General features: G+C 38.7%; 3 protein-coding genes across 3 annotated transcripts; 2 read left to right on the top strand and 1 right to left on the bottom strand.

Annotated features, from left to right (window-relative positions):
* Positions 1–27,988: 27,988 nt before the first annotated feature.
* Positions 27,989–41,389, top strand: LOC126588904 (serine/threonine-protein phosphatase BSL3). The gene is made up of 21 exons (XM_050254055.1): positions 27,989–28,850; positions 29,864–29,924; positions 30,035–30,113; positions 30,228–30,307; positions 30,387–30,481; positions 30,602–30,701; positions 31,501–31,570; positions 32,126–32,227; positions 32,310–32,391; positions 35,327–35,506; positions 36,029–36,293; positions 36,379–36,616; positions 36,710–36,880; positions 37,624–37,862; positions 38,384–38,468; positions 38,594–38,692; positions 38,774–38,973; positions 39,056–39,131; positions 39,998–40,133; positions 40,252–40,391; positions 40,650–41,389. The coding sequence occupies exons 1-21, from the start codon at positions 28,424–28,426 to the stop codon at positions 40,731–40,733; spliced, it is 3,009 nt and encodes a 1,002-aa protein (XP_050110012.1). The 5' UTR covers positions 27,989–28,423; the 3' UTR covers positions 40,734–41,389.
* Positions 41,390–57,864: 16,475 nt separating this feature from the next.
* On the top strand, positions 57,865–63,944 carry LOC126588905 (uncharacterized). Its single transcript, XM_050254056.1, has 9 exons — positions 57,865–58,032; positions 58,979–59,069; positions 59,167–59,227; positions 59,860–59,937; positions 60,950–61,023; positions 62,300–62,413; positions 62,501–62,608; positions 63,558–63,596; positions 63,698–63,944. The coding sequence occupies exons 1-9, from the start codon at positions 57,959–57,961 to the stop codon at positions 63,782–63,784; spliced, it is 726 nt and encodes a 241-aa protein (XP_050110013.1). The 5' UTR covers positions 57,865–57,958; the 3' UTR covers positions 63,785–63,944.
* Positions 63,945–68,554: 4,610 nt separating this feature from the next.
* LOC126588205 (protein FAF-like, chloroplastic) lies at positions 68,555–70,957 on the bottom strand. The gene is made up of 2 exons (XM_050253278.1): positions 70,785–70,957; positions 68,555–70,636 (listed from the first exon to the last, which is right to left on the bottom strand). The coding sequence occupies exon 2, from the start codon at positions 70,541–70,543 to the stop codon at positions 68,942–68,944; it is 1,602 nt and encodes a 533-aa protein (XP_050109235.1). The 5' UTR covers positions 70,544–70,636; positions 70,785–70,957; the 3' UTR covers positions 68,555–68,941.
* Positions 70,958–72,089: the final 1,132 nt, after the last annotated feature.

Genomic DNA, 72,089 nt, shown 5'->3' with positions numbered 1-72,089 from the left:
AGACTTTAGTCCAAAAGCGTTTATCCTTTAATTAACAAACATTTAACTAAAAAATTACTTTTGGACTAATTATTATTAATTAAAAACGGAATTTTTTATTTATTATTAATATAGTTGGTGTCGCTTATGGACGACAACAGCTAAGTATTTTATATATCGAGATTGAAGCTAATGTCGGTTACAACTGACAGTAGCTAGACTATTTTATTTATTTAACTGAGGTGATGTCGGTTTGGACCGACAGTCAGTGTGATATTTTAATTGTCGCTTTTAAGCGACGTAAGCACCGATGTCGCTTTTAAGCGACGTTGTTGTTCTTTTTTATTTTATAATACTTTCCTTCTTGGTGACGGGTTAAGGGGGATAAGCGATACCAATACCCTTTTTGTGATAGTAGTATTGGTATTAGTTTCACTATGCGACATTGCACGATTTAATGTTGGATTTTTACCAAAAATCCGACAGTAAGTGGTGTTTTTTGTCGCTTTTATAGTGCCACTGATATCCCCTTTTGTAGTAGTGTATTATTCATTGGAGCCTTGTCATTTGGTGGGCTGGGATCCACGGCCTAGGTGGCTAAGCAGAGCCTAAACAGATTTGAGTAAATTTATTATCTATTGTATAAATAAGTATCTAATTTGAATAAATATGTATTGAGATACATAATTACAAATAAAATGGCAGATAGTTTATAAAGTACTAGAACATACTGAAAACATGAGGAACAAACATATAATAAGTGTTCGTTGAAGTTTTTAACAAACCTTTTACATTTTATTTAAAAAAAATGCAAGATGAAAGTTATCGATTTTTTGTCTAAATGAGAGTCGTGACCTAAACAGGTCTAGGCAGTCTAAGCAGGCACCTAGGTGAGTTAGGCATATGCCTAAGCAGGTTTATGAGCTATTTCTTAATTTTCAAATGTCTAGGGATTAATTGGGGTGGTGGCTAATTGCCTAGCATCTAGACAACACTATGCAGGGATTTTTAAAACAATGGTTGTGGATGCAAATTTCTTCCTCTTTCTTCTTAGACAAAATTGCACCTACAAAACAATTAACACCTTAGGGTCAAGGCCAAGAGCCTTATGCGCCCGCGATGAATGTGGGGAGCTTTGGCCGAAGAACCTCCGATGCCAAAGTTAGAATTTAGAGAGAAAAATGTTTTGAGAGTTTTTGGAATTTTGCAAGATTGTGAACTTAGATTTTTAGAGAAAAGTGGGTAATATTTATAGGGCATGGCCGGTCCTCTTTGGAGAAAGAATGGCCGGCCCTTTATGTATATTTTGTGTGTTATTTGGTGATTTAATTAGCAATTACTATATTGATTAGGAATAAATATATTAATTGGCTAATTAACATAATAAAAGGAATGTTTTTGGGAGGTTATGTAATGATAGGTTAATTGATTAGTTAAAAGAGGGAAAAAGAGGTAAACATATATGGAATGAGATAGATTTTGGGAATTACCTTGTAAAGGAGATTTGATGAGATGGATTTTGAATTGTTATCTTTTTTGGGCATTTTTGACTTGGTTGAAGGATGATTGCTTGTTGCTTGCATGTAGGAATCTCGTTGTACCTTAAGGGTATTTTTGTCATCTCTTGTCCAGAAATCCACGTGTTGCCTTGTGATTATTTTTTGCTCTAATAATGCCCCCACACCTGTTGGGTTGCTTGAAGAAAAGGGCAACAGGTGTAGAGATTTTCTTGCCTTAGGAAACTTTGAATTGTTTCCTATTTTGATGATGGTTCTCTCGTTTAATAGGAAATTAGATCCTTCTAGAAAAAGGAAATAAATTTCTCTCAAAGCCTATTTAAGTTCAGCTTAAGTGGATTATTAAATCAACTTTGGAGAGCAATTTATTTTACCCTACAAGAGAGAGAAAGCTTAAAGGATATTTGTTCCCCCTCCTCTAGCAATCTTCTACATCTTGCCTATGCAAAGGATCGTCTTTCGTTGCTTGCTTCATCTTCTTGTTGCTTCTAGGTAAGAAAAATTTAATTTCCTTGTCTTCATAATTGTTTGGAAGCTTCGGGGCGTGAAATTTGGCTTGACGACAACCGAGGATTTGTGAAAGAGCGGCTTGGGAGGCCACGGCTAGGTTGTGCCGTGTGCATCTTCATATATCTTTGGGTGTTGGGGCGTTGGCGTGAGGAAAAATAAGCCAGGCCATGGGGCCTGGCAATGGCCTGGCAATTTTGTTGGGCTTCCGCGGCTTGGTTCCCCATTTTTTTTTCCCTAGAACTTCTCTTTTTTTTTTTTTTTTTTTTTTAACAACCCTCTAATGAATCTTCCTTGTACTTTTTGTAGAATTCATTCAAGTATGTCTTCCTCGAGCCACAAGAATGATGATGGTGTGCCGCCATTGTATCGTCAAGGTGGGTCTTTGAGCAAGGTTGGCTACTTCAAAGCTGCTCACTTGAAGATTAGCTTCGATGATTTGTATATAGACTTTCTTGAGGCGTATTGTCATGCCATTTCATTGGGAGTGCGTGTGAAGCGAATTAAGGATGGTAGCAGCCGGGAACCATGCAGTGGAACTCGGAAAGCCATCAAGTTCCACCCCTACTATTTTGTGTTAGGGTTTACTTTTCCTATGCCGCGTTTCTTCCAAGAAGTGCTTTGCTCCATGAGATGTGCCCCCGCCTAATGTTCTTCGAACGCGGTCCGTGTGATGGTGGGATTCCGCAATCTAAGCCAATTCTTTGACTTAGATCTAACCGTCAATGAATTTTGGTAATTCTTTGACATAGGTCACATTGATGGAGTTGGGCAGCTGCGATATTGCCATAGGCTTTTTGATAACTCGAGCAAGGGAGATCATGACTAGGTCAAGGAGACTTTGGAGATAAGTGGAGAATGGGAGTCTGATTCTTCCCTCGAGCTGCGTGTACCAACGGTCTTTATATCTGGTAAGCAGGCTGCTTAATCTTCTCGGCTGCTTTGATTTAGTGTCAAGCTACTCTTCAATTTTCTAATTATCTTCCGCTATTTTTATAAATTTAGAATTCAGCTCCACTCCTAAGGCTTCTCCAAACATGAAAAATGTGCATGTTGCTCTGGGTATCCCTTCCGAGTACCATGAATGGCATTGGCTGCTTAGTCCTCTTTGTAGGGAAAAAGATAGGTTACCCCCGAGAAAGGAGATAAAGCGAATCAAAGCTGAGGGGTTGACTCGTCCTATCAACGTGGTGAAGCTTGCTACAAATGAAGATGGGAAGAAAAGACCTTCCCCGCCTGCCTAGGAGATGCCTGCTGAGAAGAAAATAAAGACTTCTTCCACTGCTCATGAAGGTTCACCGGCTGCTTCCAAGCTTGTGATTAACTTGACTTCCTCTAAGGGTGAGAAAGAAAAAACTGTTAGATTTGTGCCGATAACATCTATTGCTCCAAAGGCTGCTAGCTCGATTGCTGAAAGGATTGCCCAGCGTAGAAATTCCTCCGGTGTCGAAGTGTATGCCAAAGCGTTCTTCTGGAGCTAAGTCTAGCTCATATTTGGAGAGGCTTGCTATTATGAAGAGTGACCAGGTGCCCCTGCCAGCTAAAGTGGCGCCAAAACCTGTTTCCTCCACTGCTGCGACCAACTCGTCTGCTGAGAAGAAGTCAACTGCTCGTGCAGGCAGGCTTGAAGAATCCACCAAGACTGTTTCTGAGGAAGTTGCTGAGATTTGCGCACTTTTGAAGCCAGATCTACTTCAAGACATGGATATATATGCCAAATTTGTTGATGGCGTCAAGGAGATTGTTGGTCTGAGTCTTTTCGTGAAGCAAACATCCAAGTATATGAAGACTACTCTGCTAGCCATGATACAGAAAACAACGATTATGGCAACCGAGTCTATGTTTCTTGACCAAGAGGATAGCAAGGCTGTTAAAGAGATGGCAAGAACCATGGCTGCCGAAGTTTACTCCTCGGTCGAAAAAATCAAGAAATTGGAATTTGAGCTTGTTGCTTTGAAGGGATCTAACATTTCTGCCCCCACTTCTTTGTAGCTTGAGATCGCTCGCCAAGAGATCATGGATTTGAAGATTAGGCTTGATGCGATCTAAGTAAAGTATGAAAGTGCAAAGAAGGAAATCGAGTGTTATATACCTCAGATTTAAGATCTTGACCGTTCCATTTCTAAATTCCGCTCCGTTGTTTATGCAAAGGATGAAGAACTGATCGCTTCTTATAACTAAGTGATCCACTTCAAATAGGTTGTTGATAGGCTTAAGCCTTAAATGTTGGAGCTTCAAAGTGCTTTGAAGATCAACGATAATCTGAAGAAGGAAGTTGAGGAGTTGCAGCGGGTTCGTGCTTGCCTACTTGAGGAAAATGAGCAGTTGAAGGGTTCAAGGTTAGGTTCGAGGCTTCGCTTACTCAGAGTCAAGCCGATTTCTACAAGCTAGGTTATGTAGATCATCTCTATGGGCGACTGTTTGACTTTGAGTTTTCCGGTAAAGACTTCGAGACCTTCTCTATTTCTCCAGAAGGCTTGCTCGCCTTTACTTTTGAGTCTTCTATTGGTGAAGTAGTTAGAGAAGTTGGTGCCCAGACTAGGGTAGCTGAGGGTAAAGCGCCAGATAATGCCGTTGTTGAGAACATGAAGGTTGTTGAAGGTGTGGCGACCGAGTAGTCGTGAGATATCCAAGCTATTAAAGAGTTGTCTTCTAGGTAGCCTTTAGGATTTTCTTTGTTTTCCTTTGTTGCTTTTGCTTGAACTCTTTTGGTCTTTACTAGTTGTTTACCAGTTTTGCTAAAAATTTTAATAAACTTGTTTCCTTTACTTTTCTCCACGTTCGTTTTTTTTATTCACGCCCTAACCTCTAGACTTTATAGACCAGTGGCAGGTGCGCTACTTTTTTATAAGCAGATAGGCCCGCGTAGCCTACGCAACCGTAGATGTTGGTGTATAACTTTTTGCAAAGTTGTTAGCTATAGGGTTGGTAGCCGGATGTCTTACTTATAGAAGTAGACAAGTCTGTGTAACCACTAAGCTGTTAACCTTGGCTTCCTTCAATTCTATAGGTTGCGTAACAAGTATCACAACACTTTAGGACTTGGTGTAGATTGTTCCGCGCTTGGCAGAGGTGAAGTTTATTGACTACGTAGCATGTCGGTAGTGGATAAAACTTCGTATATGCACGCTAGCCTGTTTAAACTTTCACAAGGATGCGCAATTGTACAAGTCTAATATGGTTTCACTGCTTGAAGGGCAAGCCATATGCAGTTTTTCTAAAAACCCTAGGCTAACTTAGTGCACTCGGTAGCAGCTTTAGGTTTCCAGGGCAGCTGCCCGTATGGTGTACTGCGTAATATGCCTCCTCCGTCTCTAGGGCCTGGTTCCCTACGGATTAAGCCAAGAGACCCAAAGTCCTTCAATTAACTCAGCCTTAAAAAAGACCATTGTGGCTACTTCTAGGAATCTTGGCGCAAACCATCGTGCATCTAGTCATACTAGGGCAACCAGGCTTATCCACGTCTGGATATTTGAAGTGTTAAGTTTATCCTCCTGCTTTGGAGAGCATGGTTGGTTCCTCGGGGGGTGCAATTTCTGCGATGAGTCCCAAAAATGGTTGCGATCTTCTTTTGAAGTGCATGAGAGATAAGTTGTTGTAGACATATAGTCGAGCTAAGTTGCAAATTACTTCTGAATTTTTCATTGAAAAATGAATGAAATGACGAATAGCTTAGCTGTAAAAGACTACATGACAACTGGATAGTCCTCGGTTTACGAGGTGGTGCCCATTGAGTTGCTTGAGGCTTCGGGTCTTGATATAATAGGAAGTCACACATGGTATTTCCTCAAATTGTAGGCGTTTCATTGCTTCTCGATCTCTTTGTCATTCATGGTGGCGAGGATGTAGTTACCCTTGCCGTCTACTCTGTTGATTTTGTACAAACCTTTCCAGATGGGATCCATCTTTTTCGAGCCTTCTCTATGGGCAGTGATGAAGGCCTTTCTTAGGACTAGATCTCCGGGTTGGAACTGCCAGATCTTGGTCATTTTATTGTAGTTGGAAAGGAGTTGCTGCTGGTAGGCTGCGATGCGGGTGATGGTTTGCTCGCGCCTCTCCTCTGCCAGATCTAATTTTATGGCCATCTCTTTGCTGTTTTGGTCAATGCTCGGAAGTAGAGTGTTGATGCTTGGCGCGATGATGTTGGGAGGAATGATTGCTTCCGAACCAAATGCCAAAGAGATATGAGTCTCACCAGTTGCTCGTCTTTTAGTGGTGCGATATGCCCATAAACATTCAGGGAATTCATCTAGCCATTTTCCCTTTTTGTTGATGAGGGATTTCTTGAGGCAGTTGATGATCATCTTGTTGGATGCTTCAGCCTGCCCATTGCCTTGAGGATATCTTGGCGTGGACATGTGTTGCTTGATGCCGTACTTTTGGAAGAACTTCGCCAAATCTTTTTCCACAAATTAAGGTACGTTGTCGGTGACGATGAACTGAGGGATGCCAAATTGACAAATGATGTTCCTCCATATGAAACGCTTTACGTCCGTCTGAGTCGTGGTCATCATGGGCTCTGCTTCTACCCATTTGGTGAAGTAGTTGGTTGCCACGATCATCATGCATCTGCCCATAGTAGCAGACGGCATAGGCTCTACCAGGTCGATTGCCCACTGCTTGAATGGCCAAGGATTCGTCTACGGATGTAGCTCACTGGCAAGCAGTGCTGTTATCGGTTTGTAGCGTTGGTAGCGGTCACACTTTTGTACTAACTCCTCAGCATCTTGGTGCATGGTAGGCTAGTAGTAGCTTGCATTAAGAGCCTTCTGTGCTATAGATCAGCCTCTAGAGTGATTCCCACAAACACCTTCGTGGATTGAGCTTAAAACCTTCAAGTCATCGGAAGGCGCTATGTAGTGGAGATATGGTCTGGTGTAGGATCTTACAAAGAGAATGCCATTCCACATATAGTAGCGTGCCGCCTTGATTTAGAGCTTTCTTGACTCTAATTTTTCGGTGAGTAGTGTGTCGTTGACCAAGTAGTTTATAATAGAACTTTGCCAGTTGGGAGTTACACTAACATGTGACACTTTGGCTATCGGTTCCATCTTTATGCTTGGCTTGTCTAGATATTCCACCAGAATGGAGCGTTTAAATTGATGGTCGAGAACGGAGCCTAAACCGGCTAGCGCATTTGCATGGGCGTTGTCTGCCCGTGAAACTTGAGTGAAAGTGTAAGTCTGAAATGCCTCAAGCTGCTGGCGTACTTTCTCTAGGTATTGCGCCATCCTTGGATGTTTTACTGTGTATTCCCTAATAGTCTGGCTGGTGATTAGTTGAGAATCAAAATGAATTGCGAGCTTTTTCACCGCCAAGTCTTTTGCCATTCGAAGGCCTGCTAGTAGGGCCTCATACTCTGCTGATGCAAAAATTAACTTAACACACAAATTTAACCCTCTTTTGACAATTGTAGTACAAGTATAAGTAGGGATCGTTCTAGGCCGAGGATTAGGAGGGATTGCTAATTGACTCTAAACTGACTCAAAGACACAAAAACAAACGTTAAAACGTTATGATAGATTCAAAAGATTCAAAACTAGTTCACAAGACTCGAAATAAGATGAAAATACTCAAACTTGCCTAAAAATACCAACTAGGCAGTTTCTGACACTAAACACAATTTTGGATGAAAATAAGGTTTGGGCTGGGCTCAAAACACTTAGAACATAAGCGAAACAGGTTTAAAACAATTTGAAACAAGAAAGTAACGGGGGTTTTGATTTGGACGAACTCAGAATAACAAAACAAATTGTAACTTAAAAACAGGTTTGAAAACAAATTTAGGAATTTAGATAGATGATGGGATAGCTAGAGGCTTTTTCTCCACACAAGACATGTATGCAAACAACTCGTTTCCAGTTACTACTTCATTGAATTATGAACAACAATACTCCAAATGAACCGTGACATCACTAGTTAATCCTCAGATTTTCCTTGTTTTATTGGATTGGATGACATCATTCGACAACCCAAAATATTCTTCAAAAGTTCCCTACATGACATCATAATAGAGATACAATCAAACATCATTACGCTTAACGAAAATCATAAGCATTGACAAAGCACTTGCAACTATGGCATCATGTCACTCATGCTAGAATTAAACTTAACGTGATCGTTTATAAGCGACCTCCACTACTTATGAATATAAGTTTGTAACGATTATGTGAAACTTTCTTATATTCTAGCATCGGATTTATACATGCCAATTAAGTGTCGACCCTTAAACAACAAATACAAATAAGTTATCAGTCAAATAGTTAAAACAATTGCATTCACGATTCAAGAGTTCATAACTGGAATTTATCAAATCATATTGCACACATAATCATGGCTTTGAAATCACCCCTAGCCAAGAAGGGTTTAGCCACTCATGTTCACAACAAAACGAAAGATAATGAATTTAAACATAGTAAATAAAGAACGAGTTACACTAGAATGCTTCAACAATCAAGTTTGAACATCCAAGAGTCCTTCATTCTTTCTTCACCCACGGCATAAGGTTAGGTGTAAGGGTTGGATGGTGATTTGTATGGAAGTGTTTGAGAGAATGAATGGATGTTTATGGATGAAGGTTGTATTGAAATGGGGATGAATGATCAAGCAAAAACTGAACTCTAGGGTTGCCACACACACTTCCTTTTATAGAGAAAATGCACGGCAATGGAGGGGAAAATGGTGGTGTGTGCAATGATTCAAGGGTGAAAGTGAAGTAATGATGCAAAGGATAGGGGCTAAAATGGAGTGGTGTTGTAGCAATGAGTTCATGGAGTGGTGTTGAAATGATTCAAATGTGAAAGTGAAGTGATGATGCAGAGCATGGGGGGTAAAATGGAGTGGTGTTACAGCTATGAATGCAAGTAGGGAACATGAATGATTGTGCACATGGTAGAGAAAGGAAATGGAGGTGGAATGGTGCAGAAATGAGTCAAAGGTGCAGGTTGAGTCATGATGCATGGCATGGAAGTCCAAATGTGGTGGATGGTGCATCAATTAGTGCATGTAGTGGAGGTAAAAGTTGCATGAAATCTGATGGGTGAAGGGGACAAGGATTGTGCAGCAATTGAGTGTAATGATTCAATGTAATGGTGCATGAAATTAGAAATAATGAAGGGGACAAGGTTGGTGCATGGCAATGATGGATAGTGAATGTAATGGTGCATGAAATGAGTGCAAGAAATCTGGTGCATGAAGGGGACAAGGGTGATTATGTATGGCATGGGTGGAAAGGTGAGTAAGTGGTGTATCAATGAGTGCAAGGAGGTGAAATGATATTGTGCACATGGTAGACAAAGGAAATGAAGTGGAATGGTGCAGCAAATGAGTGCAAGGAGGGAACATGGATGAATGTGCACGGCATGGGTGGAAATTGGAGTGATTTTTGGCAGAAAATAGGAAAGGGATGGCTCCCTTGCACGGCAAGGAAGAGAAATGGTGAATGATGGTATGGCTTGGACTTTTAGGGCAGGTTTAGGACTTGTAGAACATGTAATGAAATGTCCCAAAGTATTTAGGAACCCTTCATGTGACTGAATCTTTGGTGATTTAGGATTAGGAAAGGTAACAACAAGATAAGGCAAGTTTGACTAGTCTTTCCTCATTCTTAATGGTTTCCCTGTCTTCCTTGGTCCTCAATTTATTTTCTTCCTCTCCTTGGCACATTCCTAGCTTCTTTAGATCTTTAATTTCGTCCAACCACTTTGCTCCATGCATGTGATATCCATTCCATGCCCAAAACTACTCCAAAAGGTCCCAAAATGCACTTTTTTGCCTCTTTAACCCTTTGTACTTACAACCATATGAAAATGGCTTGAAATACTAAATCAACTAAGAAAAAACAAGATAAATGCACAAGAATAAGCTAACTAAGTTGCATAAATATGCTCTTATCATCTGCTTTGTTATTGGATGCTTTGAAGCCTAGAGTGATTGCTTGCTCGAGCATTGAGCCATCTAAGGTAACAAAGACCACGCCTGCTCCCGAGCCTTTATAGTTGGATTTGCCGTCAACATGCAAATGCCAGAAATCTTCGCTTCGGGGTGCAAGCATGGCTAAGGTGTGTTTGGTTGCTTCTGAAGTATTGCTAAGCTGTTCTGTTGCATCGCCTAGGCTAGGTGTGAATTCTGCTATGAAGTCCGCTAAGGCTTGGGCCTTTATCGCTGTGCAAGGTTGGAAAACTAAACCATATTGGCCAAGTTCCAATGCCCATTTCATCACTCGTTGAGAAGCGTTCGGACTATGTAAGATTGATCGTAGATGATACTGAGTCATGACAATGACTGTATGAGCTTGAAAGTATGGTCTGAGCTTCCGAGCTGCAACAATTAATGCCAAAATTAATTTTTCGATCTTCGAATATTTTGTTTCTGCATCGAGAAGAGCTTTAGAAGTGTAAAATACAAGTAGTTGGGCCCCCAGTTCTTCTCGTATGAGGGCATAACTCACTGCTACTTCGGAGACTACCAGGTAAATGTATAAATCCTCTATTACTTCTAGCTTGGATAGTAAAGGAGGTGATGTGAGATACTTATTCAAGTCTTGGAAAGCTTTTTCGCACTCTTCATCCCATTTGTCTCGTTGTGCCCTCTTGATAGCCTTGTTGCATCGATCGGTGGATTGTGAGAGGAAACAGTTGAGGGCTCTGCTCGTCCGGTTAAGCTTTGGATCTCCTTCAAGGTAGTTGGAAACTACATCTTTAGGATCGCTCGAATTTGCTTGAGATGTACTTCAATTCCTCGTTGGGTTACTAAGTACCCTAGGAATCGGCCTGAAGATACTTCAAATGTGTATTTGGTAAAGTTGAGCTTCATCTTTTACTTTCTAAGGATATTGAAAGTTTCTGCCAAGTTGCGAATGTGGTCTGACCTCTGCTTGCCCTTTACCATGATATCGTCGACATAGACCTCTATGGTTACCCCAATTTGCTTCTTGAACATCATATTTACTAGCATTTGGTAAGTGGCTCATGCGTTCTTAAGGCCAAAGGGCATGATCTTGTAGCAGTAGGTGCCCCGCTCTATCACGAATGTGGTTTTCTCCTTGTCGGGCTCGTACATAACTATTTGGTTGTAGCCGGAGTATGCATCTAAGAATCTGAGCAGTTGGTTCCTATAAGTTAAATCTACTAATAGATCGATCTGAAGGATAGGATAAGGGTTTTTTGGGCATGCTTTGTTAAGGTCGATGTAGTCTATGAAAACCCTCCATTTGCCATTCTCTTTCTTCATGACTAGTATAACATTGGCAAGCCATGCTAAGTGTGCTACCTTTTCTATGAAGCTGGCCTCCAATAGCTTGTCAATTTTTACCTCGATGATCGTTACTCGCTCGGGTGCAAAATGTCTTCTCTTTTGGATTACCGGTTTGGCAGCAGGGTCGATGTGCAGCTTGTGGTAGCCACCTCGGGGTCAATGCAAGGCATGTCAGATGGTAACCATGCGAAGGCGTCTCAGTTTTCTCTAAGGAAAGTCATGAGTTCTTCCTTCTTGTACTTTCATAGTTTATGATTTGAATGTTGTAATTGTTACAAGCTTTATTCTTGCTTCTTTGAATGTAAATTTTGTTAGAAAATTTGTCATCTCAAATGTTGTAGATGTAGTTCATATGAGCATGAATTTTGGAGCTAAAATTTGGTGCCATGTTTTTTGGGAAATTCGGCCAAATTCAAAGGGTAGATTTTTGGGTTCATGTTTGTCTAGTTAAAAGTGTTTTAAAGTGACATCAGGAACCCCTAAGTACCCTAGTATGGTAATATGTTTTTTCCCTTAAGTTTGAGAGTTTTTGGGGTGTCTTTGGGTGAAAAATGTTCATGGAGCTCTTATGGGTTTTCATGGATGTTCTTCATTGTTCTTGTTATGTTTTTTGCAAGAATAAAAAGGTTGGGTATTTTGATTCAAAGTTTTGGTTGATTACATAAAGTTTTTGTTAGTGATGGATGGTTTGAATTTTCAATCATTTTCTATCATTTACACCATACCAATCACTTACACATTTTCCTTGTTTCAAGGATCCATGTTTTATGGAAATCACTTTTTCAAACCAACCCATCACCTTTCACTTTGTTGAAAAATTTCAAAAGTTTTATGACAAAACTCTCACCAAAACCGGCCACCCTAAAAGTAGGGTACTTTTAGGGTTTTTATGCAATTACATAAAGTTTTGATACTTTTGTGTATTTGTACTTTGACCCGAAAGTTTACATTTTTAAGTAAATGCCCAAAATCACTAAAGGACAAAATGTTTTGCTCATTTAATGAAGTTTTTGTATTTGATGAAATTTTTGGGTTCTAGTTGTAATTACATGAAGTAGTGGACTTTTGTGTTTTTACAAAGTGACCTCAAAAGTTTGTGTTTTGCAATATAGCCCAATGGTTGAGGTTATTGTTTTTCGGCCCAAATTAGTTGAGAACAAAATAGTTTTGTATCTTTAAATGAGAATTGGATTTTCATTTCATTTAGCTCCATTTAAATCAATTCTATGGAAACAAAAACCAAATGAAAATGTTGCATTCAAGTTTAATTAGTTAAAGCGTTAATTAACTAAAGAAATGGTGATTATGAACCTAAGCCTACGATAATTGAGCTATGTGAAAGGCCGTCTCAAATTTGTTTGAACCATGGGAATGTGTAGATTAGATTTTGGTTGTAATTTGATATGATCAAATATTGTAAAAGAGCGTAAGCTCTTCTTTACTTTAAAGTAATTTGTTTTGATCAATTGTTGTAAAAGAGCATAAACTCTTCTTTACTTTGAAGTACTTCTTTCTTGCTTTATTTGATATGCATGAAATTGAAGTAAAGGGTCCAACGCCCAATAAGAAAACACGCCTTAATGTGATTAAACGCATAACTAAAATCAATCAACATCCCTAGACCGAGATTCAACACTAGGCTTGTGTTGGATCAAATCAAAGGTTCATAGTCGTCCTAAGGCCCTAAGGCAACTATATAGTCCATCAATGAATGCAAACCTTATGTTAGTAGTACCATATACTCTTGCTTTAAAAACCGTTTTACAAGCATAGTGGGAGTATTATATACAACTAAATCAATCACATGGACCAATAGTTGTAATAGAACCAAATTGTTTAAATTTAAAATGCATACTTATATGTGATGAGACCTAAAACCCTCAACCAAACCATTATTAAGTTGATAAGCGTGAGAGTGGTTTGAACACTCTTTCGTGGCCTTCCACCGTGGTAGGCTCCGATCGTTTGTGACTCATACATCGACTTCACCCTATCATGGGGGAGTACAAAGTGCGTGCTTACACTCAGGAGGAGTTCTATATGTATACATGATGTTGTGAAGGTTGGCAACGAGAATGATCAACATCATATCATTGTGAGGTTGTTCTTGAACCCCTACTCGAACTTGCATGGTGGGAATAACTTAACTAAGTGCAATGGAGCCAACATCATATCATTGTGAGGATTCATTCTCTAGAGACCAAATAAGATGGGTACTTGCAAGAGATGCAAATGAGTAAGCGTACTCTCTCATTATTATTGATGCTAGCCAACACCATATCATTGTGAGGTGGGCTTGGTAATGATGAGTCTCCCATACCCTACTAAGAGTTTCCTCCAAAACTCTCGAATTCCGATGAGGGATATGGAATTTGCCAAAAATAGTGGGTGGTGCTATTTGATTTAAAGACCTGGATCAAATGGCTTAAAATCAATCAATTTATATTCGTTATGTATTTATTTACCAATATATTTGCAAAAGCTATCCAAAACTTGACAAAGAAAAAGCCGAAAGCTTTAGTTTCCGGACTTGGTACTACAATCCCATAGATTGTCTTTAATGGCTTGTATATGTACCTAAGTAGTCTTATCCTCGCAATTTTCCTATTGATAATGTATCATTGGAAGAAAATGTTAGATAAGTCTATCATAAAGAGGACAACACTGTTAATGTCATAATTCTTCAATTACAAATTGTTGTATGAAGATGCTTTGAACAACCCTTAGTTAACGCAAATATTAATGCTCTTTTCTTTGTTACATGAACAAGGAACTTGAGAAGTAAGCACAAGGGCATGGACACTTTATGTGCCATGATTCTTCACTTACAAATTATTGTATGAAGAAATGAGAGTTGCCTTGAACAACTCTTGAAAGTTTGTAATTATGTTTAGAACATAATGATTGGTTGACAAAAATAGTCCATCAACATGGACTTATGATGATTTTGAATCATTGAGTGTTGAAGTGTTAAACCACTTTACGAGATGAAAACTAGGCAAGGACTTCACTTTTGTGTCCCTATCCAAATGGTTCACTAAGTTTATTGTAAACTATATAGTGAACAATAACCACATGCTCTCCAAATTGTTCGATGTATATAACGCAATTGAAATAAGTTTCAAGAGAGATAATGGGAGTTTAGGGACCATGACTATTGTAGTAAAGGAGAAGTCAAATGAAGAAGGCGAAATAACTCCAAGGGAACAAACTTTCTTTATGAAAGTATGGACATTGGAAGGGGTATTTGCAAGAAATGTCTTGCAAGTGTCAAGAACACACCCTTCGAAGGTGTTGTAAATTGTTCTTAAATAGTTCAAAACAGTTGGTTCTTCTACTTGAATGCTTGATTCTGTATTAGTAACTATATTTTACAATCGTTGTAAAAGTGTGGCTAATAAGAAGTAGAAGATTAATGAGAGAAGAGAAAGTACTTCACATTCGGAACGTGAATCAAATGTAGATATCTGCGAAAGCAGGTAGTACTTACTTCCTCATATGAACTACCAAAGAAAATGGAAAAACAAAGATTGTCTTTATATTCCAATTGAATAAAGGAACCTAATTCCGTATGAGAAATGGATAAATGTTTTGTTTGACAAAACATTGTTCTTTATTAATGAATGATTAGATTATTGTAATCTAATTGATTATCTCTATAATAGAGATGATATGGTAGTGTTAACTGTTTAGATTATAACGATGTTTAAAACCCAAAAGGTTGCAAGGTAGTGACTAATCCCAACTGAGTTGTGATACCTCTAAAACATAAATTATGAGTTGGTCATAGATGGATGCTTTGGATCGTTAGATCCAGATCCAATGCCTTCTTGTTAAAATTGTATAGAGGCAAAATGTTTGAATCTTTATTCTTTTGGAAAGGAAGAAAGAATCACAAAGTTATTGAGGTTAATTCACTTAGATGTTAGTGGCACTTGTCCACAACATAATACTACTCATGTTGTATGACATTCACGAAGATTGCTCTCGGTTGGACTATCGTTTATTTTGAATAAACACAAGTCCAAATACTTTGCAAAAGGTTTCAAAGAATTCAAGAATGTAAGTTGATGAGTAAGACGTCTAAAGTATTTACCTCCTTAAATTTGATCCAAGGAAAGGTAACACTTTACAACAGTTTCCTTGAAAGATATCAAGGAAAGAAGCATCATAAGATAATGGATTTCTCCATTAGGAGAAGAACGAACTTAAATAAGATTTAGTCTGTTGGATGTTATCAATTACCCATATATAGGATATATACTTCTAAGACAATATGATTGTCAATTAGAAGATCTTCCAAAATTTTCATGACTCCATAGGATGTAGTTAGAAAGAAAGATAAGTCTTAATCGTGTTAAGATTTGGGGTTGTGTGCTAATAAGCAATATTTGTTTGAGAATTATCATGTGGATATCCTTAAATTAACCTTTGGATATCACTTCTATAAACCAACTAACAAATGTTGTTTTGTTGGGTAGTTCATTGTAATCCTACAATATGATTTGCCTAAGCGCAAATGAACGAGAGATAGAACTCAAAGAATGGGTTCTTTGAGAGACAAGATGATAATCAACAAATATAACAACCTAGTTCCTACACCACAAGCTCCAAGGTAGTCGAGAAGGATTTATAAACTGTCTCGGTTGAATGGTTTGAACTTTATGACTATGTCATAGAGTTACACCTCTTAATTCGAAAGAAATAAGAATGAAAATCCTTATGACTACATTGAGTGTATATACGACATATACTCAAGGAAATGGTAAAGTACCATTTGACCCGAAATAATGAAACCTTCATAGCTAATTGGTAGCTTAAAGTGACTACAATCAAAGAGAATGGTTGACTTGGAAGAAACCATCTTTGACATAGTCTTGGTTTCAATTAATTCAAAGATTGCTAGCTACAACTAAATGGTAATTCAATGTTTGGACATAATATGGGTTTCCGAAACCATTATTAAGATAGTCTTGATAATATATGTATGAAACTACGAATCACAAGACATGTAAGTTGTAGAGATCCATCCATCATGAATCTTAGCAAGCTAGTGGGAGCTATAAGCGTCTTATAAGAGAAATATCAAATCGTTTGATTTCTCATAAAGATGTAAATGAATCTTTTGTTTACTAGGTTTACAAAAGATTAGTGGGAGTTGATCATGTTCCTAAATTTGAATATATACATATATGATATATTAATTCTGGAAATGAAAAGAATACTTCTTCGTTAAAGTTATCACTTTAAACATTCTATAACGATGGAATGTATATGGGAGAAATAGTCTATAAACATGGGATGGAAATCTATAATGATAGATTTCAGGATATAATTGGATTATATTAAGCCCTAATGATAGACAAAAGATGCTAGGAAGTTTCTCATATGATGATAAACTTCAATCAAAAGGACAACTCTAGTGAGACTAGGAAGTTGCTATTCTCAAAGGGAATGTACCCTTTTAGACTCCTAAAGAAACATAATGCATAAATAGAATCCTTTATGCATACGCAAAAAGGTGATTTACGTATTTCATATTGTATGAAAAACACTGATATGAGTTGTACCTAGAATGGTACAAGACGATATCAGTGCAAGCCTAGGATCAGAACCATGACAATTGTAAAGTGAGTCCTTAAGTATTTAAGAAATACTAAAGGATATATTCCTCAAAGAATGTGGAAGAATTAGAGTAACGTAATGGAAGCGTAAATGTATTAGATTATGAATCTAATCCATCATTGGATGTTTCTTCATTATGAATGAAGAGATAATCAGATATCTCTTTATTATGACTAAAGAGATATTTAGATGGAAATATTAAGAGTAATGACTTTACTATGTTCCATTGTGAATGCAAAATATATTGCCATATAGAAGCTTACAACAATGTTGTTTGGATGAGAAAGTTCATTCATGAACTCTCTATTCGGTTCCAACCAAAAAGTGTCTCTAGTGTACCGAGACTACGACACTAATTGGGCGATAGCTTAAGCCAAAGAATCAAGGTCTCATCATGATCCGAACTCAAATGAGAGACTAAACCACATGATTAAGAATCATGTATAATGGTGACGTCGTTATTCTCAAGGTTACTTCTATGGATAACATATAGATATCCATTGTCTAGGCTTACTACTCAACCATTTTTGAAATGACTACAGAAGAGGTATCATCATTGATGACCAAGCTGATTCGCTCTAGTGCAAGTGGGAAATTGTTTGAAATGTGCCCTAAAACCAATCATATGATGATACTTTACGGACATTTCACATGTTAAACTAATATAGTTTAATTTAAAGGGCAAAGATTTTGAAGTCGTGTCATATAAATGTTATACGCTTAAACGATAAGTCCAAGGCATATGTAATTGGGAGAATGCGATCTAAAGAAGTTAGATTCATGAGACCATTCTCTTTCGTATATATATCCTAAACGTTCCTGATCATAGGATTACCAATAGGGCATTGATAGTCCGTTAAGATCAGTACGTGCTATGTCTTCTCTTAGGGAGAGTGACTGGTCTCGAGTCATTGGTGTGACTGACATCAAGACAAGCATGTAGGTGCTCAATAGAGAATGAGTCCATTGAACACGATCAACAAGGAGTTCTCATACTCATGTCACATGAGAACTCATGGTTGGGATAATGCAAAGTAGTCATTTGACCTGAGGCATCATAGTTGTCTTGTGGTTAGGTAATTGATCTTTGACTATGTCAAAGTCACTCCGTCAGAGGGTGTCCACAGCATAGTTGGGGTTAAGCCACTTAGCCATGGAGGCAAGTGAATGCGCAACAAGGGATCACTAACCTTCAAACTGTTTGAGGGAGAATACTCTATGATATGATTAAGAATCTCTTGCCAGAGTATGAATGAGATTTAGGAAATCGTTCCAAATCACATTCAAGGTAATCATATAAGTAAGAGAATCACATTAGATAATAGACATGAATAAACTATTAAACCAAACAATGTGGTCAAGAGCATTGTATTAGAGAAAGACCGTATTGCATTGTAATTCTAAACTGAATAGGTTATCCACCTCTTCTTATTAGCTTGGGTAACCATGACATATTGCTAGGTGTCACTCATGGTTTGTGGAAGCCCTAAACGTGTATAATCACTAAAGGGAGAATTGAAAGTAAGTTTCAATTCACAATCGATTTGAAAGACTTCTAATCGCCCACTGCCTTGCTAAAAGGAACCTAATGGATCATACACCGTGTAAGGTAGAGATTGAAGAAACAACGGAGATGAGTAAGGATAATTAAATAGTTTAATTATTTATGGCAATGATTAATTAATATGATGATTAATCAAACGAATAAGTTCGTTTTATACCTCGGGTTAGTTTTGGGCCTTAAGGCCCAATGAGTTCGAATGTCAAGCCCATTAACTTAAGTTGTATGACAACTTAATGAATAAAGATTCAAGAGGGCCCAAACAGCCCAAAAGCCATAAGATGGCCGACCATATGTTGAAAGAAAGGCCTTTTGTTCTCTAGGTCACTTAATTGAAGGGACTATATAAAGAACTTATAGCCAAAATTCTTTTAGGGTTTCTTTTGGAGAAAATTGGAGAGAACATGTTTCTCATTTTCTCTCTAGGAGGCTGGCCCCCTTGGAGGAGATTTGCTAGCAATCTTTCCTCCTCCAAGGTCACTTATCTCTTCTTCAAGTCCATCCTTGGTGTGGAAAATTAGAGGTTCTTAACTTTGGGAACTTGGAGAATCCTTTCAACCATCCTCATCTAAGAAATCCATGGATCTAAGAAGCAAGGAATGAAGGCCCTCTCCTTGGTTGATTAGCCTTTGCTTATGCAAAGAGGAATAAAAAAAGGTATAAGATTTCTCAACTTACTTTGTTCTTGAGTTGAGTCTTGGTTCACCTTTCTACTAGGCTTTGAATTTCATGGGTAATGTTTTGTTTTTGAGTGCATACAAGCATGATTCCGCCTTTAAAATTGTTAATTGCATGCCATAGATGTTGCTCAAATGAACATGTTTTTCACAAAATATCTTTCATGAGGAAGTATCACATGCGATGGATCAGAAACATAATGATGAAGCATAGAGGCATGAAAAACATTGTGCACTTTAGACAACTCTGGAGGCAACTCAAGCCTATAAGCAACTTCACCGACTCGTTCGGTGATCAGGTACGATCCGATGTACCTAGGACTTAGGTTACCTTTCTTCTCGAACCGCACCACACCTCTCCACGATGATAGCTTCAAAAGGACCCAATCACCAACTTTATACACTTGGTCATTGGCATACTTATCTGCTAAACTTTTCTGCCGATCGTGGGCCATTTTCAGGTTAAACTTAATTACCTGAATATTTTGAGTAGTCTCATCTACAATTTCACGGTCCACCAAAACTCTTTTACCAACCTCTGACCAACATAAAAGTGTATGACAAGATTTTCCATAAAGTGCCTTAAATGGTGACATACCAATGCTCGAATAGTAGCTATTATTATATGCAAACTCCATCAAATCTAACCGCTGATGCTTGGCATCACCAAACTGTAAAACAAAAGATCTTAGCATATCCTCAAGTTTCTGAATAGTCCTCTTAGATTGTTTGTCTGTCTGAGGATGATATGCCGTACTATAAAGTAATCTCGAACCAAGAGCCTCTTGAAATGCCACCTAGAACTTAGAAGTGAATCTAGGATCCCGATCCTAGATAATACTAACTGGAATCTCATGGTACTTCACAATCTTCGATATGAACAATTCAGCTAATCGACTTAAAGGATATTTCTCCCGTACTGGAATAAAATGTGCTGATTTAGTAAGCTGATCAACTATCACCCAAATTCCATCATAAGCATTTCGTGTACGAGGAAGCTTGTACACAAAATCCATGGTAATGTTTTCCCATTTCCACTGTGGAATGGGAAGCGGTTGTATCAATCCAAATGGCTTTTTCCTTTCAGCTTTGACCTGTTGACAAATAGCACACCTACTCACATATTTAACAATTTCTCTTTTCATACCTGGCCAATAATAAAATGGTCGAATGGTATGATACATTTTAGTACCTCCATGACGCAATGCATAAGCTGAATAGTGTGTTTCATCTAAAATTTATTTCTATAATTCCACATTATTTGGCATGTACATTCTATTCTCTTTCATAAACATGCCATCAATCTCCTGAATTCTAAGATCTTTCTTTTCCCATCATTCCTTGCCTTAATTCCTGGGTTTCTGCATCATTCATCTGAACTTCGAGCACTTGATCAATTAATATTGGCCTGACTTGAAAATTAGTAAGGCTTCCTCTCGATCTTCCACTCCTAACTTCACTTAAGTGGACCTCAAATCTGCTAGAAGAGGAACATGACAAACATACAAAGCATTAATTCTCCCTTGAGGCTTCCTACTAAGTGCATCTGCCACTACATTTGCACGACCAGGTGATACTCAATCGTGCAATCGTAATCCCTGAGCAATTCAATCCACCTTCGTTGCCGAAGATTAAGATCTCTCTGAGTAAAAAGATACTGAAGACTTTTATGATCCGTAAAAATCTGACATTTTTCGCCATAAAGATAATGTTTCCAAATCTTCAAAGCAAAAACGATAGCTGCTAACTCAAGATCATGAGTAGGATAATTCATCTCATGAGGCTTCAACTGTCGCGATGCATAAGCAATCACCCTACTATGCTGCATCAACACACAACCTATGCCATTCAAGGAAGCATCACAGTAAACCTCAAAATTACCACTATCATCAGGAAGCGCCAAAACAGGTGCATGAGTGAGACAATATTTCAACTGCTGAAAACTTTGCTCACAATTATCATCCCACTCAAACTTAACGTCCTTCCTAGTTAACCTTGTTAGTGGTAATGCAATAACTGAAAAATCTTTAACAAACTGTCGATAATAACCTGCTAAATCAAGAAAACTTCGTACCTCAGTGACGGTTTCTGGTTGCTCCCAATTTTCAACAGCTGCCACTTTTTGAGAATCTACTTGAATACCTTGAGCATATATGACATGTCCCAGAAATGCCACTTGATCTAGCCAAAATTGGCATTTGCTAAACTTAGCATACAACTGATGTTCCCTCAAATTCTTTAACACCAAGGTAAGATGTCGAACATGCTCTGATTTAGACTTAGAGTACACTGGAATATCATCAATAAAAACAATGACAAACCTGTCTATATATTGCTAGAATGCTCGATTCATCAAATCCATAAAAGCTGCATGTGCATCAGTTAACCCGAATGACATCATAAGAAACTCATAATGACCATATCAGTCTTAAACACTATTTTAGGAACATCTTCACTTTTAATCTTCAATTGATAGTAACCAAACCTCAAATCAATCTTAGAAAACACACAGGCACCTCGAAGCTGATCAAATAAATCGTCTATACGTGGAAATGGATAACAGTTTTTAATCGTTACCTGATTCAATTGCCTATAATTAATACATAGCCTCAAAGTCCCGTCTATTTTCCTCAGAAATAACATCGGAGCTCCCCAAGTTGAAGTACTAGGTTGAATAAAACCCTTATCTATTAATTCCTGCAATTGAATCTTTAATTTCCTCAACTCTGTAGGAGCTATTCGATAAAGAGTTAAAGATATAGGATCTGTACTTGGAAGCAAATCAATAGTGAACTCCACATCTCGGTCTGGCGGCAATCTAAGTAAATAATCAGGGAACACATCAGGAAAATGCCTGACCACTGGAACATTCTCCACACTGCTAGGAACATTATCATTCAACACTACATGAGCCAAATACCCCTGACAACCTTTCTCTAACTACTTCTTAGCTCTTATGGCAGAAATAACACCACGCCTCACCCCACTACGCTCACCCAAAAAAATAACCTCGGGCAATCCAGGAAGATGGAAAGTAACTGTTTTTCCGTAGCAATCTATATTGGCATGATTATAATGCAACCAATCTGTGCCCAAAATCACATCAAAATCCACAATGTCTAACCGGATAAGATTAGCTGGCATAACTACATCCTCCACTAACATGGGACATCTTGGATATACACAACTAACATAACATCTCTTCCCTCTAGGCATCGCAAATTCTAACTCATACCTAAAAGGTGTTGGATGAGGTTATGTCAACTGAGCAAACATATGAGAAATAACAGAATTCGTAGCACCACAATCAATTAATACTCTAGCAAAATGACCAAGAATATTCAACGTACCCATGATCAAATCAGGATTATTTTGAGCATCCTGCAATGTCATGTGGTGAATAAGTCCCTAGGTCTGTTGTCGACCTCATCGGCCTCTGCTAGGTTGATTACTTCGTCCCTGCACACCTCACCCCTAACTCGGCTGACCAGGCTGCCTTGAAGATCCCGCACTACTAGAAGCAACCTCCACGTGCTGGGACTGTCTTCCAGGATACCACTGAGATCTACCAACTGAATACGGTGGATATGGCATATTACCTCCAAGATACTAAGGATACCCACTCTGCTGATACAGGTCCTGTGAGTACTGATACTGCCCTGCAGAATAAGGAGCTACATCACCTTGGTAATGATAAGTACCTCATCGACCCGTTTGACTATAACCACTAAATCCTTAAACTTGCTGGGTCAACACTGATGGTGGTAAGGAAGGCTGCTGAGGCCTCTACTGATTCTGAGGACAATGTATAGCTCTATGCCCTATTTGACCACAAGTATAGCATCCCCTATTGCCTCGCCTACATTCTCCAAAGTGCTGATTATTGCACCTACAACATAAAGGTGCACCTGTGCCACCAGAATCCCTCTGCCTCTGAAAACGATGACTCCCATAAAATCTACCACCACTCATATGACCAGTGGAACTCATACATCTGCTAGAAAAACTGGAAGTAGTTCCACCTCTCTTAAAGCTCTGAGTCTTGTGAGGTCCCAAAGATAATTGACCTTTACCTTTATCATTTTTCTTCTGATTTCCATCATTTTCTTCCTCCTCACTATCATTGGGCATATTCTCTGAATCTTCAATTCGCAGTAGAACTTCATAAAACTCTTAGTAAGTAGCATAGGAAGTTGTGGTCGCCATAGAACGCCACTTCTTTTAGTACCCAATCTAAAGCGACGAAGCATCTCAACCAGATTAGCAGCAATCTCCAGGTGATAGCAAGATAAATCATTAAACCTCTTGTAGTACTCATTAGCCATCATCTTCCCCTGCTTCAAATTTGTAAACTCTTGTTACTTGCGATCTATATACTCTGGAGGAATGAATCTCTTATGAAATAACTACTTAAAAACTTCCCAATTAGCAACTTTCTTTAGGGACAACTGATATGACTCATGTCTCCACTAGGCTCAACTGAAGGACGTGACTGTCTACGAGGCAACATAATTCTGACAGAAAACACCAAAATAATTAGAATATTCAAAAGAGGTGTAGGACTGCCAAACCTAGGCTCTAATACCAAACTGACACACCCCGACCTAGATCGAGGCATTTTGGCCATCATGTGAGGGTGACGTAGCTATGTGCATAGTGCGGAAGCAATAAAGATATAAGAAATGCGAATGAATAAAAACCAAACCAACTAGAGCACTAGATAAGGTAAGGTGCAAGTGCGACATTAAGTGTGAGTTCACAATCAGAGCATAAGTAGCCTAAGTGCAGTCCAACAAGACGAATACTAATTATACAACACCAAAGATAATCCTACATTGGTGATAATTTGTCAAAGCTCTCGTGAATTCCTCGTAAGCCATCGACAAGCACTCCTAACTAGAACCTGGAAGGATGCAAAACAGAAAGTGTAAGTGGGCAAAAACAAAGTTTTTCAAAGCCATTTCATTTATCAAAAGTTCTAACCCATCGCCGTAAAACTTGTATAATTTCCCAAAAAATAGAATCTATATACATAACTCAAAACCATGCTCAGAAAAGCGATATTCATAAATATGCCATGCCACATATCTCAAAATAACAGATTAAGTAACTCAGGTGAAATAACATATCAGCCGGATCCACCTAACGTGGCCTGTACGGCTGAATCTATAGCTCAACAAGTATGCTTGCACACGAGTCGGAACCACCTAAAGTGGTCTGTACGACAAGAATGGGTGAAAATAAATAAATACGCTCTAGTGCTATGATCACGTGAAGACTGTGCGAATAATCATGGGTCACCTACGAGTCGGAACCACCTATAGTGGTCTGTACGACATGACTGTGCACCTAACTTGGATCCAAGGTGAGCGTATGGTGCGGGAGGTGAACATCACGTGAAGGCATGTGCCTTGGCCACGGGCAGGAGCACTAACATCGGGGTGCAGATTTATAAATTCTCAACACATCTCACATCATTATCAACTTACATATACACAATCTACAACTTACCTGGTACTTACCTGAGTGTCCATAACGTCAAATCACATTTATGCATACTATATACTAATTCATACTATAAGCATAATTCAATAGGCATGACAATTCAAAACATAATTTCATTTAAACGCATTTTCTGGGAAAAATACCAAATATATAAGTATATACTGAAAACCAAAAGCCCATTCACTGATAAGTGGAAGGGTCATAACCCCCGAGTCTTGCTTGACTATGCTCGTCCTCAGGATAGGTCTCACCTATATGTGAAACAACTATATAAACGTTATTTAAAGCACATACACAAAATTAGGTAATAACTTCTCATACAAAGCTCAAATGGGGTATTTGAATATATCACTGAGACCTACTTAACCTCATAAACATCCCCATATTTTTAGAAAAAATTTCCGAGCACCCATGCGCCTTCACACACCGGCCAAGGCACGGCCAGACGCACGACCCACGCGTAGGCACGTGTTTGGCACACCAAATGGATTCCCTAACGGCGTTAGGGAATATTCCGTTAAAAATCAGCATATACAGTTATAATTACCTGACGACGTTAGAATATTCGGTCAAAGTTAACGGAATATTCTCCTTCTTCAACCTCGGTTCACTAGAGTCTTCGCCGGTGTTGCTGCTATCACTGGAAACTGGAAAAAAATTTAAAACTTCATATCTCTTCCATTTCTCAACCAAATTCAATGAAATTTGTACCAAAATGAAGCTTACAACGAGTAGAACACATTCTTACCACTTTGGGGACCTAAACTCAACGAAAACTCGCCGGAAAAACTTGAGGAAACCGGCCAAACCCTGCAACTATATAAACCCAAGTGTTCTAAACCACTCCAAAATTGATCCAACGTGCTAGAAAAGTAAGAATAATACTTTCTTAAGTCTCAAAACAACTTTAAACCTTCGTGATCACGTCGGAGGAAAATTCACCCATCGCCGGAGTTCGGATATCTCGATTTCCACAGGTCCCTTCCTCAAACAAAAGGTACGAATTTACTCCTAAACTTGTAAGGAGTTCAAAAACATCCTCATTTAGCTCGATTCGTGAGTGATTAAGATAAATGCAAGGTTAACGTACGTATTGTACGAACAATGGAAGGAAATCGAGAGGGAGAGAAAGAGAGAGAGTCAACGAGATTGGTTGGTGTGTATGTGTGGTCCAGATTTGTCACCAAACAAAAACAAACAAGATCTTAAGTTCCAATTGGGTCTAAATCTTTTGGAAAGGAAGTAATTGGTCAAAATATTAAGCTCCACACACAACACAACCAACGTCCAAGGGTAAATTAATCAATTCACACCATCGATAAAATATATTTCGGGACGGGCTGTCACAGGTCCTTTTTGGAGAGTGGCCGGCCCTTTATGTATATTTTGGGTGTTATTTGGTGATTTAATTAGCAATTAATATATTGATTAGGAATAAATATATTAATTAGCTAATTAACATAATAAAAGGAATGGGAAGTTATGTAATGATAACTTAATTGATTAGCTAAAAGAGGTAAAAAGAGGTAAAAATATATGGAATGAGATAGGTTTTGGGAATTACCTTATAAAAGGGATTTGATGAGATGAATTTTGAATTGTTAACTTTTTTGGGCATTTTTCATTTGGTTGAAGGATGATTGCCCGATGCTTTAGTGTAGGAATCTCGTTGTACCTCAAGGGTATTTTTGTCCTCTCTTGTCCAGAAATCCACGTGTTGCCTTGTGATTATTTTTGGCTGCACAATGGTTGTAAACTTAAATCGCTTGCATTGATTTATTATTTCATTTTAATTTCATACATTTGTTACAGTTTTCGTTATTTTTTCGTTATATGCCTACGCGGCCGTCGCGGTCTCTGCAAAATTTGGGCCGCGTGGATAATAAATCACAAAATAATTTTTTATTATAAAAAAGGTTTAGGGTTAAAGAGCCTATCGACCTCGGGACTTGGCCATCAGCGATGCCTGCGATTTAAGGAATTTGTGGATTCAAATGAAATAAAGGTGTGGCAGTGATGGGGAAAGGGGTGGTTGCGCCTTGGGTGAGGAAAATATGGTTCTAGTTATTTTTTTACTTTTCTTTAATTAATTATTTTAATATTTTAATATCCTAACTAAATTTTAATTTTTTAAAAATATTGATAGAAAAAATATTTTTTATTTGGCCATTTGGCACAAGCTTGACAGTCACGTCAATATAAAAATAGAACTCATTGTTGTCATGCCATCACTTAGCGGTAACTTAACAGATTTTCAAAAAAATATATGACATTGAAATAAAATAATAAATAAGTATGAGATTGAAATGTTTGAAAGATATTGCATAAAGTTATTAAACACGGGAAGCCTTTAAGGGAAGGGTTCTCCATTTCTTTACAAAAATTAGGATTAGTTTGGGGTCCACATGACATTGAACTTTAACGATTTGAACTGTCTATTTTTTAAGTTGTACCTCTTACATCATCATTGCAAAATATTAGTCAAATAAAAAATATTTAAGATATTTAATTGGATTCAAATAAATGAACGAATACTTGTTATATAAGAAATAATGGAATTTGATATTGATAATTAAATAGACAAATGGTTTCGGATTAAATTGAATTTTTGCAAAAATGATTTATGAATTGAGACTAACAAAATAGACAATTCGAATTGTTGAAATTCAATGAGGAGTGAGCCTCACACCTACTCTCCATTTGTTTCAAAAAATGGAAATTCCTTTGCATAAAAGACCTGATTAAACACAAACTTGAGAATATAACAGAGTAAATTGTACAAATGGTCCCTCAACTTTAATCAAATTGGAGCAATGGTCCCTCAACTAAAAATCCATTACCATTGGTCCCTCAACTTATCAAAATATGTAGCTATAGTCCTTTTCATCAATTTTGTCAAAATTTTGTCAAAATAAGCTATGTTGGAATGACCATTTATATAATTAGGGTCCCTTAACTCATCAAAGTGTATAATTATGGTTCTTTTCGTCAACTATGTCAAAAAATTTGTCAAAACAAGTTATATTGGAAGGACTATTGCTACAATTGGGTTAAAATTAAAGGACCATTTCTCCACTTGAATTAAAGTTCAGAGACCAATGGTAATGGATTTTTAGTTGAGGGACCATAAATGCACGTTTTGATAAGTTGAGGGACCAAATGTAATGAATTTTTAGTTAAGGGACCATTGCTCCAATTTGATTAAAGTTGAGGGGCCATTTGTACAATTTACTCAATATAACATTACACGATAAGAAAAATAAATTAGTAATAATGAATACAAAAAATTTAATGATTGTGCGAATACCATTAAAACACCACGAAGCGGAACTTAAAATATGAAATGGTGCAAATATTAAACATCTAGAAGAAAAAGTTGAAAAACATTACAAGCACTTGCATTAATTTTATTAGAGAGAGAAGAGAGAAAGGGCAGCGATTGGTGGAGAGAGAAGATTGAAATGTTTGTGTGTTTGTTGGGGCTTTGAGATTGTCTCCGTTCCGTTTCTCTCAATCTCTATTCCTCCTCCTTACCCTTTCCTTATTCTTCCCTCCGCTAGAGAGAGATTAAAACCTAGAATTTATTTTCTCGAGAAAATTTGGCTGAATTTTCCCGTTTTTCCGGATTTCCGGAAGCTGAGGATCCGAGCTAGGGTTTCCGGTGTGAATATCCTGGATTTTTTGCAAGGTGAGGTTTGGGATTGCGGGAACTGGATCGAAATGTTGGTTAGGAATGCAAATTCGTGGGAATTCTAGTTCCGATCTTGAAATTAGGGCGCGAATCGAAGGCTAAAGCAATGGATGTGGACTCATCGTCGATGGTGCCGGAGACCGATCACGATCCGGCAGTACCAAACCACAGTACGACGTCGTCACCGGCCGCAGTGGAGGGGGAGCAACAGCTAGGCGAGCAGGCGCAACCGGGAACTGGATCTCCGCCGCAGCAGCCTCAGACGGCGGCGGCGGCTCCGCAGGCACAGCAGACTCCGGTGGCCGGGCCCAGGCACGCTCCAACATACTCGGTGGTCAATGCAATTTTAGAGAAAAAAGAAGACGGGCCAGGGCCCAGGTGTGGCCACACGTTGACTGCGGTGGCGGCCGTGGGAGAGGAGGGCACGCCGGGCTACATTGGCCCCAGGTTGATTTTATTTGGGGGTGCCACAGCTCTTGAGGGCAATTCGGCTGCTTCAGGGACTCCATCATCAGCTGGAAGTGCTGGCATAAGTATGTTATTTTCTTTGTTTACTTGGGTAGCTTCGTCTTTGAGCTTCTATGATGTTTGCGTCTCTGAGCTTCTATGAATGGAAACCCTAATAGTAATGGTTCTGTTATGATATAAGTAGTCTACCAACCTAGCTTTATTAGTTTCAGATTGCGGTTTTTTGTTCTTCTTTGATGTTTACGTCTATGATATGGTTATGATATGCTGCGCGGTGGAATTCGAAGTTTGTAGTTCTGTAAATTGTCTGTGAAAAGTCCTTGTTATGTTCAAGTTCTTTAAACTTGGGCTCTCTATCTGTGTGCTCCCATATTGTTAATGATACAAGCACTGTCTTACAGTTCTGGGAAGAAAAAGGTTACATGTAATTAGAGTTAAATTTCGGTTCCCAGAAGGTTTCTGATTGAAACTGTTATTATCTTGAAAAGAATTTTAGAATGCTTTATCTTTGCCCAGCTCTTATTGATACTTGATAAATTCATTTTGTTTTATGCAAATTTGCGATATTTATAGCAAGTGATTTTAGTGGTTGGTTGTTTTGTTGTATCCCAACAAATATGCATGTAATTTTCTTCTTTTGGTCATTGCTATGGTTCAGAAACTTACTCTCTTTTGAACTAAAAGTGATCAAGTGGCATCTAATGCCATTGGAGCTTCAAATCTCTGTGTTTGTTGTTTTCAAATTGCATCTAAATCCCTGCCCTCTAATGGTTATTTTTTTAGCATCCATAGTTTGGATTCTGCTTTGAGCTTCTAGGGGCCAGCTAGTATTTATTTATGGTGTGAAGGTGCTGGCTTCTGTGGGGATGTCTGAGCCATTCAAGTTGTTGGTCTTTCTGATATATTCAGCGGTCCAAATTACCATGGGGCCTAATCTACATCTTGATTAATGCTTGTGCTTGTAGTGAATCTCACAAGAATACTGATTCATTTCATTTTAAATAATTCTAATTTAAGACACTTAGTGGGAAAAAGGCTTTGTTGTTGTTGTAAGACACTTGTTTGTTCTTAATTTCAGGACTTGCAGGTGCCACCGCAGACGTGCATTGTTATGATGTGCTAACAAATAAATGGTCTAGGTAAACCTAGGAATAAATATCTTGTATCTTATCAGCCCATTGCTGTCCCTATTTTGTATTTATCCTCTGTGTTTACTTTAGTGGGTACATTGTTATGACATGCATTGTAGGATCACACCGTTTGGAGAACCTCCCACCCCAAGGGCTGCACATGTAGCAACAGCTGTAGGAACTATGGTGGTTATTCAGGTCAGCACTCAATATTTTATCTCTCAAGCTATGATTCCCAAGTCGCTGCTGTTTTAGAAGTTTTCTATTCATTGCGTAATTACTTTCCTAATGGAATCTTTGATATCAATACAGGGTGGAATTGGTCCCGCTGGTTTGTCTGCTGAGGATCTTCATGTTCTTGACCTCACACAGCAACGGCCTCGATGGCACAGGTTATACTTGAATTGTCTGCTTTCTTTAAAAAAAACTTATTGTGGGATTTTTAACCAAGTGGAGCTAATTTTACTATAGGGTTGTTGTTCAAGGCCCTGGACCTGGGCCACGGTATGGACATGTGATGGCATTAGTGGGGCAAAGATATCTTATGGCAATTGGTGGGAATGATGGTGAGTCACTTCAGGGTCTATCTTACTATCTTTTCTGCATTGAAGTAAAGGGAAGAAAGAAACTACGTGCTTAAGTTTTTACAAATATTGAGAGAAGGGGAATTGGTTTGTGGTTTTCAGGAAAACGGCCATTAGCTGATGTTTGGGCTCTTGACACAGCTGCCAAACCTTATGAATGGCGGAAGTTGGAACCAGAGGGGGAGGGTCCACCACCATGCATGTAAATCTTTCACGCTTTCCCTCTTTAGCATTCATGACACTCAAATTCTTATTATAACATATATACATGCACGTGTCTCACCATTTTGGTATTTATATAAAAGGTCACATGCTTGGATATTAAAATGAATATGTATTCTTTAGTTTTGGGTATTAGCTTCATACTTAGGTTGTGTTCTCCCTATTTTTCAGTTGTATATGCCAATAGATTTTACTGTTAGAGGCATATATTTCATGGACTTATGTGAGTGTTTGGGTACTGATTTTAGTTCTACTAGTGAGAGAATTTGTAGAAATCCTTCTCAAATAAAAAGAGAATATGTAGAACTGAGTATATGACATTTGCTACTTTTAGTTGCCGGGAAGTTGGTTTTTCTTTTTTAATTCTTTTTCCCACGTGATATAGTATGTTCAATAGAATTTGCTTTATTAGTGGACACCGTGGGGTAAAGCCGCCTCTACAGGACCCTTGACAGTTCGTCTTAAAGCATGTGACCCTTAATAGTGATGGTAAAAAACAAAGAAAATAAAAGAATAAATCTGCACTGTTGCTTCAGAGAAAGTTACCTAGAAACTGCTGGTAATTGTTTAATTGATTCATTCTTTGCATTTCTTACCATAAATACCGTGTCACTAGTAATCAATATGATACTAGAGTGAATAATTTATTCTTTAGAAGTTATGCATCTTTGACTTGCTATTAAATTGTCCTGGTTAATTTTCAATTGCATAATTACCATGTTTTTTGTTGATGATATTGCAAAGTCAGATATCTTATCTTACTCTTTGTATATGGCCAGGTATGCAACTGCAAGTGCAAGGTCTGATGGTCTTCTCCTCCTCTGCGGAGGGAGGGATGCAAATAGTGTGGTGAGTCAAACAGTGTAATTTTTTGGGTGGTTTGTTTTTGTGGAAGGATGAATGAGATAGTATCATAGTAGCATTCAGGGATTTTATTATTTTTATATTGATTGCTGGATGGCTCCAGATTGTATTTGCACTTTGTCACACACATTTTGAAAAACTGTGGAACAGTTACCCCTATGCATATGTATCTAATCTTTCTAAAAAAAAATGTGATTTTGATATTTGTTAGGAAACTACTTAACTGAAAACAAAAGTTACCAGTAGCTTATTGGTGACTCAAGGATTGGCATATCAATGTAATCAGAAGTCTTATTTTGGTGTGTGGGAAGGACAGGGTGGTGGGGTTATGGCGTTTGTGGCACAGATTACTTCTATTTGTCTTTACGGTTTGTTTATGTAGCTTGTGTCTGAATGTTGTTGACTCCCCTCCCTCTTCAAATTTTGCGAAGCACATGTGTTTTCAATATTAGTAACAGCTTTGTAATGTTTACTTGAACAAAAAGCAGCTTTGTCATGTAATTCTGGGTTAAGTTTTCTTTTGGTTTCTTCTGTTTGCAGCCATTGGCAAGCGCATATGGTCTTGCCAAACATAGGGATGGCCGTTGGGAATGGGCAATTGCTCCTGGTGTCTCACCTTCTTCAAGATATCAACATGCAGCAGTGGGTTTTTGCATCTGTTATTTTTAATTCCCATTTTCCTTATTCAAATTCAATTTTCTAAAACTAGATGTTATGATACTAGGTCTTTGTTAATGCACGTCTACATGTTTCTGGAGGGGCCCTTGGTGGTGGCCGCATGGTTGAAGATTCATCAAGTGTTGCAGGTATTTATTTATGTTTTTACAAGCATTATATGGAATGTAGGCTCTCTCCAGTTTTTGGCATGGATGATCCTTGAAAGAGAATCTAAGAACTGAATGGTTTTGACCCTTGAGTCACAGCCCTGGAAACAGGATCTTCATAAGTTTTCTCAAGTGAGCCTTGGCGGGTGTTGTGGGTTTCTTACCCTAGAAGGTCTTGTGGGTTTCTTACCCTAGAATGGATAGGCGTTGACTAAATTATTGCTACTCCATAACATGAAATCAAAATTCAAAGTAAAGTTACATATGGTATGCAAACACTCGCATATTCTTGTCGTTGTAAAGTTAGATATATGGTTCAATTAAGTGTTTTTCAAAATAGATTTTAGTTTCTGGACTCAACATTAACTGGTTTTCTAGTAAATACAATGAGAAATATGCTTTTGTAGGACGTGATGGTGGTAAGCTGGTTGTTTTTTTTTAATCTCTTGGGGTTGGTGAAAGTTTACTGTTAGGTCATGTATAGTGGGGGATGCTTTTTGAGAGGTGCCAAATGGTTAACTTCTTCCAGTAGTTTCTGGTAGATGTATTTTAGTTTTTTTCTCTCCCTCACTCTCCAGGATAACTAAGTTGTGCCTGATTCTTCTTGTATTATGCTTCGAGCAAATATTGAGATCTTATGATCTTTATTTTTGTTTTCAATGTCTGAAGCAATTATTCAAATGAGACTGCTGTGGCTTTTATTCCAGTTGTTAAAATAATTGATCCTTACCACATCAACGTGTAAAATTTGGTAGATTAACTATGCTTCTTGGAGAAACAGTTACATTGGTAGCTTAAGTTTTGTTGTTGTGTGTTGGTGTTGAAATATTTATGCTTCCAAGAGGTTCTTCATGTTGTGAATATCGCGTTTAAGAGTGAAAAAAAAAAATAGAACAAACTTGGAAATCAAAAACAAAATAACCAAGACAAATAACACCAATAATTAATGTGGTTCGGCTGTATGTGCCTACGTCCACAGGGCAACAACAACAATCTTTCACTATATCAATAATGAATACAACAAATTATTGTGCCAAGTCTTTGAAAACCTGAAAAAATAAGAACAAGAAATACACTCTTATCTCTATTCTTTTCTCTTGAATTCACTTTGCCCTTACAATACTCACTCACTCTAACTCCTTCAGTGGTATACAACTTATTGTTTTGCTCCAATTGAAAACTAGTGCAATAGCCCCTTTATATAGATGTAACATAGCCCCTTTATATAGATGTAACAAAGGTCTTCAATAAGGACTACTAATCCTAATGGAATCTAATTATGAATCTTTCTCCAATTGGAAAAACAACTGTAATTGGGAAAACAATTTAATCCTCTAATACTATAAACTCCTAATAGACTTAGAACAACTCATCATGAGCCGGAAAGGCCCAATAATCTCCCCCTCTAGACCATGAGAAAGGCATACCATGATAGGATTGCTCCTCTTGATCAAACTCCCATTGATCGAACTTCTCATAGTTAGGCTCCCCCCGATTGTACTATTCATGACCAGACTCACCCTGATCGAACTTTTCTTGACCAAGCTCCTCTTGATTAGACTCCCATTGATCAAACTTCTCATTACCAGGTTCCCCCTGATTGAACTTCTCATAACTAGGCTCCCCCTGATCGAACTATTCATGACCAAAGTCCCCTTGATGGAACTACTCATGACCAAACTCCCCTTGATCAGACTTCTCTTGACCAGGCTCTCACTGACCAGGACTCTCCACTCCATTAGCAAAAGCAATTATATACTTCTTTGCCAGAAACCATCGCTCATCTACATCTTGGTCCAATTAGCACCGGACATTCTTGGTGGCTTGCTCTTAACACCTTTAATAAAGCATGTCCTCCATTCTTGATTTCCACATAACCAAATTGGAGCGGGTGAGTTTCGTCATGGTGCTAATCGCACCCTCCACTCTAAACGGATATAAGCTAAACCAGGCTCTGATACCCCTTGTTGTGGATATCGCGCTTAAGAATAGAAAAAAATCGAACAAATGTGGAAATTGAAAACAAAATAACCAAGAAAAATAACACTAAGAATTAAAGTGGCTCAGCTATTTGTGCCTACATTAACGAGGCAGCAGCAACAATCTTTCACTATGACAATAATGAGTACAACAAACTATCTTTCCAAGTCTCTAGAATTAAGGCATGATGAAAAACCTGAAAGACCAAAAACAAGAAATCCACTCTTTATATTCGAGCTACTAGGTACAAATTTTAAGGCACTTGGAAAAGGGAAAAAATCCAAAGCTTTGTGGGGTTGCCTGGTATCGGCAATTTTTTGGAATATATGGCTGGAACGCAACAAAAGGATTTTTGAAGACTATACTGGAGTGGGGGCAGAAGTACTTTGGGGGAGAGTAAAATATTGGGCAGCTTTTTGGGCTTCGGTCACTAAAGAGTTCAATAATTGCTCTCTATCTCAAATACTGTGGAATTTGTTAGTAGCAGTTAAGTGAGCTAGGTCTAGAAATGGCTGCTGTAGCCAAATCCTATTGGGATTTTCCTTTCTAATATTGTTGGTGGGCTTCTTATCCACTTCTGTGTATTACTCTATTCTTTAAAAAAATTGTTTCTTCTCAAAAAAAAAGAAATACACTCTTTATCTTTTCTCTCGCACACACTTTACCCTTACAATATTATCTCACTCTAACTCCTGGAGTGGTATACAACATATTGTTTTGCTCCAATTCAAAACTAGTTCAATAGCCCTATTATATTGACATTATAAAGGGTTCTTTAATAAAGATTACTAATCCTAATTGGAATCAGAATCCTTCTCCAATTGGGAAAACAATTTATTCCTCTAAGACTATGTTTCCTAATAGACTTAGGGCAACTCATCATGAGCTGGAAAAACACCATAAGTGTTCTTACAAGTTTCTATGTTCTTATGTGCAGTGTTGGATACTGCAGCAGGAGTTTGGTGTGATACAAAATCTGTGGTTACTAGTCCAAGGACAGGTAGATACAGTGCTGATGCAGCCGGTGGGGATGCTGCAGTTGAGCTGACAAGGCGTTGTAGGCATGCAGCTGCAGCGGTTGGTGACTTGATCTTTATATATGGTGGTCTACGTGGTGGTAAGAAATGAACGTATTATTTTCAGTCATGCTGCAGTTTTTTCCTGTTTCAGTAATTCTATGAAGTGAATCCAGCAAGCATTTAATTGTTGTATAATGCATACATTTTTTGACGATGGAATGTAGGTTGCAACTCTCAGTCACTAAAATATTTTGCACCATGAATGGACATGTTTAGAGAATAATAGACTTCTTTGTTTCTTGAGGTTGACGTTTCCAGTACATGGTTATTTTTCTGATACATTATATGATTATTTCAAACTTGAGGTCTCAATGATTGGTTTATTAGTTAATTTAGGTTTCGAACTCTCTTTTTTGGGTTATATTTGTCTTTAGTGGATGAGTCAACTAGGATAAAACAACAGGCAAGGATACTGTAGGTGCAGCAATGTAGCAATTTATGGAGGATTTTAGGAGCTGTAATTTTGATGGCTTTTGAAAGATTTTATACCATGGATTCTGGAGTTAACTTACAGTTTTATCTTTCTGAACTTATAATTGCTTTTTTCTTTTATGCTATAGGAGTGCTGCTTGATGACCTACTTGTTGCGGAAGATTTGGCTGCTGCTGAAACAACAACTGCAGCTTCGCATGCTGCAGCTGCAGCTGCTCAATCTGTACAAGGTCGTTTACCTGGAAGGTATGGATTCATTGATGACAGAGCAAGGCAGTTGCCTGAAGCAGCCCCTGATGGTGCTGTTGTGCTGGGAAATCCAGTTGCCCCCCCAGTAAATGGTGACATGTATACTGATATAAGTACTGAAAATGCTTTGCTCCAGGGAACCCGGTAAGCTAGTCGTTGTGTGTACATTTTGATTCCAGGTTTTGAAGTCACGTAGTACTTGTTATATTAAAGAGTGATTATTGTGTAGGAGAATTAGCAAAGGTGTAGAGTATTTAGTTGAAGCATCAGCAGCAGAAGCTGAGGCAATCAGTGCCACTTTGGCTGCTGCCAAGGCACGACAAGTTAATGGAGAAGTTGAACTACCTGATAGAGATCGTGGTTCAGAGGCTACCCCCAGTGGGAAGCAGATATCTACCTTGATCAAGCCTGATTCTGCTGGGTCAAATAATATTCCTTCCGCTGGAGTGCGACTGCATCATAGAGCTGTCAGTATTAAATTTTATGAGGCAACTTCTGTGTGGCAAGAAGTTTGAAACCTGTGTAGATCTGTCCTTAATGTTTCTTACATGCTTTGCCAGGTCGTTGTAGCTGCAGAGACTGGTGGAGCTTTAGGTGGCATGGTGAGGCAACTTTCAATTGATCAATTTGAAAATGAAGGCAGGCGGGTTAGTTATGGGACTCCAGAGAGTGCTACTGCAGCAAGGAAATTGTTAGATCGACAGATGTCCATTAATAGTGTGCCCAAAAAGGTAGAAGACATTATGTGACAGTCTTGCTTCCCTAAAATTGCCATATTTCATTAGTACATCTAATAAAAGAAAATGTCCATGCTCAAATGTTGATGGGTAAATTTTGCTAACTTCTTCCTTGTCCACTTGATTAATGCTAATTGTATCTTAGAAAATAGAAAGATAATTAAATAAAAGAACAAGTTCCTGAGTGGTACCCTAAAATGTATTCAATAGTGTGAATGCATTTTTGCGCTTGTCATCATTTTGGAAACCTAAGGTAGATGCATCTGTGAGTTAGAATATCAAGCATGCTAATGCAACCAACTATAGAGTTTTGGAGGCCACTTTAAAGTCATATCCTTGCTTTCACATCTGTGTTGATCTGTTGCCTTTAATTTCATTTTCAAATTATTCATCGTTGTTTTATTTATGCTGCCCCTGTACCGTGAAGAGATATGAAGCTCAATTAAGAGTATCTCTTATCCTGTGCTTGGTCGTTCACTTATAAAAGATTAAGATGATTATACATTCTCATCCTGACATAGTCAAACCATTCCTCATCCTGAGTCCAGACATAGTTGAACCATGATTCGTGTATTCAATTCTTATCTAGTGTCCTGGATACTTCTTTTTACCTATTATTATCCTACAAATGCGGTGACCCTAACACATGGTATTACGAATGTCATCCTGCATATGTAATGTCTACTTATAAAGTTTATTGGGGTTCATAATCAATAAATTTTCTCTATTCTTATCAGGTAGTGGCACATCTTTTAAAGCCTCGTGGGTGGAAGCCTCCGGTTCGTAGGCAATTTTTCTTAGATTGTAATGAAATAGCAGATCTTTGTGACAGTGCTGAGCGAATATTCTCTAGTGAACCAAGCGTCTTACAGCTTAGGGCTCCTATCAAGATATTTGGTGATTTACATGGGCAGTTTGGTGATCTCATGCGCCTTTTTGATGAGTATGGTTCACCTTCAACGGCTGGGGATATTGCGTAAGTGGCTTTATTTAACGCACCACTAACCAACTTGGTTTATACGGTTCATTATTGAAATATTGAATTACATAAGTTAAGGGGTCTGTCTCTGCATCCCATGATATTACATTGATAGTTATATCTTAATGGTTTAACCATATAGTTATATCCTAAGATGACAGCATGACAACAAATAAGACATGTGTAAACTTCCAATCCAGTCCTAGTGTGAATTTCTTTTTTGGTTTATAGAAGGCGGGAACATTTAGGTTAAATTAAATGAAATCTCTTTTGCATTTGTAATACAAGGCGGATTCTATAGGTGACTATGCAAATTGTTCCAGGCTCCATCTACTAATGCTCGGTTTATTTGTTTGAGTTATATTTTGTTGTAAGTTTTGCCGTTCAGTATTCACATAAAGGTTTTGACCTTTGTACATCTTGTATAATATAGTTATAAATATTTCATTGTACATCTTCTACAATACAGAATTTTATATTTCTTACATTTACGCTGATTTTATATGGACAAAAATCAGATATATCGACTATCTCTTCTTAGGAGATTATGTTGACCGGGGCCAACATAGCTTGGAAACCATTACTCTTCTGCTTGCTTTGAAGGTACATTTTGGCTGTCTTTTTGTTCTGTTCCAGTTTTCTCACTTGATGCTTATCTCTCGCCGTGATTGCTGTATGAGTATTTCTATGCTAATGCAGTGTTCGTGAAAAAAATGTCAATATTACAGGTTGAGTATCCCCAGAATGTACATTTAATTCGTGGCAACCATGAAGCTGCAGATATCAATGCTCTATTTGGCTTTCGGATTGAATGCATTGAACGAATGGTACTGTATTTTAACTACATCATATCTGTGTTTTTTATTTGTAATCTCTAGTGGTCAATGACTGAATGGCTTGCTGAGCAGGGTGAGAGAGATGGAATTTGGGCATGGCATCGAATAAACCGTTTGTTTAATTGGCTTCCGCTAGCAGCTCTGATTGAAAAGAAAATCATTTGTATGCATGGCGGTATTGGTCGGTCTATAAATCATGTGGAACAGATTGAGAATCTCCAGCGTCCTATTACAATGGAAGCTGGCTCCATTGTGCTTATGGATTTGTTATGGTCAGTGCATGTCTATGTTGATACATTTTATAATTATCTTTATGTTGATTGGTCAATGACGTTGTCGTATGATTCTCTCTAGGTCTGACCCAACAGAAAATGACAGTGTAGAAGGTTTAAGACCAAATGCTAGGGGTCCTGGGTTGGTTACATTTGGGGTGAGTGATTTTAATTTTTGTCTTCCGTTATTTCACATTACCTATAATGTTGTAGAAATCAATAGGTATCTAAATTAGTACATTTGTCATCAAGTAGTCCGGATGCGTCATCATCAATGGGTACATTCGCTCACAAAACATACTCACATGTTATTGATGCATTTTCGTCAATATCGATGAATATCTGTTCTTTAATAAAAAATGGATGTCCTGACAAAGATTGTTGGTTATAAAGTGCTGACTTTTTTAGGAAATGATTTTGTTAATACTGTACAGTGCTATTTTTTAGCAAAGTTAATAGTCCTAAATGGGATGTGGGATATCGTGCATAGATGCAATCTAGATTATTTACAAACAAAGTTTCATTTGTAGTATTGTCACAATTTGTTGATCAGGATGACTTTTTTATATAAAAGGTTGGAATATATAGTATGCGAAATTGTTAATATTGTTTCAGTTGGTGTCCTGATAAAACCATTTCCAAAATCTGAGAATCGGAAGTATTTTGTTCTCTTTGTTTCTAGAAAATTCCATTCCGAGATGTATGTTACTCTAGAATTCCATGCCACAAAACGAACAGAACCTTGAAGCAATGGAATTGGTATTTTCTATGTACGTGTCTTGTAAATAGGAATTGGTATTTTCTATGTATGTGTCTTGGAAATGGTTCAACGTGACGGCACATGGAGTCAAACATTCATTGTTCTGTAATTCATCTTGCTTGATGCCCGCTAGGCTTTTTCAGTTTATGTTACTTCAATGAGTTCTTATTTTGTAAAGTACTGGGATCGTAAAATTGTATAGCTTTAGCTGGTATTTTTTGTTTTTTATCTGTTTGTATGCCATCTAAAGTGTTAATGTTGCAGCCTGATCGTGTCATGGAATTCTGCAATAACAATGATCTTCAGTTGATTGTACGTGCGCATGAATGTGTAATGGATGGATTTGAGCGTTTTGCCCAGGGGCATCTGATTACACTTTTCTCTGCTACCAATTATTGTGGTATGTACTTGTCCCCTTTTCTATTTATGCAGCTTTGAGATCCTCAAAAGACATATCAGGTTTGGCCCTTACCACTGTCAACCAAACATCTCATGTTTGCTCTTACCGCTCTCAACAGGTACGGCCAATAATGCAGGGGCAATCCTAGTCTTGGGTAGGGATCTTGTGGTGGTTCCAAAACTCATTCATCCCCTACCACCGGCAATTTCATCACCAGAAACTTCACCGGAACGCCATATTGAAGACACATGGATGCAGGTACTGATGTTTATTTCTTATTTCATGTTTAGATCTGGAGTTATAACTTGTAACTCGAAAGGTTTGAATGAGAACCTTATTGTTGAATCTCTCCTTATGTGTGTGCGCGTGTGTACCTCTATATATTTATTGTATAATATATAAATGTATGTATGTGCATACTCATACTAGAAATTTTTTGCTTCCCCTTTCCCATCGGAACATGTAGTCATTGTTTTGGTAGTAATCTTTGTTTGAATTGGCTTGTTATGAAACCAGGAGTTGAATGCAAACAGACCTCCAACACCGACTAGAGGCCGTCCCCAAGTAGCTAATGATCGGGGTTCCCTTGCTTGGATATAGTTGATTATTCTGAATTGCGTCATCATATCATATTCATTCTGGCCTCGTTCTTCCACATGGGATTACTAGTGCTGTATAGAGCATGATGTCAAATACAAGAAGTTCCCCCGTTCTTCCACATGGGGTTTCTCGTGGTGTATAGAGCATGATGCCATATACAAGAAGTTCCAAAACTTGTGATCTTTTTTCCAGATAACAAGTTTGAAGGCTTTCTGAAATTTTGGTATACGTTACACAATTGGTAGGCCATGAGATGATGAGAAGATACAAAGTCGAAGAAGCAGGGTTGCATTCGGCGGGTAGGTTTTACTTTGTATGATGTGCTAAAAGTTGCAGTTCAGGTCAACCCACCCTTTGTAAATTGAGCTACAGGCAGGTAGAAATCGTCTTCGTTCTTCCCGTGGATTGGTAGTGCTGAGTATTCTTCTGATTATATATTGTTTATTCCTCGTTTTAGGCTTATTAATTTCCGTTTGAAGAGGACACGGGGTCTATTTGTGTTGGTGAGATATATGAAATGTTTAGAATCTTTGTGAGCGTCGGTCCATCATTGTATCATATAGAGGTATTGCTTTGTGTAATATTTCATCTCTGTTTTGTACAATGTAACGTTGTGTGATATCCGACACATGCATTGTGAAGTTTTGGTCGTAAAATGTTGTGCATCTTTCTAGTTTCTTTTCCTGACGATCAGCTATGGCTTTCCTGCAACCTTGTAAGATGTAAAATTATGCAACTGGTGGAAAACTTAAGGTTTCGGAGAGCCTAGTTTTCTCTGCTGTACGCATGCCCCAAAACAAACAAATCCCAGCTTTGTATTTTTATAGCTTTGACAACTAGCGGATGCGATGCGTTTTGCAAGCAAGGGGAGAAGAACCCTCAAGTTTACATCTCGAAAGTCTGCACTACCCCCCTGGTTAAAGGGTTGAGCATGACGCATTGGGTTCAAAATAACTAGATAGGTGATAAAGTAGAACATGTTGAGGGCAAATTTAGAGAGTGAGGGTCGGAGAGGGACGGCAAGAGAGAGAGGAGTGCTTAGCCGTCTCAATTGCTTATGTTTTCTCTTGTGGCCTTATGCCTTTGTTTATACTATTCACATGGACTTTACTTGCCCTATAAGTAATACAAGTCATAAAGGGATTTGATTCCCAAATATCCTACTTCTAGATTTACAAAATCACACTCCTAAATAATATTAACTACAACAATCCCTCTTGAGGTTTAAAACTTTAAGCTGTAGTCGCATCAAGTCTTTTCGAATTATTGTTGAAGTCTTCAATCGGCATAGCCAAGTTGCATTAAGGAAACATAAACTCACAAAAATCTAACAATGGTAAAACCCAAACTCTCAGAGAAAAAGGTGAAAGGTGCAAAGTCGATGCTTGAAGAAAACAAGTGGTGATTAACACTCACATCAAGGTATGACCAACCTAAGATAGGTGTCTCGTGAAAACCTTGTCATGTTAGCATAACTTAGTGGGACATGCTCTTGAACAAGGGAAAAAAGAGTACATTAAGGTCAACTAGGTATCTACCAGATACTCCCCCTGAATTCGACAAAACTCCTTAATTAGACTGCAAGCGGCATAATTCGTACAATTTATGAATTCTAATTTCTCGGACAAGCTTAAAAAACCTAGACTTTGGTAATGACTTGGTGAAGAGATCAACGAGGTTGTTATGGGAACGTTCGCTTGATTTGATCTTCTAATGCTCTTGTTGCTGATGAGAGGAACTTTGGCACAATGTGCTTGATATGGTCTCCCTTGATGTATTCTTTCCAAGTCTAGTCCATACGTGCAAAATTATTCTCAAATATCACTGTTGGGACGTCAACGATAGACGACAATCCACAAGTGCTTGGAATATGCTTGACACAATGGCTTTCAGCCATGTACACTCACGAGAGGCCTCATAGAGGATGAATATTGTTGATGCATAAAATCAGTGAGGACTTTGGTACAACAGAAAATGTTAAGTTTGTGACCTTCATTAGATTGCTCCGGTCACTAGTGAGAATAAGTATGTAAATGGATAGGGACAAGGAAGCAAACACAAGATGTACGTGGTTCACCCAGATTGGTTATGTCCACGGAGTAGAGGAGTTCTCATTAATTGTGAAGGGATTACATAAGTACATAGGTTCAAGCTCTCCTTTAGTGAGTACTAATGAATGATTTAGTACAAATGACATTCGGAAATATTGTGAGAGAATGATCTCTATTTATAGAAGAGAGTTTCTAGTTTCATTCTGACATTGACACATGTCGTGTTGTGATTGGCTTTTGATATTGACATGTGTCGCGCTATGATTGGCTTCTGATGTCGACACGTGTCGCGCTGTAATTGGCCTCATGGTTGGAGGGAAACTCTTCTAGGTCCTTGACAGTATAACGTTGACCGGTGCTTAGTAGTTTTGGGATTGGTCAAGTATGGTACAAACAGTGCTCCCCTAAGTTCCCGAGTGAGGGAAGCTCCTCGGTTGGGGACTTGCAAGATCCAAGCCATTGAGTAATCACGAAACTTCTAAGTACCGAAGTGTGGTGTCATTTTCACTTGCCTTATCTGTCTCATACGTAGCTATGGCATCTTTTCTGGAAGTATTTTTCCTCCATCCAGGGGTGGTATCTTTAACCGATGAAGATGCACAAGGTAATGTATCAATTTCACTTGAAGCTTACTTGTAGTTTTGGGCTTGGTCAAGTGCGATACAAAACCCTATAGTAGGAGTCCCCCAAGTCGCCGAGCTAGGAAATTTGCCGAATAAGGTAATAGACAAAGTAAGCAATTAGATTTCCAAGCAAGCAACCTGGATCGGAGGTTCAACTTCGGCTTCCGGTTGATTGTTCTCCTTTTCCTTGTGTCGTAAACAGCAACAAGGATAAGGAGAAGCAAATGGAGAAGAGATGATATGAGATACTTTTGCTTTTGAAGAAGTAACTTTCCACAGGCTTATTCTTGAACTGGGCTAGAGGGTTTTCTAGTTTCCTCCATAGTATAAGGCCGACTCAAGAATTTGAGAGTCAAAACAAGTCCATCAAATCAAGAGTGCGTTCGACCTTGATGATATGGGATACTTTTTCTGTTGACGAAGTAATAGATGAATCGGCATGTGTTCTGTTGCGCTTATCTCCACATGCTTCCTTGTATCCTTCTCACTTGCCTTATCTGTTCCTCAGGCAGATGTGGTATCTTTTCTGGAAACATAAGATGTTGAATACGAGTACTCGAGAGCAATGCCAGGTAAGTAATCAGGCAAGGGGTTCCAGGCAGTCAGTTCCTGACTAGAAGCTTGATTCCAAGTGCTGACTGATTGCTCTCTTTCTCCTTGTCTTGCAGGTAAGAACAAGGGCAAAGGAAGAGACAAGGAAAAAACATGATATGGGATACTCTTGCTTTTGACCTTAATGATATGAGATACTCTTGCTCTGGTGTGGCTGGTTTGCATATGTATTATTGGGGGGGGAAGAAAGTTGAGTATTTTGAGAGGCTTTGTTGGGAGTGCCCTCTCAGATATGAGGAAGGGTTGAGCATTTTGCAGGTCTGCCTGTCTGTGGAGGATGAAGGTCGACATATATAGGAGTCTCCCTAACAACAAGTAGTAATGTTATTTCTTTACCCTTCTTGGTCGTAGCAATGTAATAGGAACTGCAAGCTTCACGTGTTTTAACTTTGTCAGAGCACTTTGAAAAGTGGTATGTGGTATCTGGAAAGCTGATGTTGCATGTGAAGATTGCAGATAAGCTTTATCAAGGAAATCTAGCTCTCGAAGTTCAGAGAGCGATGCCTCTTCGGTTTTCGAACAAGCAATCATGTCGAGGATCTGGCTCTCGAGATTCGGAGAGTGGTGCCTCTTCGATTTTTGAGAAAGCAATCCTGTTGGGAGTCTGGCTCTTGAGATTCGGAGAGTGGTGCCTCTTTGATTTTTGAGAAAGTAATCTTGTTGGGAGTCTGGCTCTCGAGATTCAGAGGGCGGTGCCTCTTCGATTTTTTAGCAAGTAATAATGCTATTCCTTTACCCTTCTTGGTCATAGCAATGTAGTGGGAGCTGCAAGTTTCACATGTTTTAACTTTGTCAAAGCACTTTGAAAAAGTGGTATGTGGTATCTAGAAAGCTGATGTTGTGTGTGAAGATTGCAGACAAGCTTAATCCAAGGAAATCTAGCTCTCGAAGTTCGGAGAGCGATGCCTCTTTGGTTTTCGAACAAGCAATCCTGTCGGGGATCTGGCTCTCGAGATTCGGAGAGCGGTGCCTCTTCGATTTTTGAGAAAACAATCATGTTAGGAGTCTGGCTCTTGAGATTCAGAGAGCGGTGCCTATTCGATTTTTGAGAAAGTAATCCTGTTGAGAGTGTTTTCTCCAATGTGAGTAAAGGTTGGGCATTTTTACCAGTCTGCCTTGCCATGGAGCACGGAGGTTAACACACATTGGGACTTTCTAGTTATCAAGCAGTGGTGTTGTTTCTTTAACCTTGTGGGTAATAGTAGGGTAGCTGGACCTTCAAAATTTATGTGTCTAAACTTTGTCAGAGATCTTTGGCAAAGTTATCTGTGGTACCTAAGGAGCTGATGTTACGTGTGGAAAGTGGTGCCTCTTCGAAATCCGAAGAGTGATGCCTCTTCGAAATCCGGAAAGTGGTGCCTCTTCGATTTTTGAACCAACAGCCCTGTTGCCCTATCTTTTATAAGGCCACCAATTGTGTGCAAGAAGTTCATTCAGAGAGTTATTGCTTGTAGGAATTTTTCCCTTACTTCAGAGATTTATTGCACCTCATTTCTCCTTCATCATTTCTGAGAATGTCTGGCTCATCCGACCGTCGTTTTGACTTGAACTTTAGTGAAGAGGCAGCCATGCCTTCTCAAGACAACATATGGCGCCCATCCTTCTTATCTCCTACTGGTCATCTTACCGTTGGGGACTCTGTGATGAAGAATGATATAACCGCTGCGGTGGTGGCCAGAAACCTTCTCACTCCCAAAGATAACAGACTACTTTCCAAACGGTCTGATGAGTTGGCTGTTAAGGATTCTCTGGCTCTCAGTGTTAAGTGTGCAGGTTCTGTGTCTAATATGGCCCAACACCTATTTGCTCGAACCCGCCAAGTTGAATCATTGGCGGCTGAAGTGATAAGTCTCAAACAAGAGATCAAAGGGCTCAAGCATGAGAATAAACAGTTGCACAGGCTCGCACATGACTATGCTACAAACATGAAGAGGAAGCTCGACCAGCTGCAGGAATCTGATGGTCAGATTTTACTTGATCATCAAAGGTTTGTGGGTTTGTTCCAAAGGCATTTATTGCCTTCGTCTTCTGGGGCTATACCGCGTAATGGAGCTCCAAATGATCAACCTTCGATGCCTCCTCCTTTTGGGGTTCTGCCTAGTACTGAGGCTCTGAATAATCACCATATGGTGCCTCCTCTTTCTGGGGCTCTACCAACTGCTGAGACTTCTCCTGAGCAACCTTTGTGAAGGCTCCCTCTTGTTTGTTTATTTTAATTCATGTATAAGTACATATTTGTAACTTATCGGAAATATCAATAAACAAGCTTTGCTTCATTTCAACGTATTGTGTTAAATACACCTAGGCCTTCTTCACTAAGTTCTTTGAATTTTTCCTTTTGTTGAAGCTTGTATGTTGAAGCTTTGTGAGTGAAGCATGTAGGTTGAGGTAGTGCTCCCTTAATTTCCCGAATGAGGAAAACTTCTCATTTGGAGGCTTGAAAAATCCAAGTCATTGAGTGGTCGTGAGACTTCCGAGTATCAAGGTGCAGTAGCATATGGTAGGAGTTCCCCAAGTCTCCGGTCGAGGGAGTTGACGAATGAGGCATTTCCTTTCTAAGTGGTAGCCCAAAACTCCTTCTTCATATATATTTTTTATGAAAGTTGTTAGGCCCAAAGAAGAGGAGGCCTAGGCAATTTTTTTTTTTTTCGATTTTTTTTTCTTTTGAATTTTTAAATTTTTGAATTTTTGAATTTTCAAATTTTCGAATTTTTGAATTTTCGAATTTCCGAAAAAAAAAATAAATATATATATATTTTAAAGCTTTGGTGTTGAAGTTTTGTAGGTGAAGCTTTGAGGTTCAAGCTTTGTTGGGCACCATGAATTGATTTTGCTTCACACTATCTTGATCAAGATAGTGTGAAGCTTTTGTAGGTGAAGCTTTTGTGTTGAAGTTTTGTAGGTGAAACTTTTGTGGGTGAAGCTTTTGTGGGTCAAGCTTTTGTAGGTGAAGCTTTTGTGGGTCAAGCTTTGTTGGGCACCATGAATTGATTTTGCTTCACACTATCTTGATCAAGATAGTGTGAAGCTTTTGTAGGTGAAGCTTTTGTGTTGAAGTTTTGTAGGTGAAGCTTTTGTGGGTGAAGTTTTATGGGTTAAGCTTTTGTGGGTCAAGTTTTTGTAGGTGAAACTTTTGTGGGTGAAGCTTTTGTGGGTCAAGCTTTTGTGGGTCAAGCTTTTATGGGTGAAGCTTTTGTGGGTGAAGCTTTTATGGGTGAAGCTTTTATGGGTGAAGCTTTTGTAGGTCAAGCTTTTGTGGGTCAAGCTTTTGTGGGTCAAGCTTTCGTAGGTGAAGCTTTGGAGTTGAAGCTTTTGTTGGGTACCATGAATTGATTTTGCTTCACACTATCTTGATCAAGATAGTGTGAAGCTTTTGAGAATTTGTAGTTGTCCTCCATTGATGAAGCTTTTATTGGTGAAGCTTTTGTGTTGAAGCTTTTGTGGGTGAAGCTTTTGTGTTGAAGCTTTTGTGGGTGAAGCTTTTGTGTTGAAGATTTTGTAGGTGAAGCTTTGGAGTTGAAGCTTTGTAGGTGAAACTTTGGAGTTGAAGCTTTCGTTGGGTACCATGAATTGATTTTGCTTCACACTATCTTGATTAAGATAGAAGCTTTTGAGAATTTGTAGTTGTCCTCAATTGATGAAGCTTTGTTGAATTTCCCTTTCTTTTTTGTTTTGGGAAACTAGAAATTTGAAAATGTGGGAGAGACAACATATACAAATTTTGCTTCCACACTGTTGAGCAAGAGATTATGATGCAAGCCACACCTTGTAGTAGTCCAAGTTTTGGATGAACCATATAAATTGAATTTGCTTCGAACAGTCTTGAATTTTCTTCAAAGGTTTGAGAATTGTAGTTGCCCTCCATTGATGAAGCTTTTGCTGATACCATAAATTGGTTTTGCTTCACATTGTCTTGATCAAGAGTGTGTGAAGCTTTTAAGAATTGTGGTTGAACTCATTTGATGAAGCTTTTGTTGGCACCATAAATTGGTTTTGCTTCACACTGTCTTGATCAAGAGTGTGTGAAGCTTTTGAGAATTGTGGTTGCCCTCCATTGATGAAGCTCTTGTTGGCACCATAAATTGGTTTTGCTTCACACTGTCTTGATCAAGAATGTGTGAAGCTTTTGAGAATTGTGGTTGAACTCCTTTGATGAAGCTCTTGTCAGCACCATAAATTGGTTTTACTTCACACTGTCTTGATCAAGAGTGTGTGAAGCTTTTGAGAATTGTGGTTGCACTCCATTGATGAAGCTCTTGTTGTTGGCACCATAAATTGGTTTTGCTTCACATTGTCTTGATCAAGAGCGTGTGAAGCTTTTGAGAATTGTGGTTGCCCTCTATTGATGAAGCTCTTGTTGGCACCATAAATTGGTTTTGCTTCACACTGTCTTGATCAAGAGTGTGAAGCTTTTGAGAATTGTGGGGGTTGAACTTCTTTGATGAAGCTCTTGTTGGCATCATAAATTGGTTTTGCTTCACACTGTCTTTATCAAGAGTGTGTGCAGCTTTTGAGAATTGTGGTTGAACTCCTTTGATGAAGCTCTTGTTGGCACCATAAATTGGTTTTGCTTCACACTGTCTTGATCAAGAGTGTGTGAAGCTTTTGAGAATTGTGGTTGCACTCCATTGATGAAGCTTTTGTTGTTGGCACCATAAATTGGTTTTGCTTCACACTGTCTTGATCAAGAGTGTGTGAAGCTTTTGAGAATTGTGGTTGCCCTCTATTGATGAAGCTTTTGTTAGCACCATAAATTGGTTTTGTTTCACACTGTCTTGATCAAGAGTGTGTAAAGCTTTTGAGAATTGTGGGGGTTGAACTTCTTTGATGAAGCTCTTGTTGGCACCATAAATTAGTTTTGCTTCACATTGTCTTTATCAAGAGTGTGTGAAGCTTTTGAGAATTGTGGTTGAACTCCTTTGATGAAGCTCTTGTTGGCACCATAAATTGGTTTTGCTTCACACTGTCTTGGTCAAGAGTGTGTGAAGCTTTCTATAAGTTGTAGTGTTTGCATTGTTACAGAGGGGAAATGTTTGAAGCAGATGCAAGAGGGCTGAATAGCTTGATCTTCGTATGCCATGCACTGAAGTTGTTGTTGGCTTGCAATAAGACTTTGTTGGTGACTATAACTTTTGTTGGGCATAAGTGCTCCTCTAGTTAAGTTGTCAAGCTTGAAGGTTTCTGATTATTTGTGAATGCTAAGAGTTCACATGTACAAGTTGTACCACTCATCTTCTGGTAAGTGGAATGAATGATGAGTTGCTTTCATCACTTATTTAGTGGTGCGAAGGTGAGTTCTTTCTTCCCCTGGTTGGTGGCATGAATGGCAAGTTGCCAAATGATATTAGAGTACGGGTTGTACATTTCATCACCTGGTTGGTGGCATGAAGATGAGTTCCTTCTTCTCCTGGTTGGCGGCATGAATGGCAAGTTGCCAAATGATATTAGAGTACGGGTTGTACATTTTATCACCTGGTTGGTGGCATGAATGGCAAGTTGCCAAATGATATTAGAGTACAGGTTGTACATTTCATCACCAGGTTGGTGGCATGAAGGAGAGTACAGGTTGTACATTTGATCACCTAGTTGGTGGCATGAAGATGAGTTCCGTCTTCACCTGGTTGGTGGCATGAGTGGCAAGTTGCCAAATGATATTAGAGTACGGGTTGTACATTTCATCACCTGGTTGGTGGCATGAAGATGAGTTATTTCTTCACCTGGTTGGTGGCATGAGTGGCAAGTTGCCAAATGATATTAAAGTACGGGTTGTACATGTCATCACCTGGTTGGTGGTATGAAGGAGAGTACAGGTTGTACATTTCATCACCTGGTTAGTGGCATGAAGATGAGTTCCTTTTCACATGTCATCACCTGGTTGGTGAGAATAAGGGCAAGGTGTCTAGGCACATTGTAGCAAGTGTCGAATGACACAAAATATGTTGAACCCTTTCAAAGCACAGTTGACTTATGTATGAATGTGTTGGAATGTATGATTGAACGAATATACTGTGAAGCTATTCGTTTATTTGTATAATCTTGTTAACATATACTTAGACTTTGTTTCATGTTGGAAACATTCATGTTGAAGCTTTGAACCCAAGTGTTTCATTGCTAGGAATGTAAGAGGATTAGGATCGAGTTGTCTAAATCACCTTTTTATTGAATTCATGCCAAATAGTCTTTGTTACATAAGATGCCGAACGGCTGAAGCTTAACACTTGTACAATGTGAGTTTACTTGTAATAGTACTCCAAGTGATCAGCATTCCATGGATGGCCAAGGGTCTTGCCATCGGAGCTTCTAAGCTTGTAGGAGCCAGGGCGACTGATGCCAACAACTTCAAACGGTCCATCCCAGTTTGGACTAAGTGTTCATTCACTCGGGACTTTGTTGCAGAGTAATCTTTTCTTCAATACCCAGTCCCCCACTTTGAAAGAACGAGGTTTGACCCTTGAGTCATAGTAGTTGGAGATGCACTGCTTGTAGGCGACATTCCTTAAGTGAGCCTGGTTTCTGTGTTCCTCGACTAGATATAAGTTAAGGGTAAGTTGTTTGTCATTTTTGCTTTGCACGTAGTTCTGGACTCAGAACGTTGCTTGCTCAAGCTCAACTAGGACAACTGCCTCTGTACCAAAGACAAGTAAGAATGGGGTTTCTCCTGTTGATGTCCGATACGAAATGGGGTATGACCAAAGAACTTGGGGTACAAATTCTGGCCAACAACCTTTGGCCTTGTCCAAGCTGGTTTTCAAAGTTCGCTTGATTATTTTGTTGATGGCTTCAACTTGTTCATTAGACTGGGGATGAGCTGGGGAGGCAAAACATAAGTTGATGTTGAACTTAGAGCATAACATCCTGAACTTATTGTTGTCGAACTGTCACCCGTTGTCAGTGACTATCGTATTCAGAATGCCGAATCTGTAAAGGATGTTCTTCCATACGAAGTCTTCTATTTTTACCTCAGTAATGGTTGCCAAGGGTTCTACTTCGGCCCACTTTGTGAAGTAGTTAACTGCAACGATTGCATAGCGAACCTTGCCCTTCCCTGCAGGCATTGGGCCGATCAAATCAAGTCCTCATTGGGCGAAGGGCTAAGGGCTGATCATAGGAGTGAGCGGCTCGGGAAGGGAGTGAGGAATAGTTACGTAGCGTTGACACTTATCACATGAGCGGGATATTCTGATGATATCTTGGTGGAGTGTTGACCAGTAATATCCTTGGCGAAAAACCTTATATGCTAGGGATCGAGATCCAGCATGATCTCCGCAGACTCCTTCATGTATTTCCCAAAGGATAGTTTTCGCCTCTGCGAGCGTAAGGCATTTTAGGTATGGTAGGTTAAAACCCCGCTTGTAGAGTTGGTCATTAATGATCAAGTAACGGGTAACCTTGTATTGAATATGCTTAGCTCGGACTTTGTCATTTGGAAGGGTGCCATAAGTAAGGAATCTATAAATCGGGGTAATCCAACTATCTCTTTGTTGTAAGTTGCACATTTCCGCAGCCATGGTGCTTGGTGCTGCCGACAATTCGACCTGAATTTTTCTCCCAATCTTGTCTTCCATCGCTGAGGTGAGGCGAGCCAAAGCATCTGCATGACTATTTGCCGCTCGAGGAATTTGGGTGATCTGGTAGTGGAAGTGCTTGAGCAACAATTGTGTTTGTGCCAGATATGCTGCCATTAAGCTATCCTTAGCGTCAAAGTTGTTGGTGACCTGGTTAACCACCAATTGGGAGTCACTGAAGATATCAATTCGTTTAACCCCAAGGTGTTTGGCCAAACGTAAGCCTACTAGGAGGGCTTTATATTCGGCCTCATTGTTCGACGCCTTGAATTTGAAACGAAGAACATACTCCATCGCCACTTTGTCAAGGGTCATAAGAACTAGTCCTGCTCCACAACCCTGTTGGTTGGACGAGCCATCAACATATAGACTCCATGCTGGGGCTGTTTGTTCTATTTTCTGAGCTTCTGAGGGTAATGAAACCACTTCTTTAGGCGTAGAAACAATGTCAACAAGATATGTGAAGTCAGCGATGAAGTCTACCACTACTTGGCCCTTCTCAGTTGGCTTTGGTTGGTAGGAAATGTCAAACTCACCCAATGATATCACCCATTTGATCATTTTCCCGGAAGTGTCAGGACTTTGGAGTATCTGTCGAAGAGGATGATTGGTAAGCACAATGATGGAGTGTGCTTGGAAGTAAGGGCGAAGTTTTCGAGCAGACATGACCAATGCTAAAGCCAATTTCTCAATGTTGGAGTATCATGTCTCCGCATCTTGTAAGGCCTTGCTAGCGTAGTAGACATGTCGTTCGACATTACCATCACTTCGAATGAGAACAAAACTTACTACTGAAGCCGATACCAACAGATAGATAATGAGAGTGTCACCAACCTCAAGTTTGGAGAGCAAAGGGGCTTTACTCATGTAGTCTTTGAGGTTCTTGAATGCCTCAGCACATTCATCAGTCCATGTAATGTACTTCTTACTTCCCTTAAGTGCTTTGAAGAAAGAAGCACATTTATCGGTGGCCTTAGAGATGAACCTAGTTAAGGTTGCCACCTTGCCAGTAAGGCTCTGGATGTCTTTTGAAGTTACCGGTTCCTTCATGTCGAGGATTGCTTTGATCTTCTCGGGATTAGCCTCAATGCCTCGTTGTCTTATCATGAAGCCTAAGAATTTGCCAGAGCCTACGCCGAAGGCACATTTGTTGGGGTTCAACCTCATTTAATACCTCTTCAGAATAGTGAAAGTTTCAGATAGGTTGGTAATGTGTTGGTCAGCATGTTTGCTCTTGACTAGCATATCATCAACGTAAACTTCCATGCTATTCCCAATCTGTTCAGCGAACATTGAATTGACCAGTCTCTGATAGGTCGCTCCTGCATTCTTTAGGCCGAAGGGCATGACTTTATAACAATATAGTCCCCTGTCAGTAGTGAAGGCTGTGTGTTCTTGGTCCGGAGGGTTCATGAGGATTTGGTTGTATCCTGAGTAAGCATCCATGAAGCTCAGGAGTTCACACCCTGCCATAGAGTCTATAAGTTTGTCTATGAGAGGAAGAGGAAAGCTATCGTTCAGGCATCATTTGTTTAGGTCAGTGTAATCGACACACATTCTCCACAAGACCTTTTGGAGCGAGAGACTTTCCTTTGTCGGATTCTTTTTAACAAGAACAACATTTGCTACCCATGTTGGATAATTGACTTCGCGGACGAAGCCTATGCCTTTGAGTTTTTCAATTTCTGCCTTCATTGCCTCGTACCGTTCAGCGTCATAAGATCTTCGCTTTTGTCTTATTGGCTTGGTCTTGGGGTCAATACTTAAACGATGACAGATTATATCGGGAGAGATGCCTGGCATGTCCTCGTATGACCAGACAAAGACCTCAGTGTTCTCTTGCAAAAATAAGATCAATGTCAACCGAATGGGTGGTGACAAGGTGGTGCCAATCTTCACCATGCGATCCGGATAATCTTTTGAGATAGAGACCTTCTCCAACTTTTCAACAGGTTGTGCTTGCTGGGTGAAAGAGTCATCTCGAGAATCGTCGGGTTAACTATTACCACCGTGAAGATCCAAGTTGGCTTCGTTCCGGTTGGTATTTATGACTTGGTCATGTTTACAAAGGGTTTCCTTGGGCACAGACATGTGTTGTTGCTTGACCGAAGTGTTGTAACATGATCGTGCACTAAGTTGATCTCCTTTGATGTAACCATTGCCATAGGGGGTTGGAAATTTCGTTAACAACATATGTGTGGATACCATGGCCTTGAGATCATTGATGCCTGTGCGTCTGAAAATGACATTGTATGTCGTTGGGCAATCAACCACCAGGAAGTTAGTGGTAATGGTAGCTGTGTAAGGGCCTGTTCCAATGGTGAAAGGTAAGTGTATGCTCCCCAAAGGTTGCACAATATCACCGGAGAAGCTTATTAGAGGGGAAATTAAGCGATCAAGCAAGTGTTCAGCTACATTAAGTGTCCTGAAAGCTTCAGCAAACATGATATTGACCGAAGCCCCCATGTGTTTACCAGGATTCGTCGTACTTCAAAGTTGGCTATGTGAGCTTCCACAATCAGTGGGTCGTTGTGAGGGTAGATGATACCTCTTTCTTCCTCAAGGTAGAAACAAATTGGATCCTAGTTAGGCTTTTGATACTTACCTCCCCTGATGTCTTCCACGTGAAACACTTGGTGGCCAGACCTTAAAGCTCGTTCATTATTTTTCATGGCCCTGTTGGAAGATTTAGATATGGGTGTGCCACCACTTATGGAATATATCACATTCACCTGGCGTTGGTTACAGTTACCCCTTGGAGGGTGAAAGAGGAATTGATCAATTTTTCCTTCACGTGCCAATGCTTCCATATGATCACGAAGGGTGATACACTTCTCGCCGTCACGGCCGTTATGCTTGTGGTAACAGCAAAACGTGCCCATGTTCTTCGTGGGCTTGTAATCCGGGTGCCTCGGTTTTGGCTTCGGTACCAGGTGTGCTATGCTGGGGTAAATGGCCACGCATGTGGCGTTCAAAGGTGTGTATGCCTCATACCTCGGGGTAGCGGCTGTCCTGACACGTGCTTGACCCACTATGTTGACTGCCTAGGGTCGGGGATTATCATGGCGATACCTTTGGGTATCGTAGTAGTGTCCTTTATTCCTTTTACTAAAATGAGACTGGTAAGGATGGAAATCTTTCCTTTTGCCCTGAGATTGATATGTCTGTTGACTTGGCAAAGTATTAAGTAAGGTAGGGGGAGGCACCGCTGCCGTTTGGAAGGTCGAGGTCTTCTCATTTGGTTGGATCTGACTTCCACTCTCTACTTGCTGATAATGGGTGGTTGTGGGGGTTTCCCTTGATATGTCCTTGCTTTGGCGGAGGCATAGTTGTAAGCTTGTGCCATCACTTCAGAGTAAGTCTTCCAAGTGTTGGCATTGATCATGTACTTGAAGAAACAATCACGTAGGCCTGCCGTGAAGGCCTTGAGGGCGATCTTATCATCTGCCTCAGCGCAGCGAGAATACTCATGGCTGAAACGACCAGCATACTCTCGTAGTAACTCGTCCGGCTTCTGGCGAATAGTGTACAAGTCATCTGCAGAATGCAAGTGATCGGTCTGGAAGATGTGTTGAGAGACAAATAGTTTCCTCAATTCCTCAAATGAGTCTACTGTCTCAGGTGCAAGACGGCAATACCAGTTTAGAGCTCCGCCAGAGAGGGTGGAGGGTAAGAGAAGACATCGCTCTTCGTCGGTGTGCATCCGATATGCCATGGTGGACTCAAAGAGGTTAAGGTGTTCAATTGGGTCTTCCCTTCCAGTATAGAGATGTAAACCAAGCTTTTGTTTTGTCTTTGCTTGAAGGGGGGTGTCGAGGATCCTCATTATGAGAGGGCCAGACCTAGGTTGGTTCCAGTCAGGTATCTCGGCCTGATGTTCGACCTTCAACTTGTTTACTTCCTCAAGGAGTTGTAGGACAATGGGGTCCTGAGTGGAGTCATGTACCACTGGTATTTTCTTTCGTAAGTCTCTATCGCCTCTTGGAGTAGGAAAGTTTGAGCAAAGGCGTGTGATTTTTCCTTGGACTCGCCGTACTGACTTCTAGGGCGAGTCTATCGGAATACCTTAGAGTGGCTTGTACATTCATGTTCCTCTGGGACTTGTCGTTCCTTCCCTAGATTGGCAGCTAACCTGGGTCATGGGAGAGGACCAAGTCTTTCAGGAACCCTTGGGTCATTGATCTTCGAGCATATATGAAGGGGATTCTCTCGACGTTGCTTTAGGAAGTCTCGGCAGTCACGATAAACGGCTTTCAATCCTTCCAACCCTTCTGCAATGAGGTGTCTTCCTCCATTTCTCCTGCTTCGGGTCGAGGCAGCTAGGTTGAGAGATGTCTCATGTTGATCAATGTTTTAATGATTAGCTCGCTCTTCATCAGGGATACCCATGTCGAAGGAATGTGACCCTCCGTGTTGGAGGGCACCCAGATGATGGTTGATGTCCACAGGGGCAACGAGCTCGTGTGTTTGAGTACGCCTAGTTTCATGGAGCGTCTCAAAGAGCTTCTTATACTACTCCTGGAGGACTTCATTCTTCATTGCTATCTTGTTGTTCTGAGCATCTAGCTCATCGACTTTAGCTTGAAGAGCAACCCTTTTTCCTTCATTCTTTCGTTGTTTCGCACTAGGTGTAAGAGGGGTGTCATTCTGTGTGCTGTGGCTTCCTTCGCTCCCCATGTTGGAGAGGGATGCCTAGTCAAAAGAGAGTGTACGAATGGTGGAAACTAGCTTGACAAAGCTGAAGATAGTGGGAATAAGTGTTGTTTCCCACAGACGGCGCCAAATGTTGATGCACAAAATCAGTGAGGACTTTGGTACAACAGAAAATGTTAAGTTTGTGACCTTCACTAGATTGCTCCGATCACTAGTGAGAATAAGTATGTAAATGGATAGGGACAAGGAAGCAACACACAAGATGTACGTGGTTCACCCAGATTGGCTACGTCTACGGAGTAGAGGAGTTCTCATTAATTGTGAAGGGATTACACAAGTACATAGGTTCAAGCTCTCCTTTAGTGAGTACTAGTGAATGATTTAGTACAAATGACATTCGGAAATATTGTGAGAGAATGATCCCTATTTATAGAAGAGAGTTTCTAGTTTCATTCTGACATTGACACGTGTTGTGTTGTGATTGGCTTCTGATGTTGACATGTGTCGCGCTATGATTGGCTTCTGATGTCGACACGTGTCGCGCTGTAATTGGCCTCCTGGTTGGAGGGAAACTCTTCTAGGTCCTTAACGGTATAACGTTGACTGGTGCTTAGTAGTTTCGGGATTGGTCAAGTATGGTACAAACAAATATCTTAGCATGAAACTAATTTGAAGATGTTTTGCATTAACTAGAGAGGTTTTTGTGTAAGTCCCTAAGTTGGAGGAAACCAAAATATGTACATGATTACTTGCAATTGCCGAAATGCAGAGTCCTTAGATGTAACTCTAGTGATAGTTGTGATATGTCACACTTCTAGAGATAAGAGTTGCAAGAACTCATTGGGATTGATGTTTTCATGGAATGTTATGACACATATTTGTACGAGTGTTACCAAGCTAGAATTGGTTTCACTCACGTGAAACGATTTGCCTTGGCATTGAGGTAGTGAGATGAGATATATGTGCCTGAAACATATTGGAGTGCGAGATAGGACATGTGTATGATTTCACGTACAAAACATACACTAGATATAAATATTGCTGCCTTGGAAGTGTCTAAGATGAGACCTCGCAAAAGGTTCATGCAACGATTCATAAGAACAATACGTTGATCCGGAGTTGGTTAATTTTGCTAGGTATGTTATTTAACAAATTCATTTGTTTGTATTATAGAATTATAACGCAACCAGTTATCATGCTTGAAGCATTCTAGACTACAAATTAAACAAAGGCAAGTTTGTACTCCACGAACTCTAACAGGTAATTTGTGCATAAGAATGTCGTTTGAACCACAGAGGAATAGTTGGCCCGACTTGCTCTCAGTATTTCCACCATATTTTTCAGAACTTATTGGAGTTTCTTAACACCTAATGAAGTTTCATTAATCACAAGAACAAGAGGCAATGACAGATGGAAAATATCATAAATAAGTTGAAGTTTGGGCACAACAACTGTATCGTAAATAAATTCAAGTCTAGAGGCATTAGCAACGGTGTTTTCAGTTGCACAGATTGTGTCATTTAGAAGAAATCTGACCCGTTTGATAAATGGGCCGAGATTTCCAACCGGGGGAGACGGCCCATCTTGTACTGAGTTGGGCAGTTGGCCGAGTCAACTCACCGGATTAAAATCAAAAGCAGAGGTGGGCAGTGGAGGAAGGAAGATTGAAAAGGCTATTCTTGAGATTTCAATCTCCGAGGCGAAGCTTTAGAGAGACATCCATGGACGACGATTTGCTTCTCAAGAACTTCTTCGCCGAAGTGAGTGAAGTTGAGCGGGACAACCAAGTCCTCAGGTCTCTCTCTCTCTCTCTCTCTCTCTCTCTCTCTCTCTCTCTCTCCCTCTCTCCCTCTCTCTGCATGTATGTATGTATGTATGTATGTGGATTTGGTGACAGTTTAATTGTATAAACTAGGTTTTCGGGCGATAGGGTTATTTATCATATTGAACAATTGAATGGAACCCTGATTGTAATTCCCTTCGCTGCAATTTGTTCTGCCCTGATTCAAATTGAATTGGTTTCAATATGTATAACTGGTTTGGCTGTGTAGTATTCTTGGAGAAAGGACTAATGGGTCATAGGTAGCTGAGCGTGTTGCCGAATATAATTTTAGGCAAGTGTGCAAATTGTGAGGGGAGGATTGATATTGGTGGAGTTTAATACTTCGGAATGAGCAAATGAGACTTCGTGTTTGTGAGTCTTCTTTTTTCTCCCTAAAGGATGGTAACGCAATTTGTATTTAGAATGTCGAATGACAAAATAGAATGATCGTTTCTTTCTTATAACTTATAAGGGGATGGATAGTTTGAGAGGTTGGTTGGTTCATGTAGTTATAACTTATAGGAGGGAGTAATGCTCGGTGGTTTTCCCATTCGAGAACATTGGTTTAGAAATTGCAAGATATGGTAGGGATGGAGAATGGCATTAGGGAGACACTTCATGGCAGGGAAGGTTTGAAGAACATAAAAAATGCTAATGGGCTGATTTTTTAATTTTTTTGTGTGTAGAAAGGGCATTGGTAGGCGGTCAATATTCTTGGATTTTTTTTGTTGGTCTGTTTTTTCCTTTTGATTTTCCGATCTAGTTGCATTGGTTCTTGGCCATCTAATTGATCAACTATGTAAATTATCTGGTGGTGTCAGTTCATGAGAGTGCATACACACACACACACACACAAACATTTTTAGGCATGTCACAAATATCTAATCAACTTTTTCTGTGTGTTTCAAAAAATATGTAGGATCCTCTCCTGCTTCAAGTTAAATCCTTTTGAGTATCTTAACTTACCCTTTGATGCATCCCCAGAAGATGTCAAAAGGCAGTATCGTAAGGTAATTCCCTCCTTCAAATCAAAATGGTATGGCCATTTGTTGGTGGTTTCTTACTTCTATTACTGATGACGCTTTTTTGTATTTGAATTTCTTACAGTTATCCTTAATGGTTCACCCTGATAAATGCAAGCATCCACAGGCTAAGGAGGCATTTGGAGGTGCTTAAATTTATGTATACCGTGTGTTTGGTTTAAATATGCTTATTACAGTTGTCTTTCTATTTATTTTTTAAACATAAGTTGGATATATAAATATATATATAGTTTTCTTTCGAAAACAAGTATGAAGATTCGAATGTAAGACATAATTCATCCTATAACCAACCCATAATATTGGAAACATACATGAAGGGACATGATTATGGGTGGCTTCAGTTACTCCATAGACTGAATTATAGAGAGATATTTGTTGCTGTCCCCTCGATGTAATTGAGTTAGCATGTATTTGTACCTAGATTGTGGACATCTTGTTCATACCTAGGCAGAACTTGTTGTAACCACTAAATATTATCAATGAAGTTATGGTTGCTCCAAAAAACAGATGTTGAATTTGTCATATGTGTTAGTATTATTTTTAGGTTGGTAGTATTTCCTTTGAAGATGTGCAAGATGACACAATTTGATGTCGTTCTGTTGTTGGTAGGAAGCTGTTGACAGTCTGATGTTTGGTGATGATTTGTTTTTGTACAGAGGAACATGGATGCAGATTCATAGATTTATTAATGGACGTTTGCATTTCTAAATTTGAATGCTTGCTTAAATTTAACCATGGGTTATTGATTTCTTGGCAGCATTGGCAAAAGCCCAACAACTATTACTTGATCAACAGGAAAGGGATTATATCATTAGCCAAGTAAATGCCGCCAAAGGTCAGTAACAGAGTTTATTTATTTTTTGTACGTCTTTGTGCCTAGATTTCTCTATTTGAAATCGTGAAGGCATCAAGTGAGGTGCGGGGTGTACTGCTACTCAAGGCATATGCCTTTCAAGACTTGCAAAGTGTAGCATAATATGAACCAAAATATATATAGTAGTACAACAGTTTCATTATTCATGCTTAGTAATCAACCAAAACACATGTAATTCAACAACAATGTCACCATTCATGCATAATACCAAAATACATATAATTCAAGTTCAACAACACCATAAACTTAAATAAAAATCAAATATCCGAACAAGCAGTGGGTTAATGCCGAAAACTCAAAATAATGTATATTTTCTTGTTAATTAGTAAGATTTGGGGATTCTAGGGTTTTAATTTTTTGGTGGCTGGTTGAAGGAGGAGTTAAATTGGACACAGGAGAAGATGGTGGCTGATGTCTATTGTGGAAGAGAAAGGGTTTAAACAGGTTTATAATTTTTTGCCCAAATCTACGTGGTTTTGGGCAGTTTAATTTTTAATTTTTAATATTTTGAAGAGGGACAGCCCAGATAGCCTACACTTAGTCAGTATTGCACAAATAGCATAGCGCATGCTATGTCCAAACAGTGTTCACTAAAGGGGACAATCACAAAACATTTAACGCCTTGTAGCAAAATCCTTCCACTTCATGTTATTTGAAACTTTGATCTACAGTGGGCTCTTGGTTAATCTTTTGTTAGCTAATTGAAAAAAATGTTGTTTGGTGATAATTTTGTATGAAGTGTTGAAATTGCATATCTATAAAATTTATTGCTATTCATTGGCTATATCTCATGGCAAGCATATATATATGGGTTTGGATAAATTAGTTTGTTCTAAAATATTAAAGTAATTCATCATGCAATTGTCCTCCATGCATCTTCTATTCTTAATTAGCAAGTTTTTACTTTCCGGGCGGGGTTGTTTGTGTTTGGGAAGGGGGAAAAACATTCATAAAGTTTTAATGTGGACTGCAGAAGAACTTAAAGCAAAAAGGAAGAAGCAGTTGAAGAAAGATACAGCTTCTAAAATAAAATCATTGGTTGATGAGGTATTTTCCACCCCAAAATCATTGTTGTTTGCATAGGTTGCACGTATTTGTTCCTTATTATTACCAATCTGGTGACATCATTCACAAATTAGATATAAGTTTTTTTTTTTTTTTTTTTTGTGATATATCCATGCAATTAAATTGATATAATACAACAACAACAACAACAACAAAGCCTTTTCCCACTAAATTGATATAATAATATCAACTAAAAAGAAGTTACAAAATTAGTACATTAGTGGTCCTGGGAATTACTGTACATTATTTTTAGGGTAAATCCATAACAAATGCCTAGATGGATGACTCTTTACAGAAAATTCCGATAATAAATCTTATCACATGAGTTAAAGTAAAAAGATAGAAGTTTTCTTGTTATTTTAGCAGATATGAAAGCCGCTGTTTTGTAGTTCTTTGAAAATTCTAGCGTCTTTCTGATTTCCTATCAGGATAGAGTTTCCTTGTTGCGGGTTTCATGTTTGTATTTTTTTCTTTTTCAGAAATGAACTTCTTGTTCAATTTGTACTGCTTATTATTTTCTAATTAAAATTTCTGTTACTTATGTATTAAAATTAAAAAAAAATAAAAAATTCATGAGTCAGGTTTTCTGTGAAATGCGAGACAAAGTACTCTTTATGTATCTTTGTTAGCATAGGGTATTGAAAACCTATTCAGGTTTATTTTCTTTGCATACAGTTTATCTGCCTTGTTAATTATAGTTCCTTCTTTGTTTACTGAGTTACATTAAATTCATTTTATCATAGTTAAGTAAAACCTCTATAAAGTCAAAGTTGGGACCAAACCAAGTTTATAACTTTAAGGAGGTTATTACTTAATAGAGGTGTAGTTAAAAAATATTATTTATTGACTTATTTATCATGAATGAATGTTGTATTTCTTAAATAGGATTCCTTGGGTGCCAAGTATTTTATTTCTTGCACATATGTACTCGCAAGCTCAAAGACTTGACATCAGCTCTAAAAACTAAAGCATTGTCCCAAACAACTTTTAGAAAAATATTTTAGTTCATCTTTATTACTATACATAATTAGTCCCAAGTTAGGACCATTATTTTTTATGACTTTAAGGAGGTTATTCCTTTATAGAGTATTACTTTACAGAGGTTTTACTGTATAATTTCTTCCCTGTTATGAGGCAGGTAATGGAAGTGTTTAGAAATAGGGGTAGTAATTCAAGAAGTTATTTTCTATTGCCCTTTCCTGTTCCTTTGTTGGGAAACAACCTACTAATCATTATGCCTCTTTTATATATGATACAGGGAAAATACGAGCACCAGTATGAACAGTCAGAAGAGTTCCAGCAAGAACTCAAAATGAAGGTTCGAGATATATTAACAGAACAAGAATGGCGAAGGAGAAAAATGCAAATGAGGGTATGCAACATGCTGGAAATATTGTTTTTGAGTTATGCTTATTGAAGGTTCCCTAAAATAGGTTTCTTGGTCTTCATTCTCATTTAGATTTCAGAAGAGGAAGGTAGATTGAAAAAAGATGAAGAAGAAACCAAAGAGATGTGGAAAAGGAAACGGGAGCATGAGGAACAATGGGAAGGAACAAGAGAACAGAGGGTTTGTTTCTATCTTCTTGCTTTTTCCTATGTTGGACAGCATAAAATGTGTGTAGTCAGGCCTGATTTTACAATATGAGGTTGTTAGCCATCTCCAACGCAATAGGTGTTGTGTCACGGGCTCCATAAGTGTCCACTACTAAGGCCGCCATGCACCAGTATTGTCCCCACTTAACCACCTAGACCCATTCACCAAGCCCAATGGACCTCAGGTGTGAGGTTTTATCTCAAAAGGCCTCGGTGCTATTAGATGTGGAACACCTATATTTAAACTATAGATAGTTGTTGTACTTTTTCAGATGTGGGATTCTCTTCACATCCATCTGGGCTTGTATTGAGCCAACTTTTTACACCAACAATAAGGTCTTGTACTTAATTTCCAGACCCTGAAAGACACTATTTGTTGGTTGTCTCATGATTGATGACCTTGATGAATCAAACCATATATAAGGTCTAAGGTGAAAGGCAGTTTATTCAGGTTCCCTGAGAACCTAACCCATTCCTCTTATTATTTCCCAGTGCCACTCAATTTTTTTTTAGCAATCTCCATTGAAATGTATGTTGTATCTTGAAATAAATTATTCCTCAAAGGCCTTGGAATATCCTTTGTATTGCCCCAAATGCATGTGAATTATCATGGGGAGATGGCCATTGGTGTTGCTTTGAATTCATATTTGTCCCGTGAGTCGAATGGTTGCAGTTATATTTCTTCCAAATTCTATGCAAATCGTTTCTCAAACAGTTTCTTAATCAACCCTCATCTTGACTTTAACAGTTTTCCATTAGTAATTCGAGATGAAACTGCAGTATCAACTTAATTTTCCTAAAATGTGGTTAGGTTGAATGACACTAATTTTTTTTGTAGTCAGAATTCTAATTTTTAAAATTATTTCTAGCTAGCTGGCTCCCCTTTAACATTTGTTCACTTTCCTCATCACATTCATGATTAGGTTTCGAGCTGGAGGGATTTTATGAAGGGTGGAAAGAAGGTAAGTTGTGCTGATTTAGTTACGTTGTTATAAGCAACAATTTGTCTTTAGTCTTGGAAAATTTAAAAACAACCGATTGCGTTATTTGGGTTCATTTGCAGGCCAAAAAGGGAGAAATTCGACCTCCTAAGCTCAAGACCGAAGACCCTAACAAATCTTACGTTCAAAGGCCGGTAAAACGAGGTTGATTTTGTTTTGGCCTGAGGGTCGTTGTAGGTTGCTGCATTGGTTAAAGAAGCAGATATTCGAAAGCCTGGTATGTGGAAGATGAGTATGAATCTTTGACTTATATGTAAACAGGAGTATTGTTGTGTCCATGTGAGATATGATTAATATATTGTTCTAATACCTCGTATAGTATAAATATAATCTGATGAGGAATTCTGGACCTCGATTAGGTTTAGGTCATCAAAAGAGTTTAGAAATCCCCCGCATGAACTTGTTCTTACGTGTTTACGACTTGTTTAGACTTGCAGTGCTCGCTAATAACCCTAAATCGTTGCAAACCACAGTTTATATTTCTTTTGGGCTTGTTTGTGTGGTAATTTTTTAAATGTTAGACATCAGCAGTTGGAATTCAAGGAATGTGTTACTCTTAAAATCAATGGTGGAGAAGAGGTAATTTTGGTTGCAAGCAACTGAAAGTATGAAAATTTCAGTTAGTTGCTACTGAACAATAGGACTCATGATTGACATCTAGTTCGACATAAATGAAACGAAATATTTTAATGATTTTCAGTTGCTAGTCACTGAATCGTTACATAGTTTCGAATTGGTTGCTAGTGAATAGTTTTCCTAAAGGTCGGAAGGTTTTTCACTCATAACACATTGAGGACGACTTGGTGCCGCCAAGATTTTCTCTAGGTGGTTTAGCCTCTAGTTTAGAGAAAGCACAAAGCATAACTAAAGTAAAAGACAATCAAGGCCAAGGAGCATAAAAACCCAAAAGTTAGTCTGTCTAAAAATATGATGTAAGGAAAGGAAGAGAAATCACTAGCTAAGCTTAAACTGTTCCTACAAATTGTTCTAATTCACCAAGGCATCAATCATCAATAAAGAAGACAATCAAAGAGAATTTTGAGATCACCCTCCACAATAAGTCTCTGATAGCCACCATGTTTAGTATGAATAAGGCCCAATTTGATAACAGCCGTTTGCTTGTTAGTCTTTTTGGGCAAGTAAGAGCTTTGATCACCCTTCAAAAATTTGCTCTTGTCATCAAATTTGCATGTGACAAGTCCACACTACCCTTCATTAATCAAAAAGGGGGCAACGACGCCTTCACGAGATCCAACGACACCCCTTGACTTCATTTATCAGGAAGGGAACACCAATTACCCTCCCTAGACCAAGATTCAACACTAGGATCGTGTTGGATCAACTCAAATGTTCTTAATCATCCTAGGGCCTAAGATAGTACCACTATAGAATGCAAAGCTTTCGTTAGTAGTACTATACATTCTCGCTTAAAGAACTGTTTAACACAATTAGTGGGAGTATCATATGCTAATAAATCAATCATATGGACTGATAGTTGTAATAAGATCAAATTATTTTAAAGAGATTAAAATGCTTATTTGTATGTGATGAGACCAAAAACCTCTCAACCAAGCTAACTTTAAGTTGACAAGCATGAGGGTGTTTAGAACACTCTTCCGTGGCCTTCTACCATGGTAGGCTCCAATCGTTCATGACTAATACACCGTCTTCATTCTATTATGGGGAAGTTCAATGTATGTGCTTACACACAGAAGGTGTTCTATGTACATACATGATGATGTGAAAGGCAACAAGCGTGGCCAACACCATATTATTGTTAGGTCAGTCTCGAACCCCTACACAAATTAAGCATGGCAAGAACAACTTAAGTGCAATGGCACCAACATTAAATTCTTGTAAGGTGACATTCTCTAAAGGCTATAAAATGAAAAATTACAAGAGTTGTAAATGAGCAAGAGTTACTCTCTCGTCATTATTAATACTGGGCAACATCATATTATTGCGTGGTAGGTTTGGTAATGGTGAACCTTTCATACTCCGCTAAGAGTTTTCTCCAAAACTCTCGAATTTCAATTGAGGGACATGAAATTTGTCAAAATAGTGAGCAGTGCTATTTGATTTAGAGACCCTGATCAAGTAGCTATAAAATCAATCTAAATTATATTCGTTATATAATTTATAATTACCATAGATTTGCAAACACGTTATTCCTTACACCTTCCTAGTGATAATGTATCCATGGAAGAATATGTTAGATATGTCTAACTCGAAGAGTTTCCGTTCGTAACCATCAAAGGGTTGCGTCATGTTACATAATCTTCGAATGTTTGTTTTTCGTGATTTTTGGTGTATGCAATCTCAGAGTATATGCAAACAAGTTTGACTGTTAGATCATTAAAATTAGTTTCGTAGATTGCATATCCCGTGAAAACAATAGATTAAACAAACACTTAGAGTTTATTCTAAACTTTCATTAATTAGAATGTAAGATCTTGTGGTATCCACTAGTGTAAATATTTTAAATTGATTATCGGGTTTGTTCATTGTGTTCTTCTGAGTCAAGGAGTGTACTCATGAAAAATCATCAAAATCGAAGCTAAAATAACTGTTAAATCGTGATTTTTTATTTCTAACCGTTAAAGGATTTCATCCCGTTACCTAATCCTCTAAAGTTTTTCTTGGGTGATTGTTGGCATAAGTGATCTTGAAGTATATACAAACAAATTTGGCAGTTGGATTGTTGAAATTAATTTTATAGACTACAAAAATCATCAAAGGAATTAAATATGCCAATCATGTCTCTCATTTTTGCCCGACTAAATATAAACCTTAAACCCTAAAGTACACCTTTTAGTGGCGAAACCTGAATGGTTTCGTTGTTCAAAGATTCAAGGTTCGTTGTTCAAAGAATGTCATATTACACCCCAAGTTTTTTCCTTCACATGAACACTTTAACAGACGAAGTATACTTTGCCCATCAAATTCTGTACGTCAGGCAAAAGCCTCTGAAGAAACCAAAACATTGACCAGTTTTGGCTGACGAATCATTGTATTCCGTAATACTCTTTATCGAATGAATTATAGTTTGTTGAGCAAAATATTGTTGACCAAATGATAATTTATGGTAGTGCAAAGATATATTTATACTAAGAAGTCAGGAGAATATTTGGTTTTAAACTCGTTAGATATTTGAATTTAAAACTTCTCACTTACAAGTAGACTTGGCATTCGTGTCGTATTTTTCGTGTTCATGTCATTTTTGTGACATACTGATATCTTAACGGGTCATGTCATATAACACCTGTTAAAGTAAACGGGTAAAATGATCCGACCCGAAATTGACCCGTTACCCATTAAAGAATATATATTTTAAATCAATAAATAATGAACATGAAAAACATAATTTGACCCAAAAAATGGATAACATAATACTGAATTAGTATATGCATACCACATTGTCATATAAATATTACTTCAAAACAAAAAAGAAGACATTTGTCTTTCAAGTATTACATACCCCAAAGTAAGAGTCTAATGAAAAAACATTAGTACATTACTACTATATACCAAATGTTCAAGAATATGCAAAATGAAAGGAGTTGTGTTTCAAGGTTGAGGTTGAGGAATCTTACACGTTTTTGACAATAAAACCTTTCAATTTTCATCAATCACCAAGGGAATGGTATTTGAACTTTGGCTTGATATATTAGTTTTGCACTCAAAATACTATTCATGAGATTTGGAGGGTTTTAAAACTCTAAACGACCATGTAACCATCTTCTAAGTGTAGATGATGCAATTACGAGCGTTTATATATGCTTTCACAATTTTCAGATGGATGTTATCTATTTTGAACTCCCTTAAATATTATTCATGAGGGTTTGTATGGTTTTTAAAATTCAAAACGACAATGTACCCCTCCTCAAAGCGTACATGATGTGATTACGAGTGTTTGCATTTTTTTTCACATTTTTTTGCACTTGTAAATTAATTATTATGATTTTTTAATGTGTTGGTATTTTTAAATTAGTTGATATTTTTATTTTTAATGTGTTTTATAATTTCTAATCTCACTCTTTGTCCATAGTATACTATAAAAATAAATAAATAAATAAAATTTAAAATTTTTAAATTTATATAGAATAATAATACAATAATAGATATTTAATATACAATATATACATATACACTATGACTATTGTATTTCACAGTAAGTTTTTTTAGTAGTTTAAAAAATAAAAATCATCAATATAACTTTTTCCTTAACATGTCAAAATAGATTACCCGTTTGTCATCCTCGTGTAAATCTGTTAAGGACCCGTTATTCGTGTGACCCGATAACTACCTGATTAGTTATCGTGCTGACCAGAAACTCGTTATTTTTGTGTCGTTTACGTATTGTGTTAAAGGGTCGTGTAATAAATCGCCAAATCTACTCACAAATGATGCAAAATACCATTAAATCATAACATTAAGTGGCAATTAACTTTGGATTAAAAATGACTCAATTTTTTTAAGAGGACCCGCAAAAGACCTCCAGAATCTCATAACCGGTCTTGATGCCAGTTTGACATATTGGTTTATAGATGCTCTTAGACCCAAATTTAATACAACCCTATAATTATTGCATGCAAGATGTATATAATAGAAGAGAATCCATGCAGACGCTGACATTGCTAGAGTGAACTCTTCTCTATGAATTTGAGTTGGAATTCCCCCTTCTCTAAAATTTGATTAGTTTAAAAAAGAATACCTCTTTTACTTTGGAAAAAGATTTAATTTGATTTTAGATATATGTTTATTATATGCCTACCTAATATTGTACTTTAAGTGGGATACATCCATCACAGCAGTCATACGATTTATAACCCAAAACGAAACAACAGAAGCAAATATGTAGAGTAGTAAATCATGATGTTCCCCCCAAAAAAAATATCAATTACGGCAGACAAGACGCATATTAAAATCTCATTGGCTTAAGTTTTATAAAAGCAAATAAAGTTGATGACAAACCGCATAAAATGCATAGAAAGACAAGACAGTCCGACAAGTCAAAGATGACACCAAGATTTTGTTGTAGCTACTGTAACAGTGCGATTTTATATAAATTATACATGTGACTCGCACTGTTGAAATCTTCTCTTTTTCTTTCTCGGAGATCGTAGTTTGATCTTCTAAATCAAGATTTTTCCCTCCCTTGTGTGTGTTTCCTTTTATTTGACTACACAAACCCTAAAGAATGGAGGGGATGAGAAAGCGAACGACGGAGCGATCGAGCAGATTAATAATGGGTAGTGAGTAGTAAAGGATTTGGATTATCACTTGGACTATGAGGAGTTGGATAATCAAGAGGTGGCAATGCAATAAGGCTCCCAAAATAGAAGAGATCTTCTAGGCTCTTTGCAACCCTTTGAAAAGGGAAGCAAATGATCACCTTTGTTCCCTCTCAAGACAAGCAATTGTTGCCGCTCATTTGCCAACTGATTCTTGGACATAAAGCCATTGTTTTTCAGGGACTGCGACGTTGGTGGCGGAAGAGGGTTGAGAGCGGCAGTTGTAGGCTTGGTGCGCCAATAGTACTCGTAAGCGTTGAAAGAGCCTGCTGCTGCCGCTGTTTTTGTGGTGGCCAGTGGCTTAGGTATCAACCGAGCCAGGCGGCCAGGCCGTGGAGGGAGTGACTTTGCAATTGGGGTTGGTTCCACTACTTCAACCTCCTCTTCATCCCCTCCATATTTCACAACTTCATTGAACCTGTTAGTCCACCCATGAGTCTTATTGGCTAACCCAATCGGCTTATTCATCATTAATGCTAACCTGTGAACATTTGCCACTCTACTTGTCAATTTCTCAACCTCATCACTTTCTTTCTCCTCGTCCTGATCCTCATCAACATCAACATCAACGTCAACATCATCACCATCACTTTTTTCGCTTTCTTTTTCCTCCTCTCCTTCCTCAAAGTTCACATTCTCCTCGAATTCTTCCTCTCTAAATTTCTCTTCTTCATCAGCAACCTCTTCACACTTAGGCGCCTCGCAAGAGCTAGGAGTAGCATTGAGAAATGTGAGGACAAGGCGACCATCATGGCGTTCGGCACGGAAGTTATTTGGAGAAGGTATAGACACCGCTTCAAGGACTAGTCGCCCGTTGTCGCGATGAGTCCTCATGTGAACAGATACCCCATCACATCCTGATAAGGACGAAAGAGGTGGAGGGGAAGATCGAGCTGAAGGCAATTTCTTACTAGCAGCAGAGTTGTATTTGACAGCTCGGAATTCGTTCTCATCAAATGCTTTTGACCGCTGAGGTTTCTCTTTTTCTTTTTCTTCTTGTTGCTGAACCACGGCTTGGTCTTCTTGCTGATCTTTCTCCACTACTTCTATGTCACTGGTCTCGGAAGTAGGGTATGAAGAAAACCCTTCAGAGCCAGTCTCGGATCCAAGACTTTCAGTGCAAACTTCAAGACTCTTCTTAGTCAAAGCGCTCGATTGTTTCTTCACAAGAGGATGAACATAAGGCGCTGCAGTAGCCACTTTGCTCGCCTCTTCTTCGTTGGCCTTTTGACATACAATCGAGCTCCAAAGATCGGCTTGTCCCGGCTGCTGCTTTGTAGCTTCGGCTTTGTTTTTTTGCCTTTGAGCTTGCTCATCAATTGAGCTCCAAGTATGGAATTTGGCCTTCCTTTGATCTTGGTAATGATCTTCGTCTTCGGACGATGAAGATGAATTGTCCCGCATGTCTGCGGATCCGCAGAGTTCTTCGGATGACGCAATCTTCTTCATGGGAGAGAAACCATTTTGAGCCAGCCATCTCTTGGACGACATGTCCGCGGACAGTGTTCGCCGCAAGGAAGCGGCTTTGGTTCTTTCAGAGTCTGACGGACCGAGAACGGTGACGATCCCTTGCTTCTCAGTGACCACCTCTTGCTCCATAGTCTTCTTCATCATGAAAAGAGAAGATGGCGAGCGAGTTAGGCTCTTGCTCAGAGAACCTATCTCCCTGAATCAGCTAAGATTCGAAGGAGCTTGTGCGAGTGTTAGCTGCGAATATAGAAAGATGGAAGAAACAAGAGAAAATCAGAAAAACAAGTTGCTGAAGATTGCAACAAAATTTCAAGTTACAAAGCAAATTAAAGCATTCATGTGAATAAGAAAATACAAAGCCAGCTGTGCTAGCTGTGTAATTTACCTGATCAGAGATTCAGAGAAACAAAGCATCCAACAGAGGTCTCTGGTGTAAAGAGAGACCACTGAAGGAGTGAAGGGTTGCGAGAGTAGCAGAGAATAATAGTAGAGAGAGAGAGAGAGGGAGGATGATGAAGGTGATGTTTGAGGATAAGTGGGTTGTGTGTGGGTGATGATGGCAAAACAGGGCGGAGGAATGTGGGTATTTGTAGGGAGCCAAAAGGGCTTGGAACCGTGTGCATTGGGACCCGCCTACACCACCAATGAAAAAGGCCCTTCCGAATTTGGTTTTCAGTTCTCCTTAAAATTTTTATAAACTAAATAACATAAAAGTTAATGATTGAATTATTAATTAAACGTTAATAAATATGCTTATTCTTAATGGTGACACATAATTTAGTTTACAAATTTAGTTTTCCTAACATTATTCTTTCAGAAAAAGTGGGTTGGATTAAAGAAAGAAAGAAAGAACAGTGAGGGAGAGAGACATAGAGTTTGGATTTCAAGAGGATGTCCTCAATTTGGGAAAGGGATCCTCTCTGGATCACTTCCTTGTAATCCACCAAATCAGTGGATCCGTGCCATTGAAATTTGATCCAACGACTACAAACAGGGATCCGGAGAGGATCATTTCCCTCAATTTGGTCCTTTATTAGCTTTCCTCTCCCTCGTCAAGTTATCGTTTTGCTCAAAATTAAGCAAGCTTAAGGTGGTCCAATAATCATTTCATTTTCAGTGTTAATTTTTATTTTTCATTTTATTTAAGAAAATACTTTCTTTTTTATTTTTTGGTAAAACGATAGAATTTGTTAGAACAGAGGCTCAAATGAGTTAGGGGTGATGACCGGAGATCAGGAAGTACCAAAGAGCGACCACTTTCGCTACCTAGGATTTATCTTGCAAAAGAATATAGAGTTGGACGGAGACCTTAACCATAGAATACAAGCTGGATGGATGAAGTGGAAGAGTGCATCCGGTATGTTGTGCGACCGTTGTATGCCACTAAAGCTCAAGGGGAAGTTTTATAGGACGACAATAAGGTCATCAATGCTTTATGGTACATAATGTTGGGCCTTGAAGCATTAACACGTACATAAAATGAGTGTAGCAGAGATTAGAGTGCTTCGTTGGATGTGTGGGCACATGAGAAATGATAAGATTAGGAATGAAGATACCCGAGGTAAAGTAGGAGTAGCCGAAATTGAAGGAAAGCTGAGAGAAAATCAGTTATGGTGGTTTGGACATGTGAAACGAAGGCCTACAGATGCTCCGGTTAGAAGATGCGATTACGAGATAGAGGTTCGGGGCT

The sequence above is a fragment of the Malus sylvestris genome, chromosome 11, assembly GCF_916048215.2.
Source record: "Malus sylvestris chromosome 11, drMalSylv7.2, whole genome shotgun sequence".
Lineage (NCBI taxonomy): Eukaryota > Viridiplantae > Streptophyta > Magnoliopsida > Rosales > Rosaceae > Malus > Malus sylvestris.
This window is presented reverse-complemented; position numbering and strand designations above follow the sequence as displayed.

Bases quoted from the DNA above. Each gene is read 5' to 3' on its own strand.
- LOC126588904 (XM_050254055.1), top strand. From the start codon at position 28,424: ATGGATGTGGACTCATCGTCGATGGTGCCGGAGACCGATCACGATCCG. The intron at 28,851-29,863 runs GTATGTTATTTT...TCTTAATTTCAG, and splicing joins AGCTGGAAGTGCTGGCATAA to GACTTGCAGGTGCCACCGCA. The intron at 38,469-38,593 runs GTACATTTTGGC...TCAATATTACAG, and splicing joins CTCTTCTGCTTGCTTTGAAG to GTTGAGTATCCCCAGAATGT.
- LOC126588905 (XM_050254056.1), top strand. From the start codon at position 57,959: ATGGACGACGATTTGCTTCTCAAGAACTTCTTCGCCGAAGTGAGTGAA. The intron at 59,228-59,859 runs GTGCTTAAATTT...ATTTCTTGGCAG, and splicing joins GGCTAAGGAGGCATTTGGAG to CATTGGCAAAAGCCCAACAA. The intron at 59,938-60,949 runs GTCAGTAACAGA...TGTGGACTGCAG, and splicing joins CCAAGTAAATGCCGCCAAAG to AAGAACTTAAAGCAAAAAGG.
- LOC126588205 (XM_050253278.1), bottom strand. From the start codon at position 70,543: ATGATGAAGAAGACTATGGAGCAAGAGGTGGTCACTGAGAAGCAAGGG.